This window comes from Telmatherina bonti (assembly GCF_933228915.1).
Source record: "Telmatherina bonti genome assembly, chromosome: 14".
Lineage (NCBI taxonomy): Eukaryota > Metazoa > Chordata > Actinopteri > Atheriniformes > Telmatherinidae > Telmatherina > Telmatherina bonti.
Genome location: NC_136612.1, coordinates 9,095,608 through 9,164,508, shown reverse-complemented (window position 1 = coordinate 9,164,508; position 68,901 = coordinate 9,095,608). Strand labels below are relative to the sequence as shown.

The 68,901-nt window shown below is 43.3% G+C and overlaps 2 protein-coding genes across 2 annotated transcripts; both read left to right on the top strand.

The window, feature by feature from the left end:
• Positions 1 to 13,053: 13,053 nt before the first annotated feature.
• LOC306765258 (SCAN domain-containing protein 3-like) lies at positions 13,054 to 14,703 on the top strand (the record flags this gene model as incomplete). The annotated part of the gene is made up of 1 exon (XM_079252662.1): positions 13,054 to 14,703. One exon carries the CDS (start codon positions 13,054 to 13,056, stop codon positions 14,701 to 14,703), a length of 1,650 nt encoding a protein of 549 aa, XP_079108788.1.
• A 17,977-nt stretch (positions 14,704 to 32,680) lies between these two features.
• On the top strand, positions 32,681 to 67,737 carry LOC306765197 (retinoic acid receptor alpha-A-like). The gene is made up of 9 exons (XM_079252593.1): positions 32,681 to 33,028; positions 59,909 to 60,063; positions 61,829 to 61,970; positions 64,062 to 64,222; positions 64,302 to 64,478; positions 64,565 to 64,769; positions 64,905 to 64,972; positions 66,478 to 66,568; positions 66,645 to 67,737. Exons 1-9 carry the CDS (start codon positions 32,830 to 32,832, stop codon positions 66,893 to 66,895), a joined length of 1,449 nt encoding a protein of 482 aa, XP_079108719.1. The 5' UTR covers positions 32,681 to 32,829; the 3' UTR covers positions 66,896 to 67,737.
• The last annotated feature ends 1,164 nt before the right edge of the window (positions 67,738 to 68,901 follow it).

Sequence of the window (68,901 nt, the reverse complement as noted above, 5' to 3'; positions counted from 1 at the left end):
ACAAACTGGTTTAAATGGAGCATGAACAGTTTCTGATGCAGTCAGAAAAAAGTCCAGATAGAAACGTTTTCACATCGGGCAACGCAAGGATCCGGCAATTTCTGCCTCCTGGAAAACTTTAAATTAGAGCAAAGTATTGGCTGAAGACTGCAGCCTGTCAGTGATGAGAATCCTCAAACATCACCAGGAGCAAGAATCAGCAACGGAGGATGAACGGTTGGCAGCTGTCCCTGCAGTAAAGCATGGTGGACGTTTGCTTCCTTCAGTCAGACCAAATCACCATGATGTTTTCTAAGAAAATTGAAAAGCATGGGGTCCTGTAGTTTCAGGGTTGGAGTGTGTGTGTGTGTGTGTGTGTGTGTGGCCTTAACAAAGTGAAACACACCTGTGGTCTTCACACCAATCAGTCAGTTTAACTCCAGTTTGCAGAGAAAACATACAACTGTCTCTCTGTGATCAAACTGTCTTCTGTATTTGTATCAAACATATTATTGTTGCCAGTAAAGCATAAAGTAATTAGAAATATAGATAAAGCAGGTTTTAATGGTCACATTTATGTGGAATAAATTAAAAATCCGACAGCTTCATGACTAAACTTTGATAAATTTTCACACTGTGCCGCTGCCTAACGAAGGTTAACATCATCTTCATCCTGTCTCGTCTCTGAGCTCTTCCCACCCAGTAAAAGTCACTTAGATGTTGATTCTTGACTCACCTCTTGCTCTAGCTGTGTATCCATTAAATTTTTTTGCAAAATAAAAGTGATATTTGTAGGTTTTGACAAACAATTGCAATTTCCTGGTGTTTCCATTGAACAGTGTTTAGCGTATTAGCATTAGCTTCAAGTCTCGTAAAATCTCGTTCTTCTCTTGAGATTTTACAAGAATTGCGGCTTATGCAAGGTAGCCACGTAGCGTTATTTTGGGGTTTTCTATATGCTACGGAGAATTTGCAATGGCTTTTAGAAGCTAGTCTCCCTCTGAAATTCTGAAATTTGCTGTTTGTTACAGCAATCAAGTTGCTGGTCTGGACCTCGACTTGAGCCTCTCTGAGTTAACACAAAGAAAGAAAAACAGCTTTAAATCTGAACCTTATTAAAGTAAAAACTGTGTAAAATGTAAACACTTTGAGGTTGTATTTTATATATTATATTTTATAGCTGATGTCTGACAGTCTGCTGGGTTAACAGGGAAAAGGGATTGTGTGTGGATGTGCTCATGTGGGCTTTAAAACACAACTCAATCAGGAAATAATGTCTCATTTCTCTGAATTACGGTTTCATTCTGTGACGCAAGTCGACACATCTGCCAAGAGTAGGAGGGGCCATTCTGCAGGCCGTCAAAGAAAGTTTCAACTTTGCATCCAGTGTTACACCCTCCATGCTAAGAAAGCATGTGCCAGCTTAGTGCGGCTCTATTTAAAACCTGGATGATACCTCCACGCGTTGGGATTCTCATACAGAGATCCATTAAACATGGGCCGAGAGTTGAGGCGGGAAATCAAGAAGAATCTAAAATATGATGGTGTGAGGTAGGGCTGCACGATTCTGGATAAAATGAGAATCACAATTTTTTTGCTTAGACTTGAGATCACAATTCTCTCAATTTTTTTCCAATATAAATATTTATTGCACATCTTACCGGCACATCAACTTTGCAACAGCTGACACTGAACATAAAAACAATAAATGTCTCTCTTGTCTTCTCTTACACACAAACAACCTTTGAATAATTTTAATAGTTACATTTTTTAACAATATTTTTTCTGTGCATAAGGTGATGAGAGGTAGGTATGTTTTTTAAAATATAAACAGGAGGGTTGGAAATGAAGCTAGAAATTTCACACAGCAGTCTTTTGGCTAAATTTGATATTCTGACATTTAACAATGGCGGACAAAAGTGATTCATGCAATGTGGGTCTAAAGGTATTCAAAATCTACCTTTTTAAAGGCATAACCTATTTCAATGGCAAAATAAAACAAAACAACAGAAAAGAGTTTATTCATAGTAGTAAACATATTTAGGGTGGTTTTGACTCACCTTTTGTTTCTCCCACATTATTCCTCTCTCCTACAACTTCCATTACATTACACGCTTTTGGCCAATTATGCAAATTAGGCGATGATGTCATTCAGCGACTTCTAGCGACTTTTAGAGCAGCCAGTAGCTACTTTCTTTAGTCTGGACCAGCAAAGTGACCCAAAAGAGACACTTTGGCAGAGTTACTTCGTTTTGTTGCTGTTTGCTTTTTTGTTTTTTTGTTTTTTCTTATTTTGGTTTGTTTTTAGTCAAAGTAAAACATGAACATATGTTGGCATAACTTAATTTTTTAAACTACTTCCTGGACAGACAGTTTAAACTGGACATTAACAATCTAAATGGACCAAACAGAGACAACAGATATTATGTTAGTTTACATCCCACTCTGTAAGCCAGGGTGGGATCAGCAGTGGATTTGCACATGCACTATTCATTGTGACTGTTCACGCGGACTTGTGCAGTGTGGTGGAAAATACTCTGGTCTTGAGAAGTTGTAATACATCTAAGAGTCAACTGTCTTCTTACAATGAACATTTTATTATAAACTAATACAAGCACACGCTGGAGCTTGGAGAGAGAACTCTCTCTGCAGATGCTGAAGTAACACCCGATTATAAACCATGCTTAACTCCTCCTAGTTGCTGGGCAGACCACAGAAAACAATCATTCTCTCCTCCAAAGCTAAACTGAGCTCACTAAGCATCAATCACTCACTATATTACTTTATTACCTTTAACCTTTAGACAACTGGTCAACCAAGCAGTTGACAAAAACAGATGCCCTGCAGGAAACTCTTCCTGTCTCAGACTTTGTCTGCACATTCCAGACAAGGATCATATGACTTAAAGAAAGCTTTGTGCATTGACACAAAACACAGCAGGATCACAGCAAATCAATGCATATATGTCTAATACTTAATACAAACCAAAACCCATAATAATTTTTCCAACAGCAGGTGTCGTCTCTGCTCCTCTGACTGACTGGGAGTGCTTTATGACGAGACGGTCTCCCGCTACTCGTTCATGACCTGCTAAACTATATGTGCTTTCAAGTCAGTCGCTAAAACACCAGAAACGTCTCCAATAACTCCTGTAAAAGTTGCTAGATTTATCGCAAGTCGCTGTTAACAAAACAAAAAGTCGCCAAAAGGGTTTGGAAAGTCTCCAGATTTAGCGAGAAAGTCGCCAAGTTTTTTTCCAACCAGCTGGTATCTGCATCACATGGTAGGATCCTCCATTGTCATTTGTTGCGGGAGAAAGAGGGAGCGCTTGTTTTCATACAGGTGATGTCCCAATTCGAAATGCGGTACATTCGTGGTCTTTTTTCTTTTTTTTAATCGTCGTCATTTGAAAAAAAGATCATATATAAATATGAATTGAGATTACAATTATTTAACAATTAATTGTGCAGTTCTAGTTGAGGTTTCTGCTGTCTGGGCTAACGTGGTTGTTTATGAGGGATTTCTTTACTCACACAGCATCACAGACACTGTGGCTAACTGTAACTGTGGTGTAGGGCAGGCCTCTCCAAATGGCATCGCATGGGGCCCAGAACCATCTTCCATGTAGCCCACCCTACGGTTTTGTCAACACAAGAAATCCTACCGCAGCATAGGACATGAATGCAACACTGAGTGGCTGAGATGGACATAATGTAGGAATTACACACATTCAAATGAAAGACACATTCAAACACTTCATCTTTTCCAACACCTGTTGCAACAACAGTAGCCACCATGGATCAAAAAACCTCGACAATACTGATAAAAACAGGTCATCCCATAGTTCCTGGAGCATTCACCGGTTCTCCTCCTCTGGTGGAACTGTAATGTGGACATGATTTCAGTAGTTTTCATAGTCGCAGTAAAGCCACATTAAAATCCTTCGGGAAGGTTTTTTAAGCTGCATTAACAGTGACAAAAAGTTGGTGTTTACCGACACTTTTTAACCCCTTAACCGATGGCGGCCCTCCCCCGCAGGCCGTTTTAGGGGTTTTTTTTATATCACGATTGTACAATACCTTAGATGTTTCCTATTTCAATAAAACCACGCAAGACGCACCGGTAGGCTCTCCCCTTCTGATTGACCCCATTTTTGAACAACTGGATTGATCCAAGGTCGTTCCATAGCCAATAATACCCACTGCGTGTCAACCTAGGTGGACTGACCATCACATACGTTTCCGCTTCCAGACCTCGCCTATCAGCTCGGACACCAGTTCTGACACCACTTCCGTAAAGCCATTTAAATTACTGTCATAGCTTCTGTGTGTGGGATGTAAAATGGCTTCAGAAAGTCCGTGCATAAACATTTGCGACAACGTGCGTACTTGTGTGTGTCTGTGCGCAAAAGCAGAGGAAGCCTTTTTTGTCCGCTTTTTCTCTGTATGAACTTTTGCAAAACACACCACGGAGAGGGGGGGGCTTGTCTACTTTGTGCATCGGGATCGCAGGAGGGGGGGGGGGGGGCGCCCACGCTGTTTCCTTCGTTTACGTTCTTACTGTTGGCATATTTACAGTGTCTCTGTTCAGTCTGCTAAAGACGTAGGACCTGGTTTGTTAGAAAACTTGGGGTGTCGGCACTAAAACGTAAGACCCCGGACCGGGGGAACCATTCATGCAGGTTTTGTTCAGTCTGAGTGTGCGTAAAAGCAAAAACACAGTTTGGACTTTACGTTGGCTCTTTAGTTCCTGGTTTCCTGTTTCTTTTTGTCTTTTTTTTCTTTTTGTTCCTTGTCTATTGTCTCCCATTTTGCTTCCTCCTAAAGCTGGGGTAGGTAATATTGAGGAGCTAGCAAGATGTAAAAGTAGCACCCAGTCTTGGCTCGTCCCCCTCTGGTTTTGCTCTTTGCGTGATCCAAGGCATCTCCACTGAGTATGTTTTTACCGCCGTTTGTCTGTTTGTGTTCAAGATAACTCAAAAAGTTATGGATGGGTTTTAATTTAATTTTCAGGAGTTGTTGGAAATGTGAAAAGGAAGAACTGATTTCATTTTGGTGGTGATCCGGATCACTGTTTGGATCCAGGAACTTTTTAAAACCGAGCCGGGTCGGGAAATCCTTCCTACATTTTCTCAGCCATGTTTGCCTTCCGAGTTTCTTCTTCACTACTTTGTATTTTCATCCTAACACGCTGTTTATATGCAGGGTGTGGCTATCAGGTATGCGCTGCTGGAGAGGGAGGAGGGGAGCCGGGAGAAGAAGCTACGAAATATAAGAAATGAACAACTCCGTTTGGGTCCGAAAGTTTGGATTGGTCAGAGTTTTTACAAATTTACAGTAAACTGAGGGGTCTAACTATATTTCTTATTGTTCATTATTACAGAAAGAATAGACTACTATCAGGACGAGGAACCACTTCACCCAGAGTAAAAAAATGTCTGAGCAAGATTACCTCCCCCAGGTTCAACTATTTCGCTTGGTTTTGATTTTCTGATTTAGTTCACCTGTTCCTTGTTGTTCCCTCTGTGTATTCACACCCCTTATGTTCTCAGCACTGGTTCATTGTGTTCATTTGTTGGCACCTGAGTTTGTATTTGAGTTTTATAAAAACAACATTCCTGGAACTTACTCAGCATTCTGCCTCAATCTCTGCATTTGGCTCTACACCACCTCACCCCACTGTGACAAGACTAAATTAAACCATTTCTCTCTTTTTTTTTTTTTTCTTTTTTTTTTTTTACTTCATTTAGGAGTAAATCACTATTAAAATGGAATTTAATTCTATTTTTGGTTTTGCTAACACTATTGGTGCACCAGACAGGACCCTCTTAAGATTTGTTCCCTCCCTACAACATCACACCATTAACATCCAGGTCACCTGAGAACTCCAGATTAGGAGATCATTGCTTTACAAACAGCAGATTTAGTGTTATGGTGGAAGAAATTAAACTTTAATGGAAACTTATTGGTTAATTGTTACAGGTGAAAATTAATTCTATCTGCAGGATGCGTGTGTAAATACGGTAGTTGTATGATAAAAATTAAAACTCCATAATAAGAAGGGTTATGTTCCAACAACAGCATGACTTTCTAATATCCTGCTGCGTGAAACCACGCCCTTCCCCGCTGATTCAGACTCAACTATGTTTCAAACTGTGGGATGATGAAATGGATAAGCATGAAGTACCAAGATAAGACTCACTTTGAAGGAAGTCAGAAACATCTGTTAGCCAGAGATGCTGCTGTCTATGCTAGCTAGCTGTGTGTGTTTTATTCCTCTTGTTCACGGTCACGGCCTGTTTCAAGCAGACCAAATACAGGAAGCAGACTTCAATAAAATTCATTAAACTTTCTCCTCTAAATCTGATTATTTTTTCCACCACAATGCAAAGAGATGAACATTTATTCTGCAGTGTATCTTTCCGCGACCCTGAATTGGATTAAGCGGTTTAGAAAATGAATGAATGAATGAGCCCGGCCACCCTGCGGAGGAAACTCATTTCAGCCGCCTGTATACGAGATCTCGTTCTTTCGGTCACGACCCACAGCTCATGACCATAGGTGAGGGTAGGAACGTAGATCAACTGGTAAATCCAGAGCTTCGCCTTCTGGCTCAGCTCCTTCTTCACCACGACAGACTAATGCAAAGCCGACATTACTCCGTGTTGATCTCAGGCTCCATCCCTCACTTGTTAACAAGACCCTGAGATACTTAAACTCCTCCACATGGGGCAGGACCCCACTCCCAACCCGAAGAAGACACTCCACCCTTTTCTAGCTGAGGATCATGGTCTCAGATTTGGAGGCGATGATTCTAATCCTGTCCCTGAAAAATGACCACATACAAGTTTTAGTACAAATCCCTTTATTATTTATTTACTTCAACGACCTGTAAGTCTCATGATCTGTACAGTAGAGCCAGCTGGTTTGTCTTTTTAACTTGCAGAGAGATTGTTTTTCACTAATCCGAGGAGTAAAGATAAAAACAGTTATGCAGTTTAGGAACACATTCATAAATCTGATGGAGACATTTCCTAAAAACACTTTGCTGTTAAATACAACGTAACAGCAGAGTTAAGAGGATTTTCTAGAAGATATTGTTCTTATGAGACAAAAAGTTTTTGGATCTGAGCTGGAAGCTACAGAGGAGAAACAGGAAGAGATGGTAGAATTAAACAAAGTAGAGATGAAGTGTGTGTGCGTTTGAGGAGGGGCTCCATGCCTGAGGCAAATGTGGAATAAAACAATGGGGAAGCTGAGACATGACGGGATTCCCCTACAGTCTCCAGACAGACAGGCCGAGCATTGATGACGCAGTGTTTGTCCGCAGCCTGCTTGTCATGTGCAGGAATAAAAGCCAAAGGGCACAATTATTTTGGACTGTACACAGACGCCGCAGTGTTGCAGACTTCCATAGATTGATGAGATGAAATAAAATCTGCTGCTGAAAGAAAATCAGAATTATGACTTTCTCTTCAACAGAATTATGGACGCAGAAGGGAATCTTTTGTCTTTAGTAGGTTAGAATGAGCTGGAGCCACAGATCTGATGATGGGATGAGCTGGGCAGTGCCGAAAAGTCTGACCCCACACAACACAAATGGTTCACATGAAAATTTGATTATTTCCTCTGACATTCATAATCCTGGTTTCTGCAGTCATTCAGTAGAACAGGAATCGTTAAAGCTTAACCAAGTAAATACTCTATAATTAGGTTTCAATCCTAAGATCAGCGCTCTTTGCTCTGACATTTTGAATCCCCTCCAAATCCTGATTGACAGATCTCAGGTCAGCTCAAACAAACTGCAGTACAGGGTAAACAGCTGAGCTGCTTGTAGTTGGGCCACATTTAGTAGATGTAAAATAACAAAAATGCACTGCCAATATTCAAGGTTTTAATTACCTTCCATCAGATTGTAAAGCAGAGATGCTGGTGCAGCTCAAACTGGAATTAATGTGTTTCTGTGTTAATGTGTTTCTGGCTATGTAGTTGTTTAAAACTGTTGTTTTTTAAAAAAAAAAAAAAAAAAAAAAAAAAGGCAGGTGTCAGAGGTGATCTCCAACTCTCATTCATCCTGGCTTTTCCACAAAATCAATCCAGCAAGATTCCTTTGACAGACGTAAAGCCTGACATATACTAGCCGTGTTTCACATTTCAGTTTCGCTCATAACCACTCACACTACGCAACTTTCTGACCATAAAACTCTGCGTTCTGGACTAGTTTGATGACACTGACACATCGTGCAAATAAATGGAATGGTTGCTGCACAGCAGCGTCCTGAGGCAGAGAAACCGCATTATACAACTATCCAGGCAACAGCGTGATATCGCAGGCGAGTTTCCCTTCACACGCTAGCAAGCATTCATAAACACACTGACTGTTCCAAATGAGCACCGTGGCCGATTCAGCAAAGAAATGCAAAAAGAAATTAGGGAAGGAAGAAAGGAAAAGAAAGAAAGGATAAGGGTCAATACTAAAAATCAGTGAGGGCACATTCACATCAGCCTTTCTGATCCGAATCCGAGTCTGTTTGCTCAGAAAGTCGCTTCGTTTGGGGAAATGTGAATTCGCCAAACAAATTTGGATTCAGATCAAAGAAGTGACTCACTCCGCCTACAAACGCAGGTCTCGGCCCGTTTCAAGCGGACCAAATACAGGAAGCAGACTTCAATAAAAGCCACTTCTTATATTTGGCTTAGCATGGCATTGTGGGTAAATCCATAGTGATGGCATTAAGGGTCCTCTGCCTCGTCTGGTGTTCATACTGCGTCCATTGTTGCAGTGGATTTCTGCAGTATACTTGTATAAGACACAATAAAAACCCAAAACAGCCATAGTTTCGTCTCGATGTTTAACTCGTAACAGAGTTTTCTTCTTCACGCCGGTCTTGTCCTCTCTTCTGCTAAATACTAGTGCAGCGCCACCTTTGGTGGGGATGGGGAGATATTATTCTAATGGTTTGGGTCGTTTGACCAAAGTAAACATGATCTCAGTCCACATGGATACACCCCCCTCCAACTGAGCCGAGTCCCCAACCGGACCGAGCCCAGCGGACTTCCAGACTCGGTCTGATTGGATCCTAATGATCTAACTGAATGACCACGTCCACCAGGCATAGAGACACACTTGCTGATTGAAAAAACAGCAAACAGGCAGATATAGGTGATTTTTTTCATTGTTAGAGTTACAGTAAGGGCTGCCGGGTGGCATAGTTGGAAGCACTTTGGCCTCACAGCAAGAAGGTCACTGGTTCAATCCTTGGCTGGGGACAATGGCCTTTCTGTGTGGAGTTTGCATGTTCTCCCTGTGGATATATGGGTTCTCTCTCCAGTTTTCTTCTTCACACGGGTCTTGTTCTCTCTTTTGCGAAATACGAGTGCAGCGCCACCTCTGGTGAGAATGGGGATATATTATTCTAGACTGAGTCAAGTGGACTATCCTGATGTGAATGCACCCTGTGAGGTCAGACTTCCACCATTTATTGTGGAGTTAAATTCAGATACACTGAAAATTTATCTTGCAATGAGAAGAAATCCTTCACAACATTCCTGCATCCAGATGCTGTTCTGGATCACTCCCAACATTTAATGAAGTCTAAGTTAAACCAAGACCTGTTCTCAGAAACAGATACTGAAAATCAGTCCAGTAGGTTTTTAAAGTTGATTTAATAAAAGTCAAATAATCACAAATAGAAAGACGGAAAGATGCTCCAATGTTCTACAATCATTTACACTTTTATCCAAAATGACTTACAAGAGATAAAGTTGTCAATCAACCTTACATGCATGTCTTATATGTAGAATGAACCTGGAGAGAACCTACGCAGAGTGAACATCCAAACTACACAGAAAAGCCACTGTTCAAACCTCCCCAGCCTCTGAGGTCAAAACCAGAGACCTTCTTGCTCTGAGGCAGTCGTGCTAACCCCTACGCCAACGTACATAAAAAATGGCAAAAACCTAATGTCCACAGAGGAGGAAACTAGGACTGTGTTTTGCTGGCTGGAGAGAGCTGATTGTACAGGTAGCAAGATGGATGCAAAATTTGCTGATGATAAGGGGCCCATCACCATAACATAAATGTTAGTCTTTAACTTTGGTCCTCTTTAACGCTTCACACAATGAAGCAAACCAGACCTTCTTAACAAGTTGGGTTCCCATCCTCACCAGAGCTGGTGCTCCATCAAGAATTACTGAAAGAGTAGCTAAAACAAACAACAAACAAGAAAACTCCTTTATCTGTTGGTCAGTGCAGGTGAAACTTTACAAAAACTCTGTATTTCCATCAGAGCCAAGTTCTCACTCCACATTTGACCATGAGACATTTCTCCATCTTTCTACATGCTATATGTTTTGCCTCTGTCTACCCACAATGCTTTGCAAACACGGTCCACTTCCTGAACTTGCTTCATTTGAAACCATCTTTTTAAGATGCATCAGTTTCTTTCTTTTACCTTTTGAGAGTCAAACAAACTGGATTCATTGAGTAAATCAATAATAAGTAAGTTCAGAAGGGCTGGTGTGAAGGCTTCTGACAAAAAGTCTGTTTTTACTTCATCTCATTGTTCCTCCACACTTTACCTTGGCAAACCAAGCTCTGCTGATTCTAGTATCAGAAAAGATGAAGCCTCCCTATGGGTAACTTGCAGCTAACTATTTAGAAAATGCATGGTTAGCTTGACCAAGGCAGCTGTTGGTCTCAGACAAGCTAATAAAAGCAAGCTAAATGTAAATAGGCCTGTTTACGACATTATAGGAAGGGTTAACTTTTGCCCACCTTAAATTAGGGAACCACTGTATCCTGGATCCCCAAGTTTAGACCAGCAAAAAAAACAAAAAAGTTAACAAGGACCAATGACACGATTCATATGCAGGAAATAAAATCATTCTAAAATGTTTGTAGAGGGCATAGAAGCCAACTTCCACTATGACTTTCTGTGATAATTAGTTTCCAAGACTAAGGTAACATGGTTCACCAGCAGTCTCACATCACTTGGGAAATGACTGAGACTTGAGTCAGAAGTCTGAAAGTTTCAGCCATGGTGTGGAAGTAAGTTAATGTGTGTGTCTGCATGTTGCTGGAGTTGGCCATCCCTCCATGTGACCTGACATCCGGTAAAGACATTGTGTTCCATAAAGAAAGCTGTACAGACTCCTCACTCTACCAGGACATCAAACCACCGGTCTCGCACAAAAACAGAACAAAGGGCAAAATATGTCCAAGAATTCTCCAACAATGGAATAAAATGATGTGCATGTGCGTGCATCTCATAAACTCCTCAAATTTAATGACTAAATTGAGCTTAATCGGCCGTTTTACTGTACTCACGCAAAGGGTGCACACACACACACACACACAAACAAACACACACTGCAGAGAAATAAATAGAAGTTAGTTGTTCCTGCTTCCTGAATCTCTACAAGTAAATAAAATACAAACACATGATGGCTTTTCTGCTCATGTGTGTTTTCCTGTCTGTCATTGTTTTGGATGATAAACACTCACCTCAGTCACAGAAAACTCTCTGATCTAAAGTACAACTACACAATCCAGAGGAAAACTAAACAATTCAAAGGGTGACTAAACGATCCAGAGGACGACTAAACAATCGAGACAACAACTAAACAATCCAGAAGAAGACTAAACGATCTAGAGGATGACTAAATGATCCAGATGAAGACTAAACAATCAAGAGAACTACACAAACCAGATGACATCTACACAATCCACAGGACGAATAAACAATCCAGAGTACGGCTATGCAATCCAGAGGACAACTAAACGATAAAGAGGACAACTAGACAATCTAGAGGACGACTAAACGATCAAGAGGACGACTAAACAATCTAGAGGACAACTAAACGATCAAGAGGACAACTAGACAATCTAGAGGACGACTAAATGATCTAGAGGACGACTAAACGATCTAGAGGACGACTAAACAATCCAGAGTACGGCTATGCAATCCAGAGGACAACTAAACGATCTAGAGGACAACTAAACGATAAAGAGGACAACTAGACAATCTAGAGGACGACTAAACGATCAAGAGGACGACTAAACAATCTAGAGGACAACTAAACGATCAAGAGGACAACTAAACGATAAAGAGGACAACTAGACAATCTAGAGGACGACTAAACGATCAAGAGGACGACTAAATGATCTAGAGGACGACTAGACAATCTAGAGGACGACTAAACGATCGAGAGGACGACTAAACGATCTAGAGGACAACTAAACGATCGAGAGGACGACTAAACGATCTAGAGGATGACTAAACGATCAAGAGGACGACTAAACAATCTAGAGGACAACTAAACGATCAAGAGGACGACTAAACAATCTAGAGGACAACTAAACGATCAAGAGGACAACTAAACGATAAAGAGGACAACTAGACAATCTAGAGGACGACTAAACGATCAAGAGGACGACTAAATGATCTAGAGGACGACTAGACAATCTAGAGGACGACTAAACGATCGAGAGGACGACTAAACGATCTAGAGGACAACTAAACGATCGAGAGGATGACTAAACGATCTAGAGGATGACTAAACGATCAAGAGGACGACTAAACAATCTAGAGGACAACTAAACGATCAAGAGGACGACTAAATGATCTAGAGGACGACTAAACCGGTACCGGGCCGTGGGTCATTTGGTACCGGGCCGCAAAGAAAGAAAAAATAATTTCCATTATTTTATTTTATTTTTACACAAATGATGTTTTATTTTGAAAAGTGACCGGTTTTTTTTTTCTGTTGCTTCCATCTCACTCTATGCAAGTCAAGGCCGCGACACCACACTTCACGTAATACATCCCGCTAAATTTAATCCCAAGCTCGCAAAATGAGCAAAAAACAAACTTCTTTAGATAGTTTCTTTGCAAAGGGAAAACGGTCCAATGAAGGGACAGAAGAGGAACCTGCACCCGCTAAAAAAGGGAAAGCTACCTTTAACAGGCAGTATCAAGAAACATATTTAAAATATGGATTTATCGCCACGGGCGACTCCCACGCACCAAACCCACTGTGCGTTATATGTGGTGACCGGCTCTCTAATGAGGCGATGAAGCCTTCAAAATTGGTTCGCCACTTGGAGAGCAAGCACCCCATGGTAAAAGACAAGCCTTTAGAGTATTTTCAAAGGAAAAAACGTGAAAATGAAGGGCAGAAGCAGTTACTGATGGCCACCACGTCAACAAATTCGAGTGCACTGAGAGCATCATATTTGGTGGCTAACCGTATTGCTAAGGCCAAGAAGCCATTCACTGTTGGTGAAGACCTTATTCTACCCGCTGCCAAAGACATTTGCCATGAAATTCTAGGAGAGTCTGCTGTTAAAAAGATTGCAAAGGTGCCTCTTTCGGCGAGCACCGTCACCCGGCGCATTGAAGAAATAGCAGAGGACATTGAGACACAGTTGTTGGAGAGAATTAATAATTCACCTTGGTATGCTCTCCAGGTTGACGAGTCAACAGATATTGACAACAATGCACTACTTCTTGTTTATGTGCGATATCTTTATCAGGAGGATACGCACGAAGATATGTTGTGTGCACTATCGTTGCCGACTAAAACTACAGGTGCAGAACTATTCAAGTCGCTGAATGAATATATGTCAGGAAAACTAAAATGGTCCTTTTGTGTCGGCATATGCACGGATGGAGCTGCTGCCATGACTGGACGGTTGTCTGGTTTAACTGCTCGGATCAAGGAGGTTGCACCTGAATGCGAGTCTACGCATTGTGTCATTCACAGGGAAATGCTGGCTAGCCGAAAAATGCCACTGGAGTTGAGCGGCGTACTGAACGATGTGGTTAAAGTCATCAACCACATTAAAGCACACGCCCTTAATTCGCGCCTGTTTGAACAGCTTTGTGAAGAGATGGATGCGGACCACAAACGCCTCCTTTTATACACGGAGATAAGATGGTTATCACGAGGGAGATCGCTGGCCAGAGTATTTGAATTACGAGAGCCGCTGCAGAGATTTCTCTCTGAAAAAGAATCACCGCTGGCGCCACACTTCACTGATGAGGAATGGATCGCAAAACTGGCTTACTTGTGCGACATATTCAACCTGCTCAATGAACTGAACTTGTCACTTCAAGGAAAGATGACAACTATCTTCAAGTTAGCAGATAAAGCAGCCGCATTCAAAGCTAATCTGAATTTGTGGGGACGGCGTGTGAGCAGAGGCGCATTTGGCATGTTTCATACACTGGCAGGGATTTTGGATGAGAATCAGCTTGCGCCTTCGTTCTCCCAGCTGGTGCAAGAACACCTGTCCTTGCTGTCAGAAGAGTTTGAGCGCTACTTCCCAACCACAGAAGATCCAAGAACTGCCAAGGAATGGATCCGCAACCCATTTGTCAACAAACCGGGACAGTCCAGCATGTCGATGTGTGAAGAAGATCAACTGCTGGAGATCGCAAATGACGGGGGCCTTAAGCATCTGTTTGAGACATCAACTCTGCCGTTATTCTGGATGAAAGTCATGGCAGAATACCCCGAGATCGCCACAACAGCACTGAAAACCCTGTTGCCATTTCCGACATCGTATCTGTGTGAAGCTGGGTTTTCTGCAGTGACGGCAACCAAAACCAAATTACGGAGCAGACTGGATCTAAGTAGCACACTTCGGGTGTCATTGTCTCCCATAACCCCAAGATGGGACTGTCTCGTTGCAGCAAAACAAGCTCAGGGCTCCCACTGATTCAGTGCCGCTGTGATAAGCGAGCGAAATAATGAAGTTTGTTTTTGTGTTATTTTGAAGGTATGTTGAAACATTATCATAGCGACCAGAGTGTGTTGCATTGTGTCGGGTAGAAACGATGTTGCTCATGTGATGTTTTGTTGTTGGTGTGACGTTACGAGGACACCGCTAATAAAGTTGCACATGATACCACAGTGGATTTACGTTCATTACGTTCATTTTATTTAGTTTTTATAAGCTTCACGTTTAGATTGGGCCGTGAAAATATTGTCAGACATTAAACCGGTCCGCGGTACAGAAAAGGTTGGGGACCACTGATCTAGAGGACGACTAGACAATCTAGAGGACGACTAAACGATCGAGAGGACGACTAAACGATCTAGAGGACAACTAAACGATCTAGAGGACGACTAAACGATCAAGAGGACGACTAAACAATCTAGAGGACGACTAAACGATCGAGAGGACGACTAAACGATGTAGAGGACGACTAAACGATCTAGAGGACGACTAAACGATCGAGAGGAGGACTAAACGATGTAGAGGACAACTAAACGATGTAGAGGACGACTAAACGATCGAGAGGACGACTAAACGATCTAGAGGACGACTAAACGATCGAGAGGACGACTAAACGATCTAGAGGACGACTAAACGATCTAGAGGACGACTAAACGATCGAGAGGACGACTAAACGATCGAGAGGACGACTAAACGATCTAGAGGACGACTAAACGATCTAGAGGACGACTAAACGATCGAGAGGATGACTAAACGATCTAGAGGACGACTAAACGATCTAGAGGACGACTAAACGATCTAGAGGACGACTAAACGATCTAGAGGACGACTAAACGATCGAGAGGACGACTAAACGATCTAGAGGACGACTAAACGATCTAGAGGACGACTAAACGATCCAGAGAAAAATGAAACAATCTAGGACGACTAAACGATCCAGAGGAGGTCTACACTATCCATAGGATTACTACACACTGCAGAGGATGGCTACATTGCACATAAAAAATAGAAAGCACATTTATTACAAATAAAACCTGGTGGAGTTAATAGTTAGCATAGATTAATCTATTTAATTCACCGACCACCAAACTTCCCTCCTTGTAAATACAGACATACTCCATGCTGGCATATTTACTCATTATGTATTCACACATTTTCGCAGCAGAGACCTTTATCCTCATGCGGAGGACTACACAGTCTAATCACTACTCTGCTCTATGATCCCTTTTATTTAGCTCTGTAGGCACATTAAAGGAATAACTTCCGCCATGTGTGATACAGAGAACCGCAGAACGGCCCCTGATATAACTGTGGGGAAACAACAAGAATGACTTGATTGTAAACAGACAGTTTTGGCTGAAAACGGTCCATCAGCTGGACTGGAGATGGCGATTGAGACAATGACTGTGTTGGAGCTTGTAGACACAGTCCTTTTATCCACCATCACAAGACCTGAACTAGGTTCAGTTCTCCAGCTCAGCATCGTCTGTGGTTTTTATTAAAACTTCAGATTTCCCCAAAAACAAGGCTCAGAAGATGAAACAAATGACTGCTTGCTTGACTTGTGCACCGTGTCACACGTGTTCTCATAAATATGAATAGAAGTGTTCTGCCTCCACCCAGCATTGCGTGATGATCTGCGTGCTGTAAAAGATGTGTGATGTCAACCTGAAAGGTCTCTTTACATATGTGTATGCTTTCCTTTCTTGCCCAGGGACTCGGTACGCTAGCATGTAATCACGTCTCTTTGCCTTCTCTTCACGACTTTCTTCTTCTCTGTCCACTTTCATTTCATCTCTTCCGCTTATCCACCTCTGTTCTGTTCCCTTCTCTCGTCTGTCTCCACCAGTCGTCGTTGGCTTTCTCTTCATTATTCCTCTGTTCCATCTCATCTCCAGCTCAGCCTGCTCTCATCTCACTGCCTCTCTGAAAAGTTTAACCTACTTACAGCACAGCTGTCTGATGAATAATGGAGGAGAGACAGTTACTATCAGCAGGATCCCACCTTTGATCTCTGCTCCTCCATGTTTCTCTTCTGCCTTTCCTGGAATATTTCTCCTCTCCTTTGTGTCTCCGGGCCTCATTTTCCTTTTCAGATACATCTTTCCCCTCACCTTTACCTCATCATGAAAGAATTTTGATCAATAAATCTGATTTCTCGTGAAATTTCTTTGAGCTTTTCTATTTAGAAATCAAAATCTAAGATTTCCCATTTACCCCAAAATGCAGCGCATTGACAATGGTCTGTATATTGATTATGATATATGTTATTATAGACATATAACATTGTAGATATAGCAGCTGCGCCATGTGTGTAAATGTGGTGATTATTCTTAATTTAAGGAGAAGCTTTTTGATTTTGTTGCCTCGTGCTTCTGCATGTTGTTGTTGTTTATTATAGTCAAACATAAGAATGTGACTCACAGCCAGCTGGAGGCAACAAGCAGAACATCCACTGAAGATTCTGCTTGATACTGTCTTATATTCTGTGACACCTAAACAAAAATGTGCATGATGAAGATATCAGTTTGACAGATTTCAGATCGGATTTATGAGATCCTAAACAAATACTTGTTTAAATGTGATTAAAGGCAGGAAATTATTAAAAAGTTCATGTGTGATGTTGGAAAGATGTGGCTTCTGAGCTTAAAGAGCAACAACTCTCCTCTTCACCCACTAATTTATGTTCCAGGGCCCTAAACACAGACCCAGAATGTATGTCAGTGTGAATGCTGCAAAAAGAGCATCCACACTAAATATCAACCTATCAGCTTCCTATCAGCATATTTATGAAGGGAATTGGTATTTTAGGACTTTCATGGCACATTCACTCAAGGATAGTCCACTTAACTGCCATGTGGCATGAATTATCCTCTACAGTCTACCTGAGTCCTGCTGCTGACCATGTCCATCCCTTTCTGAGCACAGTGTAGCATCTTCTGATGGAAACTTCCAGCAGGATGATGCACCATGTCACAAAGCTCACATCATCTCCACCATGACGATGAGTTCACTGTCCTCCAACGGCCTCCACAGTCACCAGATCTCAGTCCAGCAGAGCAGCTTTGGGATGTGGTGGAACGGGGATTCTCATCATGTTGAGGTGGAACAGGGATTCTCATCATGTTGAGGTGGAACGGGGATTCTCATGGTGATGAGGTGGAACGGGGATTCTCATCATGTTGAGGTGGAACGGGGATTCTCATCATGTTGAGGTGGAACGGGGATTCTCATCATGTTGAGGTGGAACGGGAGATTCTCATCATGTTGAGGTGGAACGGGGATTCTCATCATGTTGAGGTGGAACGGGGATTCTCATCATGTTGAGGTGGAACGGGGATTCTCATCATGTTGAGGTGGAACATCATGTTGAGGTGGAACGGGGATTCTCATCATGTTGAGGTGGAACGGGGATTCTCATCATGTTGAGGTGGAACGGGAGATTCTCATCATGTTGAGGTGGAACGGGGATTCTCATCATGTTGAGGTGGAACGGGAGATTCTCATCATGTTGAGGTGGAACGGGGATTCTCATCATGTTGAGGTGGAACGGGGATTCTCATCATGTTGAGGTGGAACGGGGATTCTCATCATGTTGAGGTGGAACGGGGATTCTCATCATGTTGAGGTGGAACGGGAGATTCTCATCATGATGAGGTGGGAACATAGACTGTATATAAAGAGATGGGCGGAGCCTCCGTGACGTCACCCGTAGGTTTCTGAAGAGCTGAATTGAAGCTCGGTGGGCGGTTCCTACCATCGCCATGTTGGCAGCGTTATGCGCGTCGTCTCACCCAAAAATTACAAATATGGGCAAAGAGGTGGAGCTGAGAGGGCAGCCGTGAGCGTCATGGCGAATGATTGACATCGAGCGAACTCCGAGCTTTCTGTAGCTAAAAGCTAACCGAGCTAACTCCGAGATAACAGGAGCTATCCAGCTAACGGAGGTAAGCAGGCTAAAGCTAAGTTACGTTGTTAACTGGCTAAAAACCGCGGTTGTTCTACGTTCTTCTTACTTGGAGCGGGAGATCGGGTACCTGTCAATCAAAAGGACACGCCCCTAAATTTGCCGAACTTCGAGATTAAATTACTTTTAAACGGGCGAGTTAGAAAAAAATTAATTCCCCCCCCACAGTTGTCATGAAGGTAAACCTGACCTATTAAACCTAAAATGGATTTTTGTACCTGGCTGTAAACATGTTTATTCCTGCTGTGAAGTTGGTCTTTTTAACATGGGAGTCTATGGGGATTTGCTCTATTTTGCAGCCCCTAGTGGATAAAGGTAGAACTGCAGTTTTATGCACTTCCACATCGGCTTCACTTTTAACTGCCGGAGGTTACCGCTTGGGTGGGACGGGAGATTCTTATCATAGTGTGGTGGAACTGTAAGATGCTCTCTGCTCTTGCCATCACTATTTATTGCACAAATTAAATCAATACTCCTGAAATTTTGACAAACTACAATTTGCAGGTGTCTCCATTGAATGGTGTTTAAGGCATTAGACGCAGTTGTTGTAAAATCTTGCCTAGGAGATGATATTTTACTGAAACAAAGCCACCTGGCGAAGACAGCTTTGTTTTAGTGTTTTCTACTTGTTGGGATTAGCCACAGCATTCAAAGCCTTTCTCCCTTATTTGTTTCGCTAATCCCCTGTAAAACTGTGTGATGCTGCTATTTGTGATGAAAGATGGCAGTAATATTCATCTCTTTGAAAAGATTTCTCCTTCTCTGTCTATCCATACCACGCTGTCTTTACCTGAATCGAGCTGGTCATGTGACTCGCCACATCACATCTCAAAATTGTGAAAAAAAACTGTATCTGTGACACTTCCGCAATATATTTTCATATATAGTCATCTGAAAAACCACCTCATGAGAATGTCAAAACCTTTTAGAGACATTAGAGAGGCTTTTTGAAATGTAGATGTTTCCATTATCTGTTTTTTATTGTGATTTTCAGCTTTACCGTACTTCTAGAGGGGATGGCAGCGCAGGTATTCTTGCAGGAACGCGTTAAAATAACAAAACAACAAAATCAGACTCATTTCTTTAAATAAAAAAGCTTTTAATAAAACATAAACTGTGACCCTCACATCAACTTTTACCCCCCTTTTCGTCCTCTGTCCTCCTCACTCTCACGTTTCAGTTCACACTTCCCTCCCTGCTGTCACTGCAGCCTCTTCTTCTTCATGGGATTTAACTCCCTGCTGCGCTGTGAAGATGTTGCTCACTTATATTTGTTGTCATACTCTGTACTTGTAAAAAAAAAATTAAGGCAAAAGTGTGTGCCTCTCACATCAATGTTTTCTTTCTGTTCATATTTAGAGAAATAACTGCATGGTTTTCTTTTAAATAAACATTTTAAATGGTGATTTCATGTATTAAGGAATGAAAAATGAAAAATTACTCCAAGGACATTTTTCTATGAAATTGCTGCTGAAGCTGTGATGTCGGAAGAAAAGGTGTAGCATTGAGACATGATTTCCTGGCCAAAGGTTAATAAAGCTTGTGGATGAGATAAAACCCTCAGACATGTACGATGACTCAGCATGAAGAACAACTTGGCCAAAGTCTGCTTTCTGTTCACATGTGAAAACTAAACGATCTCATGTCACTGCATCTAAATACCACAAATTCCCCAAATGATTAGAAAGACATACCTTCTGTTCCATGAAAGAGGCTGCTGAAGCTGCTCTGTAATGACAGCAGGTTTAACTACATCAGACTGCAGGATATTTTCTGCTAAATTATTCTTCATACCTGATATTAACCCGGCAGTGCAGAGCTCATCCAATGCCCAGAGATTATTAGACATTTCATCATATGGCCAAAAGTCCCAGTTTAGTTATCATGTTTGCATCCATTACTACCATAGACTGTATATAAAAGATGGGTGGAGCTTCCGTGACGTCACCTGTAGGTTTCTGAAGAGCTGAATTGAAGCTCGGTTGGCGGTTCCTACCATCGCCATCTTGTCAACATCACACGAGGTGTTTCTCCTGGAAAATACAAATATGGGCAAAGAGGCGGAGCTAAGAGGGGGGCTGTGAGCGTCATGGTGGATGATTGACTTCTTGCAAACTCCAACTTGTCTGTAGCTAAGAGCTAGCTGAGCTAACCCGGAGATAACAGGAGCTAACCAGCTAACGGAGGTAAGTGTGCTAAAGATGATCATGCTGTTAACCGGCTGAAAACTGCAGTTGTTCTACATTCCTGCTTCTTGAAGCGGGATATCGGGCACCTTTCAATCAAAAGGACACTTGCCTAATTATGCCAAATTTTGAGATTAAATTACTTCTAAACGGAGGAATTAGAAAAAATATTCACTCCCCCCACAGTTGTCATGAAGGTAAACCTGACCTATTAAACCTAAAGTGGATTTTTGTACCAGGCTGTAAACATGTTTATTACTGCTGTAAACATGTTTATTGCTGCTGTAAAGTTGGTCTTTTTAACATGGGAGTCTATGGGGATTTGCTCTGTTTTGGAGCCCCTAGTGGATGAAGGGGGAACTGCATGTTTTGGCACTCCTTTACAGGCTTGACTTTTAACCACCGTAGGTTGCCGCTTGGTTACTGTCTGAAAACCATACAGCAGTACGTTTTTACCCCACCTATGTATTTTTAACGGCTGAAATGAATTGTTAATATAGATGAATCCAGACTTTCCAGTTGCCACCTGATCTCCACCTCTCTGACATCAGCTATGTTTCTGTTTGTTATACCAGACTTCCCTACGTAACCCTTTGACCTACAACATGCATGACTGTTTTTACATGATTACATTCAGTAAAAGATCAAAAAGAAGTGGAAACTGCAGGCAGGTGTAGTTGCTGTGAACATAAAGGTATAAACTGTTTCCAGACATATTAACATCCCAACAGAGCACTTCTCTCTCAGCTGCAGCTTTACTGCTGCTTCCGAGAGGTTCTAAAGGCAGAAGGAGGCAGAACCTTCAGTGATCAAACCTTCTCTGTGGAACTGTCTCCCAGTTTGACTTCAGGAAGTAGAGACCCTCCTTACCTTCAGATCAAGCTTCAAACGTCTGCTAAATCTTAGACGACTTTCATTTTATCTGGCTGGAGGTTTTCCTTTCCGGTCCTGGTTCTGATGGAGGTTTTCCTTCCTGCTTCTGGTCCTGATGGAGGTTTTCCTTTCCGGTCCTGGTCCTGATGAAGGTTTTCCTTCCAGGTTCTGGTCCTGATGGAGGTTTTCCTTCCTGGTTCTGGTCCAGATGGAGGTTTTCCTTCCTGGTTCTGGTCCTGATGAAGGTTTTCCTTCCAGGTTCTGGTCCGGATGCAGGTTTTCCTTCCTGGTTCTGGTCCTGATGGAGGTTTTCCTTCCAGGTTCTGGTCCTGATGAAGGTTTTCCTTCCAGGTTCTGGTCCTGATGGAGGTTTTCCTTCCTGGTTCTGGTCCTGATGGAGGTTTTCCTTCCTGGTTCTGGTCCTGATGGAGGTTTTCCTTCCAGGTTCTGGTCCTGATGAAGGTTTTCCTTCCAGGTTCTGGTCCTGATGGAGGTTTTCCTTCCTGGTTCTGGTCCTGATGGAGGTTTTCCTTCCTGGTTCTGGTCCAGATGGAGGTTTTCCTTCCTGGTTCTGGTCCTGATGAAGGTTTTCCTTCCAGGTTCTGGTCCTGATGGAGGTTTTCCTTCCTGGTTCTGGTCCTGATGGAGGTTTTCCTTCCAGGTTCTGGTCCTGATGGAGGTTTTCCTTCCTGGTTCTGGTCCAGATGGAGGTTTTCCTTCCTGGTTCTGGTCCTGATGGAGGTTTTCCTTCCTGGTTCTGGTCCTGATGGAGGTTTTCCTTCCTGGTTCTGGTCCGGATGGAGGTTTTCCTTCCTGGTCCTGGTTCTGGAAATCCTCGAGCTCAGTACGTGGAAGTAATTAGGTTATAAATGGGACATAATGAGTTATATTGAGCTGAATGTGTCTGGATTACTTGTTGTAAAAAAAACTCGTTACAAACGATGAATTTAATTTCGTTATAATTTTGTTCTGCTGATTAAATGTTTAAAATGTCTTTAGTCCAAAATTTTGATGTTTCTTTCACGGAAAATACAGAAAGCTGCAAAAACAGTTTTATAAAAAAATATCAATAAAAACCATTTAAGGAAACATTTACAAGTAAATGAATTCAGCTGCACTGTTTTATTAAAAGATGAAAAGACACTTTAATATAAAAAACACATTGTTAGAACAATAAACTTCCCACATCCTCATGTTTAAGCTCCCGCTTTTCTTCTCCTGTGGCAGCAGCAGTACTCTTAACCCTCGATTGCACCATGTTGCCTTCAGGCTATCCACCATTTTCAGGCCCGTTACATTTCCTAAATGCATCCCTTTGAATGATGCAGTGCTTTAAAAAGGAGGGAAACCTACAGGGAACCAATAACAACACTGTGATTCGCCGCGTGACTCAGGAATCCATACAGAATGCCTGTTTGCTGGATTTTGCTTTGCTATTTTTATTCCATAAGAGACTTTAAAAACCAGACATCCTGCCCTTTTATCTGATAAAAATGTATGCACACTATAAAAGGGGTAAACCTTTATTTTTCATCTTTTAATGACAAAGATTTCTGAATTAAATAATGAAAACTGGTTAAAATCCAACTGTTGCCCTGAAGCAGAAACATCATGGAATCAATGTGGCCGCATGAAATGTTGATGTTGTGTGTTTTAGTATGTTTGGTCTTCAAAAGCAGGTAATTCATAATCATTTAGTTCTGAAATGTATCATTTAACAAAGACAAACATAATGTGGTGCAGCAGCATAATGTTCCACATTATGAATGGAATGAATGAAGGACCTTCTGAATCTCTACTCGGTGCAGGACTGAGAGGTTCAGAAGGTCCTCCATTCCAGCCTCAATTAGACTGTTTAATATTTATCTTTAATTTGATCTATTGATCTTTCTTTTTAAAAAGAACTGTTGGAACACCATGAATCCCCCCATCTATCTATCTATCTATCTACCTATGTTCTGTAGGACAATGTCTCCTGTTACTGTGATTCTGCCTTATTTACTCCTAATTTTCCTCCGTTTACAGGATGAATTCAGCACACCGCCCGTCTCTAGATGAAGAGGGCAGAAAATTCACTTCCAGCTGAGTATAATGAAGACTTATTTGGATGTAGCAGTGCTTAAAGCAGCTCCAGGAGTGTTGAGCAGCAGCACCACAAACAACAACAGCAGATGGAAGAAAGCTCCAGAAAACTGACAGGAAACTAAATAAAATGAACCCATGATCAAATATTTGATCCCAGTTTTTAATTTGAACAAATATTATGATCGTTCTTCTCATATGAAAACTCAGAGAAATTGCATTAAATAGTCTTCTGCATGTTACTTTTAATAGGTTTGATCCAATATCACCACCAGACAACAGCAGCCACAGAAAACCCATTAAAAACACTTTTCCATAATACTTTTACAGTTTACATATCTGTACGGTAACTTGTTGCAGCTATGGAATATTTTACACATTTCTGAAATAAAGGCAATAATTATTACCTTTATTTTTTATCTAAAGTCTCTTTCACTGATCCAGCGTCATGGCATGACGTTGCCTTCAGGCTACAAACCCCAAAATGCTCTAAACATGTTTTCCTTCATGGTATCATAATGCATCAAAAATGCAAAATGCTACAGAAGCTAAAATTGTTTTGTTGGATTTGAAATAAGAAGATGCTACTATGCTGTGTCAAATCTGCTAACATGCAAGACACTATTATAGTTCGTGGCTGGCTGTAGGTGTATCGATATTTCCACGGGTATCAAGATACCACATTACTGATACTAAACAGGCTATTGGTTTTTACAGTTTTAAGCAATAAACGTGCTAGTCTCGCAACAATACATTCCTTCTGTGTCACATGATTATGGCAGCCTATAAAATGTCAGGATGATGCTGCCCAACCCCTTTAGCCATCATGCTGCATGCTGTACCATCGCTTATGATGAAAACTGTCATGATGGTGGAGGTGGTGTGGACCCAAAAGCAGGACAAGGATTTGCAGAAGTAAAAGGGTTTTAATCCAGGAAGCATACACACACACACACACACACACCACATTACAAGACACAGTGGAATGATTTAACTAATGAGACCAGGTGAACTGATGAACAGGAACACAAAACAGGAAAACTACAAACTACAACAGGAAACTAGACTAAAAAAGCAGAACACAGAAAAAAAAGTGTTTTGTTGTTTGTTTGTTTGTTTTAAAGTCCCAGAAGAGCGGCCTCTCACCGTATCTGGATAATAAACAGATACGGTTAATATTATATAGATACCTTCATTGATACCATGTATCAATACTGCAGCGCATGACCGACTGTTGACTTCTCACAGATTGTGCAAGATTTTATGATAAAAATAAATAAAAACAAACCAGGGGTGGGTCCTGCTGGTTTAATTCAGGTCACTGGGCAGAAGGTTTTACTATATTTATCATTTTACCTTTAAAATTTATGTTTTTTATTTCCATTCAATAATTATAAATATTATTGTATAACTCTGTACTTTATAATAATTTAAAATAATTTATTTGATCTTTTTAGTCTTTATTTATTTATGATATATTTTTAATGTTTTAAAAGCATTTCTTTCAAGAACTGATGTTTTACTTATGTTCCATGTGGCCCTTGCAATAAAGATATGAATGTACAACTGTGTTTTCCCTTTAAGGAGTCTCTATAAAAAAAATTTTTTAAAAGTACCAAAAACTAATGGTATCATATATTTTTGATATCACCCATAGTTAGTTGGTATTCATGTGGTTTTTCCAGCCTTTCCTCTCTCTAGTCTTATTATAGTACATAAATACGTCAAATAATAAAATAGAAAAATAAATAACAAACACAATGAGACACATTTCTTTGTTGTTTACCTGCTATAAACAGCATGTAAACAACAGAGGCTGCTTTGCTGCAGCTTGGTCATAAACCTTTATGTCTTTGTTGCAGCTGTAGCGGCAGCATATTAAAGCAAAGACCCAACGCTGAAGATGGTTTGGCGTGCGGTCGTATCTGCTGATGTAAGCGTTACGTACGTTTGTGTTAGACACAAAGAAGAAGAACAGACTGTGTTTCAAACAGGGATTGCTGAGCTTAGTGATTCCTAAACTGTTTGTTTTGGCTGTAGATATAAACCAATATGTCACTGTTGGTGCACGTGTGTGTGTGTGTGTGTGTGTGTGTGTGTGTGTGTGTGTGTGTGTGTGTGTAGGCTGGCGTCTGTATTTGCGAGGATCAGAGTTTTAGACAGCGCGAGTGAGACTGAATGATAGAGTTTAGGTTATTTAGTGGCTTTATGAACGTCAGGAGGCGTTAGGATTAATGAGGAAGATGCATGCGGTACAGTACCAGCGCTAATAAAGCTCTTTAGCTTTTCTCTTACATCTCTGCAGGCTGCAGCGCGGCTTAAGACTGTCAGCAGATTGTTTTCCAGCAGAGCTCTAATGCTAATCTACTGGTCAGTTTCAAGGATCACTTTCCAGCTACGTCTCAGTAAAAATCCACTGATCTTCTTCCCTCTCTGGAAACAAAAAAAATATCAAAACTACATGTGCAAAATTTATTTTTTAGACCAGAATCAGAACTTTTTACGTGGCAGATTTGAGCAAATATGATGTTACAGGGATGCAGGAACAAAGAGTAGCTATGTTGGAGTCATCAGACTAGAGGACAGGAACAAAAGTTCTTCCTTGGCTACGTTTACATGGGAGTTTTGATTCCCACTTAATTTCGAATAAAAGTTAATTCCGCTTTAAACTGATGAAAAATGACCACCTAATTCCTGTTAAAGGGGAGTTTTTTCCTTCCCACTGTCGCCGCGTGCAGCTCAGGATTAGATCGGAGTCATGACTCGATGCAATCAGTTGATTTCTATTATAGGACATGTGTGAATTGGCTCGAAATGATGTGTCTGTTGATTCATGTATGTAAAGTGCGCTGTGACAACACTGTTGTGAAGTGGTGCTGTACAAATAAAGTTGAAATGAATTGGAACAAAACTTAAACGTGTCTGGTTTATTTTAAATCTGAATTGATTAATTCCTCTGTCATGTAAACCATCGTTCCGCTCCTATCGTTCTGAGCATGCTCATTACGTTGTCCCGTCCCGATGACGCACATATTCTGTGCATTATTTTGCCTCCCGTCTTCGGAAGCCAACTTTCCTTCTCAGCTGTTGAAAAAAGTGAAGTAGTGTCGGGCTGGTATATGGATCTCATAGCCTATCATACCCAGCACAATGAGCTATGTTGGAGCAGGGAAACATAGTAATAAAAAAAAGTACTTGGCAGACTTTTGTGATTTGTTTTTTTTCAGAGCAGGTCTTAGCCCGGACCAGAGGTCTTCGAGGCCCATAATCCAGCAGGTTTCCTGCTTCAACACACCTGAATAAAATTAAATGGATCCAACAGCCTATCAGGTTCTGAACAAACAATCAATGATTGAATCAGCTGTGTTGGAGAGAGGATGCTAAAAAAAACCTGCTGGATCTCGTAGGACCGAGTAAGAGACCTCTGGTCTAGACCCTGTGATGGACTGGCGACCCGTCCAGGTGTACCTGCCGCTAGCCCAATGATTGGTGCAACCCTTAACTGGACCAAGCAGTCACTGAAATGAATGAACGAACGAACGAACGAACCATTGCATTTGGTGCTTCCACAGTTCATAAATTTAGGCTTTTTTTAAATCGCCAAACTATATTTGGCTTTATTACTCATCGTTATTTGTTCTTTAAACCCAACAGTTGGCTCTGAGATCACACAAACATTTCACTTCTGATACGTTATTAATTGATTGATCATGAACAGAAACATTTAGAAAATCCTTTGATTGCACTACTTAGTAAAATATTCTGTGACAGTGTTGTGATATGTTTCGTGTTGTGTCTTTATTTCTAGTTTTTTGTTTTATTTTGTAGTTTTTCTTGTTTAGCTCTTTTGTGTCTTGTTTCCTGTTTTGCTTTTCCGCTCACCTGAACTTATTAGTGAAGTCATTCCACCAACGTCTTGTTCTGTTTGCCTGTTTATACTGGTTTTCTGTTGATCGTTGCTGGTTCATTCAGTTAACTTCATGAGTTTGCTTCTTTGTGTTAGTTGATAGTCTTCTGTGTTTGAGTTAGTCATCTGCCTTGATTTTGTGGAGTAAAACATCTTGGTTCCGCATTCCTGCATTTGGCTCCACACCTCCACCACACCATGACCAACAGTTTGCTAAATATTCTGCATAAGACATGATGATCTAAGCCAGTCTGACACATCATCCATGAAGCAGGACAATTTAGCAGCTACTTGTTCAGCCGCTTTCCCACATGTATATATGATTAAGTCATCTGCATACATCAGGATTTCCACTTTATTGCACGCTAATGGAAGATGATTAGAGTACTATGCAGCGGTGGTTTCAACACTGATCCTTGTAGCACTCAGACATAGCTGAATCTTAATGATTATTTCTTCTTATTAATGTGAACATGCTGAGTAAATAGGATTTTATCCTCTATAATGAAATAAATCAGGGGTTCCCAGGTCCAGGTCCTTAACTTTGTAAAGCCCAATGTAAGAAAAACTGTGCAGAAAAGTCTTTTTTTTTTTTCTTTTTTTTTCTTTTTTTTATTCTGAAGTCTTTTTTTTTTTTTTATAATTATATTGTTATTTATTTTTGGGGGGCATTTTTACCATGTGAAGGGTCAAATTATTGAAGTGTAGTCTTCTGCTTGCTGGTGTCTACCAGAGGACAGGAGAGCAGTATCACACAAGAGGGTTTGGAGTAAAGTTTCTACCATAAAGTGATGCACAGTGTTTCTTTAACTGTATGGACACGTTTCGCTTTATAGGTTTAAGAACTATTCTGCAACTTTCAATGCATCTCTTTTCCAAGACACCTGAATCTGAAAGTCTTATATGAAGGCCTCTGCAGAGCGGAATGATATGCAGATGTGGGAGTTCAGCCAGTGGTTTTAGGTATGTTGGAAAAGAGGGTGAAATTGGAGGACTGTAGATCTTGAGCACATGGGCATCCCCTCCACTACATTATGATCCGTAGTTTAAAAGCATTGAATGAAGAACTGATTGATTAACCATGTTAAAACTTACACAGCAAGCAGAAACACGGCTTCAACTATCCCTCCTTTACTGTAAATATCATTCATTAGAAAGATTCACTCTGAATCCAAACAGCATAGGATGCAGAAAATTATTCCTAGTCCAATTCTTCTCCGATTAATTCCGGATGGTTCTCTGTAAACCGCCTGCCATGTCTGCCTATTCCAGTTGTTTGCAGAAAATGTGTGTTTTTCATGTACAGGTTTACTCGTCTTTGTCTGTGTGAACAGCTTCTGCCTTTCACATTTAACCCAACAACCTTCATCCTCATCCTAACCATCCTCCTCCTCCAGCTCTACGTTGCCACGCCCCGCACCCATCTCCATTTTCACCTCGGTGGCTTTCATAGATTTACTGTTCTGCATCGATTAACTGGCAGCAATAAATGTGATGTGTTTCCCTTTTCTTCGTTCATATTCTAACTGGCAGTTAATCAATGTTAGGAGGCCTCAGAGCAAGGACATACACACACTTAAGGAAAAAGGCTCTGAGTAGATGCATGAATGCATTAATTGGTGCTAATGTGCCTCTACGCCTGCTAGTGCAAAAATCCATGGAAACAAGTACAATATATCGAAGCACTTTATATTGAATGGTCTTTAAAGTGAAATGAAGCAACTCTGAATTACATTAGACAGACACCTCTGCGCATGAAAAATAAATACATGAATAATAAATGCAAGATTAGATTTATATAGCACCTTTTAGAGTGATTCCAATATTCATTCATGGCACATTCACACGCTGGTGGTGCTAAGCTACATGTGTAGCCATAGCTGTCCTGAGGCTATGCCAACGGCCTCCCTGACCACCATCCATACACCAGCAATGGAGGGAAGGAGGCTGCCCAGGATGAAGTGGAAACTGAATAGCAAACTAGGTCTGACTGGATTGATCCAAATGTCAGTAGCATCGATACCAAGGCTAGCATTGGTACTGTTCAATTCAAGAATGATGAGATCAATATTTTCATTGCAGAGAGCTAAATGAGAGTAAAAAGCCAAATAATGTGTGGGAGAGCTGACCCGTAGTAGCTTTTGTTTAGCTAATTTGCAATGTCCTAAAAGGGAAAAACAGCCATCATATTAATTTTGTAGCATTTTTCTTATTTCACATTACTTACAAAAAAGATCTCAGATTCGCTATTCAGTTTGTTAACAAGATGAGAAAAACCTTTCTAATGAGTTTTATTCCTGATTAAAAGCAAAACCATTCAATTTTGTGAGATTTTAATCAGAAAGCATCAGTACCCTTTCCTATCGCATTATATCGGCATTGGATGTTGGCCCTGGATTTATGTGTTATCAGATTGATGCTGAAATTTGTGGTATCACCCAGCCCTGTTGCCAACCATCCAGTTGTTGGTCAACTTGACCTCCTGCTGCTCAAAATTTACTAAATAATTTTAGTTAACCCTTTAACGTTCACACTAACAAAAGGGCCAGAAAAAATGTTTCTGTGTTTTTCCGATTGTTTTAAACAAGAATAAATGTTTTTTAGCAAATGTTTGAGATGTCAAAAAGAAGAAGTTAATAATTATGTAACAAGACTCAAATGGTTGAAATTTGAAACAGTTAAGGAGCATTCATATTGCGATAGTCCACTAGACTCAGTCTAATTGGGGACTCAGTGCAACACGTAAAGTGCAAAAAAGCTCATACAAGCGGTTGTCTTTCTCTCTGGTTTCTTTAGTTTCAAACGGGAAACACTTGAAAATCTCTCTTTTTATTTTATTTGTGACTGAAACCACAGAAACAAAGTTAAGCATTTGTGCATAGAAAGATTGTGTATCGAGACAAACATTGCACTCTAACGCGTAACCAATGTTAATCCTGTTCTGTCCTTTTCCTTACCGGTAAACATCTTCGCAGACGATGTTGTTTCTTTAGAGATAAAGTCAGATGCTGTTTGTCTTCAGACGGAAATTTTGTCTTGTTTTCCGCCATTTCGCTTAAATAATATACGGCTGGTGAACACAGAACAGGAGATCAACCAAGCGGCAACCTCTTGTGTTAAAAAGTGAAGCCGATGCGGAAGTGCCAAAAATAGCAGTTCCCCCCTTCATCCACTAGGGGCTCCAAAACAGAACGAATGCCCATGGACTCTCATGTTAAAAAGACCAACTTCACAGCAGAAATAAACATGTTTACAGGCTGGTTCAAAAATCCATTTTCGGTTTAATAGGTCAGGTTTACCTTCATGACAACTGGGGGGGGGAGTGATTTTTTTTCTAATTCCTCCATTTTAAAAGAATTTAATCTCGGAATTCTGCATTTTTAGGGGCGTGTCCTTTTGATTGACAGGTACCCGATCTCCCACTTCAAGTAAGAAGAACGCAGAACAACCACGGTTTTTAGCCACTTAAAAATGTGAATTAGCTTTCGCCCGCTTACCTCTGTGGTCTCATTTGTTCTTTCTTTTCTTTTTTTTTAATTACTACTTGAAGTCTCTCTTGTACATTTATCATAATTTCCAATGAGTACTTTTACAAATTCAAGCATTTCAGCTAACACGAGTGGGTTAGCTCGTGTTAGCTCCAGGTTAGCTCTTAGCTGCAGGCAGCTCGGATTTTGCTTGATGTCAATCATCCACCCCCATGCTCACAGCCCCCCTCTTAGCTCTATGCCTTTGACCATTTTTTTATTTTCCTGGTCCATTTGTCAGCTCTTCAGAAACCTTCGGGTGACGCCATGGAGGCTCCGTCCATCTTTTTATATAAAGTCTATGAGATCAACACAGAAAGATGGTGTGTGACATCATGTTTTTTTTCCTTCAGTCCAAAAAATGATCAATTTCTGCTTATTGCCCCTTTAAAGGGATTTGCATGAAACGCATGCGTGAATAAACTCACCTTGTCTGACCAAAGCAGCAGTTTGGACTTGCAGATAGTTTTAATAATAACAATAATAACAACAACAATAATAATAATAATAATAATGATAATAATAATAATAAAAACATGTCACGTGTCACGACCTGGTAAGATAAAGAGATTTTCAATTATGACCAAAAAAAAAAAAAAAAAAAATTAAGTTGAAAGATGACGCACAAGATCACGTGACTTTATAGCACATCAGAGGGGGTGCATGTGTTGAGGCACGGGGTAATTTTGGTGGCACGCGCAGGGCAGGGCAGGTAGGTGGAGCTCGTGTGCAGCTGGTGTTGCTTATCAACCAGTCAGAGAGAGAGAGAGAGAGAGACGGGCCACCGGGTACAGAGCGGAGGTTACCACAGGACAACCCTGCTCCAGCCGGTGCTGGACCTCAGCAAGCGGCGCAGATCAACCCGACCTCCCCGGACATCTTCCTCCGACCCGCCGCCACTTCCAGCCCCGGATATTCTGTGGACTTGGACATGTTGCGGCGGGTGAAAGTCACATGACAGCGCCGAGCCGGCGTTGACATGCCAGGACCGGGTTGTTCTCCGTTCCTGCTCGGTGCAGCGGAGCCGTAAACCGGAGCGGACCCTTCCCAAGCCGCAGCGCATCCGCAGACAGAGGACAATCCGCACCGGCAGCGACATGAAGGAGCTGTCAGCGCTGGAACAGGGATTAGCTGGATATCTGACATAATGCCTCCAATTTTCTAACCGCGACGTTTAAGCTACTAATCGGGGTTAAGCTTTCCTTTACGCGCTGAGGTCGGCGACACACTGGATATGTGATGGTGTTGCGTTTTCCTCCTTTTTCTCTGCTTTTTAAATATCTTTAAAGAGTGCAGATCCGACCCGGGACTGAGGCTGCAGCAAGCGGACAGTTTGCAGTTTGTGTCCGCTGTGAGGAAAAGGACGGTAAAGTTTGGACGGAGAACTGCTTGAGAGGTCACCGGGACCCGTCGCCTCCTCTCTCCTCCTCCTCCTCCTCCTCCTCCTCTCAGTCCGTGAACTCTTCCCTCCCTCCCTCTCTTTCTCTCCTCGCGCTCCCGTCCGCTTTGATCTTTTTCCGCTCTCTGTTTGGTACAAAGACATCAAACGCAGCTGCCGCCTGGATGTATGAAAGCGTGGATGTTGTGGGTTCGAGCCCCAGCCCCAGCAGCCCCAACCCGGGCTCCTTTCTCAGCATGGACTACTACCACCGACCTCCCGGATTAGGGCCGGAGAAGGGGCTTCTGGCCGGAGTGGGGGGATTTCAGCGTCCGTTCGGGGGGTCCCTGGTGAGCGGCAGGCACTGGAGTGGATCCAGCCACTGTGAGTCCCGTCAGAAAAAGGCTGTGTCGTGTTGAAGTTGCTCAGAAAGCCCCGCAGGGCGCCGCAGCCTTGCTAATTTCATTGGAAAGACGATAAAGTGCTCTGAACATCCGCCTAATGCTTTGATATCTCTATCAGCTCGCGGGGAAGTGAACGCATCATTAACAAGTGTCAGCTGTGGCAAATGTTGTCTCTCTCTTCTGGCCTCAGATGTAAACAACTGTTTCCATCATGGCAGATGAAAAGCAGCTCTTAATGCGCTTCCTAGGAGTATTTGCTGTTAGTTTTCCTGTGTTTGGGGTGAATAGTGTGAAGCATTTTGTGCCAGATGTTGTTTTCCAGTGTTTCCCTGCAGGTTGGCATAGATGCACTCGTAATCTGTTTATTTATTTATATTTCTATCTTGATATTTTTGCAGCTTACTATATGTTGCATGAGATGCACCCCATGCTTTCCCAGATGCAGAATATGATAAATACTGCTGTTTGCCATCTTGTTGGGCAGAGGACAACGTTGTACAGAAAATTAAAGTCAGGTTTTATGATTCTAAACTTAAAATTGACGACTCAAATGATCTGTTGGTCATAAATTTAGTTTAAATCTGAGGGTTATTCTGGTCAGCCTGAAACTGGCCATTAAAACCTTTTAATTCCCAACTTCTATAAGATTTGACATGATTTAAATGCAAATTACAGGATTTAAATGGATGTTTTTAAGGGAAATTCCTGACATGTTTATGAGGTTGCTGCATTTTTCAGTAAGTTCAAGGTGTTTTCAGAATAATTTAATCCATTCTTCTAGGTAATGATTCCCGTCTGATCCGTCTCTAACAGGATTTTCTGTTTTTCTCTCTTTTACTGGGTTGTAAACAGATTATTTAGGGATTGTAAAGGAACAAAAATACTTGAACAGTACTTTCTCACCGTTCCATGAAATGAAGAAGGCAACGATAATGATTGGCTTTAGAAAGTGATGAGCTTTATCAATGGTAAGGATAGCTGTTATTGATTCCATACAGTTGATTAAGGTTTGTATCCTGTTGCAAATTTATTCTAAATGTTTGTATTTGGAATTGAGTTGAACAGGAATTTAGATTGACACACGTGCAACAAAAGCTAAGAATATAGAAAATAATTGGCACATGGATGTTGACATTTTACATAATTACATCATTCTTTGTCATCCATTTAAGCTTCTTGAGAAATTTCTGCAGAGCGTCATCAGGCAGTTTTCGGGCTGCTGCTCCATGATGAGAATAAATCTTGTGGGAATGAGCAGCGTCTGCATGAACATAGTGGTGGCTTTGCAATTGCAAATTGTGCCAAAAACTCAGTTTTATACCTTTTTCTACCAAAGTGCTTGTCAGGTTTGATAGCAACAGCTTTTCTTCTTATTATTTTTTTCTTTTTTTTTTTTTCTTTTGAAGAACTAAATAGTTAAATTTTCCACCATGGAGCCACATGCATGCAGGACCACAGTGCAGGGAGACCAGTACTAGTTTTAGTATCTTAACAGATCACAGTAATTGTCTTTTTTTTTTTTACCTGTAAAGTTACATTAATAACTCTGCCAAAGTCATGCTGGCATTTATTTGTTTGGGGGGGGGGATCCATGCAGGTTGAGATCACGTTCATGCTGCACTTTGGTCAAACCAGCCAAACCATTAAAACGATTCTCACCATAGGTGGCGCTGTACTAATATCTAGAGAGGACAAGACCCATGTGAGGAAGAAAACTGTTTCCTCCTGTTAAACATGGAGACCAAACTATGGCTGTTTTGGGTTTTTATTGTGTCTTATGCAAGTATCCTGCAGAAATACACTGCAACAATGGACGCCGTATGAACACCAGACGGGGCAGAGGACCCTTAACGCCATCGCTATGGATTTACCCACAATGCAATGCTACGCCACATGCAGGAAGGGACTTTTTTTTTTTTTTTGTAGTCGGCTTCTAACATTTGGTACACTTGAAATGGACTGAAACCTGCACATGTAGAAGGACAGAGTCCGCTTCTTTGATCCGAGTCAGGATTCGTTTGGCACGTTGACCTTTCCCCAGTACCGCCCTGAACCTCCCAGTACCGCCCTGAACCTCTCAGTACCGCCGTGAACCTCCCAGTACCGCCCTGAACCCCCCAGTACCGCCGTGAACCTCCCAGTACCGCCCTGAACCCCCCAGTACCGCCGTGAACCTCCCAGTACCGCCCTGAACCCCCCAGTACCGCCCTGAACCTCCCAGTACCGCCCTGAACCCCCCAGTACCGCCCTGAACCTCCCAGTACCGCCCCCTGAACCTCCCAGTACCGCCCTGAACCTCCCAGTACCGCCCTGAACCCCCCAGTACCGCCCTGAACCTCCCAGTACCGCCCTGAACCTCCCAGTACCGCCCTGAACCTTCCAGTACCGCCCTGAACCTCTCAGTACCGCCCTGAACCTCCCAGTACCGCCCTGAACCTCCCAGTACCGCCCTGAACCCCCCAGTACCGCCCTGAACCTCTCAGTACCGCCCTGAACCTCCCAGTACCGCCGTGAACCTCCCAGTACCGCCCTGAACCCCCCAGTACCGCCCTGAACCCCCCAGTACCGCCCTGAACCTCCCAGTACCGCCCCCTGAACCTCCCAGTACCGCCCTGAACCTCCCAGTACCGCCCTGAACCCCCCAGTACCGCCCTGAACCTCCCAGTACCGCCCTGAACCTCCCAGTACCGCCCTGAACCTTCCAGTACCGCCCTGAACCTCTCAGTACCGCCCTGAACCTCCCAGTACCGCCCTGAACCTCCCAGTACCGCCCTGAACCCCCCAGTACCGCCCTGAACCTCTCAGTACCGCCCTGAACCTTCCAGTACCGCCCTGAACCTCCCAGTACCGCCCTGAACCCCCCAGTACCGCCCTGAACCTCCCAGTACCGCCCTGAACCCCCCAGTACCGCCCTGAACCTCTCAGTACCGCCCTGAACCTCCCAGTACCGCCCTGAACCTTCCAGTACCGCCCTGAACCTCTCAGTACCGCCCTGAACCTCCCAGTACCGCCCTGAACCCCCCAGTACCGCCCTGAACCTCCCAGTACCGCCCTGAACCTTCCAGTACCGCCCTGAACCTTCCAGTACCGCCCTGAACCCCCCAGTACCGCCCTGAACCTCCCAGTACCGCCCTGAACCTCCCAGTACTGCCCTGAACCTCCCAGTACCGCCCTGAACCTCCCAGTACCGCCCTGAACCTCTCAGTACCGCCCTGAACCTCCCAGTACCGCCCTGAACCTCCCAGTACCGCCCTGAACCTCTCAGTACCGCCCTGAACCCCCCAGTACCGCCCTGAACCTCTCAGTACCGCCCTGAACCTCCCAGTACCGCCCTGAACCTCCCAGTACCGCCCTGAACCGCTCAGTACCGCCCTGAACCCCCCAGTACCGCCCTGAACCTCCCAGTACCGCCCTGAACCTCCCAGTACCGCCCTGAACCTCCCAGTACTGCCCTGAACCTCCCAGTACCGCCCTGAACCTCCCAGTACCGCCCTGAACCTCTCAGTACCGCCCTGAACCTCTCAGTACCGCCCTGAACCTTCCAGTACCGCCCTGAACCTCCCAGTACCGCCCTGAACCTCTCAGTACCGCCCTGAACCTTCCAGTACCGCCCTGAACCCCCCAGTACCGCCCTGAACCTCTCAGTACCGCCCTGAACCTTCCAGTACCGCCCTGAACCTTCCAGTACCGCCCTGAACCTCTCAGTACCGCCCTGAACCTCTCAGTACCGCCCTGAACCTTCCAGTACCGCCCTGAACCTTCCAGTACCGCCCTGAACCTCTCAGTACCGCCCTGAACCTCTCAGTACCGCCCTGAACCTCTCAGTACCGCCCTGAACCTTCCAGTACCGCCCTGAACCTTCCAGTACCGCCCTGAACCTCTCAGTACCGCCCTGAACCTCCCAGTACCGCCCTGAACCCCCCAGTACCGCCCTGAACCTCTCAGTACCGCCCTGAACCTCCCAGTACCGCCCTGAACCTCTCAGTACCGCCCTGAACCTCCCAGTACCGCCCTGAACCTCCCAGTACCGCCCTGAACCTCCCAGTACCGCCCTGAACCTCCCAGTACCGCCCTGAACCCCCCAGTACCGCCCTGAACCTCTCAGTACCGCCCTGAACCTTCCAGTACCGCCCTGAACCTTCCAGTACCGCCCTGAACCCCCTAGTACCGCCCTGAACCCCCTAGTACCGCCCTGAACCTCCCAGTACCGCCCCCTGAACCTCCCAGTACCGCCCTGAACCTCCCAGTACCGCCCTGAACCTCCCAGTACCGCCCTGAACCTTCCAGTACCGCCCTGAACCCCCCAGTACCGCCCTGAACCTCCCAGTACCGCCCTGAACCTCCCAGTACCACCCTGAACCTTCCAGTACCGCCCTGAACCCCCCAGTACCGCCCTGAACCCCCCAGTACCGCCCTGAACCTTCCACTACCGCCCTGAACCCCCCAGTACCGCCCTGAACCTCCCAGTACCGCCCTGAACCTCCCAGTACCGCCCTGAACCTTCCAGTACCGCCCTGAACCCCCCAGTACCGCCCTGAACCTCTCAGTACCGCCCTGAACCTTCCAGTACCGCCCTGAACCTCCCAGTACCGCCCTGAACCTCCCAGTACCGCCCTGAACCTTCCAGTACCGCCCTGAACCTTCCAGTACCGCCCTGAACCTCTCAGTACCGCCCTGAACCTCCCAGTACCGCCCTGAACCTCCCAGTACCGCCCTGAACCTCTCAGTACCGCCCTGTACCTCTCAGTACCGCCCTGAACCTCCCAGTACCGCCCTGAACCCCCCAGTACCGCCCTGAACCCCCCAGTACCGCCCTGAACCTCCCAGTACCGCCCTGAACCTCCCAGTACCGCCCTGAACCTCCCAGTACCGCCCTGAACCTCTCAGTACCGCCCTGAACCTCCCAGTACCGCCCTGAACCTCCCAGTACCGCCCTGAACCTCTCAGTACCGCCCTGAACCTCCCAGTACCGCCCTGAACCTCCCAGTACCGCCCTGAACCTCTCAGTACCGCCCTGAACCTCTCAGTACCGCCCTGAACCTCTCAGTACCGCCCTGAACCTCCCAGTACCGCCCTGAACCTCTCAGTACCGCCCTGAACCTCCCAGTACCGCCCTGAACCTCTCAGTACCGCCCTGAAACGCTTTGCTTAGCAGGCAGGGGCTTTAGTTAAGGGCTCGCTCTTGTTCTGCACCATACTGGAAAAAACTGAGCTTGCAGTTTTTTTCTAACCCTGCAATATCCACTACCAGTCAAAAGTTTGGACACAGTTTCCCGTTGGATACAATGTGAAAGTGTGTCCAAACATTTGACTGCTAATGGATGTTGTGACTGATACAGGAATTTTCAACAGATGGTTGGTGTCCTGCCATCGTGATGACAACGAACCTGCACTGATCTCACCTGTTTGTGAATGTTTGGTAAGATTTCCATCTGTGTATCAGAGTTATTCTTCTTACATTTTATCGCTTGCTTTTATTGGCATCATCTTCGTTCTAATGTTTCCTTCCATCATGTGAAAATGTGAAACGTGTTTGTTTATTGCCATTGGTAATACACTTGTGTGTCAGGTGTCCTTGAAATGAATGAGAACATGTTGCATTCATGTGCCTCCTGCATTGCAGGACATGCAGCGTAACTAATGCACACAATATATTCTCCAGCTCTAACTGGCGTCGGGTCCCGTTTTTCCTGGTTTTTTACATTTTTTTTATCAAAATTCATTGTTTTTTGTTGTTTTTTTCCCCGGAATACCTTGTTTGGCTCTGGAACCTGGTGTTTCCAGGGTGATGTGTACAATTCAGTTCAGTGGCGTATTTTCACATCGTGTTGGAGTGCGGGTCAACCAGACAAAGAGAGCGATAGCGTAGGGTGGTGATTAGCAGTGGAGGGGACCTTGTGGTATTCATTTTATAACTGATGTTAACAGTGGTAGAAGTTGCTCCCACAACCATCTGCAGCGAAAGCTCCTGTTAAGTCCAGTCGTAAGTTGTCAACCATAGAGTTTCCAGCCTCAGAAGCTCTCAGATCATTTCATTACAGGGATGATAGTACCTGTTCATCTAGATTTATGCGTTAGAAACACATTTTCCAGTTGACATTAAAGGGTACCTATTACGGTATTTGGAGTTTTCTGAGCTTTCTACAGTGTTACAGTGTTGAATCCTCATCAGACATGTGAACGGCACTGTTTTTTATCACCTAAACGCATGTTTGAGTTTGAGTTCCAGCACTCTCTCCGTTCGGTTTCCATGGTGACGAAAAACGTGTCGTTCTAGAGAGTTTTTTCTACTTGGAAATCCTTGTGACGTCCCGGGGGATAAGGTTCGGTGATTGGTTACCTTCTACTGGTTAACAAGGGCATGTACAAATACATCAGGCGGGTGGAAAACGTGGGCTAAAGTTATTTCCAACGAGTTTACCAAAGAGAGACGTCCTGCTGCATTCGTTGCTGTGGGTTGCTGTTTTCCACTTCGTTTTCAGGCTCTGATTCAGGTTCCAACATGTAGGGCTGGATGCTATGTGTTGACATTGTTTTTTGTTTTTTTTTATTGAGTTCATATGAGCCTAATCCTTCTGTTTATGAGATGTTACAATGACGGTGAAAGCAGGTGCGGTGCGCGCTCCCGATGTAGTGCAGTGGCGGGAGGCGGGGCTTAATGCGGAAGAGTCTCAATCCACTCGTTTTGCCCGCAGGCTGATCTGACAGCCTACGGAGAGGGTCGGTCTGAAGTAAATAAAGCCATTTGTGACAATAACTCCATCAATCCCAGCCCTTCTGGTCTCAGAAATAAAAATAAATTAGCCTGAAATGCACATAATAGTTCCACTTTAAGAAGACTGAATGGGAAACTCTACATCTAACGCTTATGATCACGTTTCAGTTTAGTCTTATTTGTATTTCAGTACCTGAGTTTACTTAAATACAGCATCATCTTGCAAGATGATCCTCCATGTCTGTAATTTGTGATCTTTGATTTATTTGTTTCATTATACTGCGATGGACTGGCGAGCTGTCCAGGATGTACACTGCCTTTTGCCCAAAGACTGCTGGGATAGGCTCCAGCTTCCCCGCGACCCTTCACTGGACTAAGCGGTTAGGATAATGAATGAATGAATGAATGAATGTTTCATTATATCTTTTTGTGAAAATGTAGAAGTTTAGCCCACTTTGAACCAGTTTGTTGTATGGTAAGACCTCTGGATCTATCATGACATCAGTAATGGTCACAATGCCAGAAACTGTAAGCTTGAAGGGATTTGTAGGCTTTTAGTACCATGGACAAACTTTTGGTAAAGATGTCAGCGCACGCAACTCCAGGGAAACCGTCTCAGCCTTTCGACCGTGTAAAGTCGTCGTACACATCTCTGCCACGTCCTGAGATTGTATCACATCTTTCCTTGGACGAAACATCCAAACTCCATCCAATCCAAGGTCATGTTAAGGTCATGAACGCTGCTGGGATAACCTTTCAGCTTTCCTTTGTGTGACCCACAAAACGGTGGACAGTGTTACGGCTGCCTGCCAATCCACCTAATCCCTGTGTGCCATCACCACCTGAGGATTGGCTCCACTCATCACACTCTTCTTCCCTGCCTGCTGATTGGACAATTGCCTGACCTATCCACCACGCTGCAGCTACACTGCATTAAAATGCAACAATCTCCTGCATTAGTTGTGTCTACATCACAGATGTTCTTCTGGATCTTCTTCAGAACATCCTCCAGCTGCAGCTCAAACATTCGGGCTAAAGGCCTGTTTCTCGCCCTCATAGCTCCACGGTTGTTGGGTCAGTTCAGTTCAGAGTTCCTCTCCGCGTTCTGACGCCAGTTGGTAGCTTAATGCAGTGTTTTAAAGCTGTTTGCAACCGTCTGAGAACACTGGAAGAAGCAGAGGAAATAAACCATTTTCTGCTTCAAACGACTGCTAGCTAAGCCCCTTAAAAACGGAGCAAATACCCGCTAGCCGACACAGGAGACACACCGTCTGTCTTCTGGGTCGAGCTGCTTTCCTTTTCTGACAACGTTCTTCTGTGTTTCACTAAAAACAGAAGCGTCTTAATCCTGTCGTGTTCACAAGGAAAGAAACAATGGAAAATGTTTCTTTGTGTTTTTTAATTGATGCTAGAAAGTTTAACAGATAGTTGAGTTAAAGGTTAATAATCTGGTAAATCTAGTTAAACGTTTGACACCTGAAGCAGTTATGTGGGAATAAACACTTTTGTTTGGTTTTCCGTCCCAAGCCAAGCGTTGGAGACGATGAGCAGGTTTACTTCCACGTATTTTTATTACTATTCATTATGGTCAGTAAAGGAGCTGGCTGGCAGTTAAAGGGTTAAAGCAGCTTTAGCTGAAGCTCATGCAGCACTCGCAGGATGACACCAAGAGACCAGACAGACATTTTTCACCAAAACTGTGGAGGACTGGACTAAGCATGCGAAAGGTAATGTGGACTGGTTGCCATGTCAACACAGAGCGGTGCTTCTCGACATTCGCCGCTCCACGCCAGCATCACATGCTGCAGCGACTGAGCTCACATCCAGACCGTAACCTCTGGGTGAAGACGCGCTAATGTCACTGTGACATGGCTCTTACACAACCGGGCTGAAGTCACAGAGAGGCAGAGTGCAAAGTGGACTCTGGTCAGCTGGGGGGAAATGCAGATAGGGAGGGGGGCGGCGTGGGGGGAGGAGCCAGAGCGCTCTTAAATTCAAGCTGTAAAGACGTGGAGGCGTGCTCTGTGTGTGTGTGTGTGTGTGTGTGTGTGTGTGTGTGTGTTTAGTGTGCATTTTTGCACAAGTTGAATAAAGAGTGTCAAAGCAGTACAAAGGTCACAGGTCATATACAGAGACAGAGTACACAAGCACTGCAATGTGCACGTGTGTGTGTGTGTGTGTGTGTGTTTGGGCATAAGCCAGAGCAATGACTCACTGACAATTGGGAAGTGACCTACATCTCTGACTCTCTTTATTCCTCCCTCCATCTGCCTTTTTCTTTCCTGTGTCAGCTGCCCAGTCATCACTTCTCCAAACTGAATAACCTCTCTCTGTTTGGTGGACACACACACACACACACACACACACACACACAATGACAAACACTCACACATCCACTTGCACTCACAGTTTGTCTGGGAATGTGAGAGTATACTGACTGAGTTTGACCTGAGTGTGAGTGTGTGAAAAGAGGAGGAGGAGGGTTGCACGTCAGTGTGTTTGTATTTCTGGATAAGTGTGTGTGTGTGTGTGTGTGTGTGTGTGTGTGTGTGTGATTGCAAAAGAAAGGAAAAAACAGCCTTAATGTAGAGCTGCTTATTAGGTATTTATCTATGAGTTGATTTTAAAACTCTACAGGTGTGTTTGGGTTTGTCTGAGTGATTTAACCAGTAAGAGTCGGACGTTCAGCAGCTGCAGCAGACGAAACATACCGCAGCAGAATAATGAGAAGATTTCCAGGCTGTGACGCCATCTGCACACGTTTCATCTGCTCGAGGTGTGTTGTTGCAGTTAGGGCTGGGCGATATGACGATATGCATCGTTTGGACGATAGAAAATGTCCATCGTTCATGCGAGGCTCTATCGTTAACGCCACGATAAGCTGCTTTACTGCAGGATTTTACGTCAAGATGCGCTTTACGGCACGCTGCAATACATAAACATGGAGGAAGACGGTAGCAGACGTGTTTCAGAGCAGGATAATTCACTAAAAGATGAGCAGCCAACCCAAACCAATGAGTTTGTTCCTAAAGAGAAAAATTTCTATCTGGATGCGGTTTGGATGTAAAAAGAGCGACGTGGAACCGACAACAGACTAGACAGTCCCAACAACGGACTCCGACACCACTAACTCATTCTATCACCTGCGCAGAAATCAGGATAAAGAATACAGAATAAAGTCAACGAGCAAAAGTCACAAAAACAGCGTTAAATGGAGGCGAAACCTCATAATAAAGTCCAAACGCTGCAGCAGGTATTTACCTGTGGAACGTCATACGGCCATAGTTCCCCCAGATGGAAGGAGATCGCTGCTGCTGTTGCCTAGCAACATCTGACACATAACTGATGACTGACACAACGATACAGAGTTTTATATGGTTATGTATCGTTATGGGGAAATAAAATGAGCGATATGGGGACATGAGACTTTGGTCATATCGCCCAGCCCTAGTTGGAGTGATGCCCAGCAGCGATTGGACCAGGATCCTAAAACAAGTGTTGTTGTGAGCTCATGTCATCGGAGCATGGGTGGAGCGCTAGTGCAGCATTGGTTTATTCTCCTAATTAATGGATTACATGGAATGTGCGAGTGGACGTCAGAGATGTCATAATGTCGTGATAAATGCCGTTGGAGTTGTGTTTTCATTAAACAAAGATATGCCTATTTCTTTTACCGGGAATTTTGATTCCAGAAGCCAGAAATGTTGGAATTTTGTTCATTTTGCCTTTCGTTCCTCTCAGGGATGCTTGCTGCTGGTCCGTACTGGTGATCCAGATTGCCTCTTTACATCCCATTGGCTCCAGTTACATGATGGTTTTTATTCTGTATTAATTGTCGGTGTAATTATTCTGTAGTTTTCTCTGTTTAGTTCTTTTTTGTCTCTTTTCCTGTTTTGCCTGCCGTTCATTAAGTACACAACTAGTTCATCCATTCCACCTGTGTCTTGTTCTGTTTCCCAGTATTTATAGCCCCTGGTTTCTGTTCTAACTTACCGGTTTATTGTGTTTGCTCCATGTGTTGGTTTATCCTTAGTCACTTGTGTTTGAGTTTAGTCGTCTGTCTTAGCTAGCCAATAAAACAAGATTCCCGAAACCTACTTTACATTCTGCCTCCATGTTTGCTTTTGGGTCCACACCTCCACCCCATCAGGATGATTCAGAGTGAATTATTCTAGTCTTCTCCTTTGACATTACATGGAAATAGTAACTCCAAATTGAGGTTTTCATGGAAAACGTGTTTATTCGTCTTTATGTAATTCTGCTTTAGATCTGGGGGTTGGAAAGGGTTCTGATTCGACGGGACGTTCTTGCAGAAAAAACAAACTTGCCATCCGGCTTTTCGTCTTCTCAGATATAACATGGAAAACCACGTAATAAAAACCATTATCCCTTTGGTTTTGATGATAATTTTGAAGCAGCAGCTTGACGCGAACATACTGCTTCACTTGTTTCATCAGCTGAAAGGGAAAAGGAAGATAAAGTACCGGAGACGGGAGGCAGAAGACCGCGAAGGATATGTGCGTTATCGGGCGGGGACAAGGTAACGAGTATCCGCAGATCAATCGGAATTAACTTTAACATGATACAGGAATTAAATCAGTTCAGATTTAGAATTGGAATAAACCAGCCACTTATTCATTTTAATTCTGAATTGTCATTTTCGTTCCGAATTTGGAATTTAAATGGCCTTTTTTTTTTATCTGTTTAAAGGTGGAGTGTGTAAGATTTTCAATATTTTCAAAATAAATTAACTAAAAAAATAACTACAATCATAATTAGATTTTTTTTTAAACAAGTAGGTTCCAGTCTGTCCATATTTGATGTGTTATTAAATTACAAGTTTAATTAATGACAAAGACCCTTCTTGAATGTTTGCCTACCAGTAAAAAAAAGTGCTTTTTGTCATTTGTCATTACTTGTAAAACCATGAAGAGCAAATCTGTGGTTTTATGGAAAAACATGGAGAGAAATGGCTTCAAACGTTTTGCTGAGATGAAAAAAAGCCACATCACGTCAGTTTTTAGGGATCACTTGGTTGAAGGTTTGAAAATCACCTTTTTAGTTGGTTACGGTCCTTCTTTGGTAATTTCCATGATTCTGTAGCTACATTAAAGCTAATTTGGCAATAAAGGTTTTCACTGTTTTCTTGTTGACTTGTTAAGATTGCAGTTGCTAAGCAACAACAGATCAGTTAAGCTAATTTTAACATCAGCTAATGTTTTAGTGTCAGGATGTCCTAACAGCGTTAATGATAACGACAACACTGTCTGCATTTACGACCAATAATCCGCTTGGTTCAGTGTGATTGTCCACTGGTTTGTGACACAAACCAGTTGCGTTAAACGTGTTCCCGTCCTATCGTAAGTTGTACTCTGCTTCCTGCTTTTGGCTCGCTTGAAACCAGCAGAGTTTGCTTTGATGTGCAACACAGTTTGGTTGCACATTCACCTCCACAAATGAACCAGACTTTCCGAGCAGCTAAGCTCGGATTAGATTCTGGCATTTTTACAGGACAATTCCACACAAAACCAAAGAATGAAAACCCTCTCAGTGCGGATGCGACGCATAAACAGAACTGGAAACTTGCATGCCAGACCTGCAGCGGGTGGTTTGGAGACTAACCCTCTGCTAGTGTGTAGCTGGATAGGTTTGTTTTCGCTGATGGCTTTAAGAGACCAAACAACTTAAAACGGTCCAACAGCACAAACAGAAGACGGAGGTCCACGGCCTCAAATCGCCATTTCAAGATGGCGTAAAAGACGTAACTGTTGTCCAAAGGTTCAGGCTCGCGATTTCACAGGATTCACCCTGGAAAATTCCCTCTGTAGTTTCATCCATCTGAAACTCTGTTCCTGTGTAAACGAGAAGCCGAAACTGTGCTTTTACCCTCTGAGCATTGTCATGTAAACAGATGCAGACCAGCTGTTCTTTGGCTTTGAGGCTGATGGACACAACTTTAGGCCTGAGATGTACCTGCAATGCGTCAACGTACGTAACATGGCTGCCATGCATTCGTTTGGCTTGGAGGCCGCTCCCGTTGATGTGTCGTAATGTGTTGCGTGCACCAGTTGCAATATGGGTTGACCACTAGAGGCACTCATGAAGCGTGAACAGGAGAGGTAAAGACGGCGGCAGGTAGTTGTGAAGAACAACTCGTTGACAACCACTGGTTTCTTTAAGATCTTTTCTCCTCGTTGCACGGAGACGAACACTCAGTCCTGAATACCTGGTGGTGAAACAGCAGATAGTTCCAGATACGTGGTGGGTATTTCTCACATGCAGCCATGCCGTCACATAGATCTGTAGATGAAGATGTCTAATGGGAGAACTTGTGTCTAACCTTTGAAGTTGCTCTGATGGCGTTTAGCTTATTTGGACGTTAAATATTTTTGTTTGACGACGACTTCCATTGCTGGGGGTTCTCAAGTCTGCCAACGTCTCCTGATTTAAATCCAAGTGGTTGGATGGCTGGAAACACAGCAGAGAGATGTGAGTGTTGAGCTCGGGTCAGAACTTTGGCTTGGTTTCCTGTAGCTGCAGGTCAGAACCAGAACATTCAGCTGCTCTCACATGAAAAAAACAGTCTTATATCTTTGATTTGCTGGTTTGTTCTCTTCATCACGCCCCTCCTCTTCCTCCCTGCTGCTTGAACTTTGTGTTTACCAGCAGAAACAACAAATATTCTGGTACACTTTAGGATTTTAGGAGCTGTGACGGAGAGAAACGCTGGAAGCAGCCAACCAATCAGAAAGTTTGAGGGTTTCTGGGGGTGAAAACAGTATTTCTACATTTCTTTCTTCACTGCTTACTTGCTGTGGAGAAGAACGTTCTTTGTTGAACTTTGCTTGGCGTGTTGTTGGTTTTCTGACATCAGTGTGTTTACGCACCCACACACTGATATCAGCCATCACTCCTCCAGAGCTGCTACTAATCCCATTAACCACATAATCAGGAAGTCGGTCTCGTTAATTAAACATAACAGTCACTGTCTGAAGTTACGTCTTCCCTTCATCACATTTTCACTCATAAAAATGTTTCTTGTGTCTATTCTAAAGTTTATCGTAGAGCAGTGTGGTGTATTGGCGAGCATGTGCGTGCAGTAGTCACATGGCGTGTTCTGCAGCGTCGGAGGCAAATGAACCCGATCTTCTCATTGAGTTGGAGGATACCTAATAAAAAAGTTTGTTTGTTGCCAATGGCAATTTTTTTATAATGCATTGTGATAAAAAATCTAAATGGCAGTTTTTTCAACGTCATGCAGCTCCAGTTTACTGGTTTCTCTATGTTTTACATGACAACAAGTCATTTTAACCATTTTACCATTCCCTGCTTATTTGACCTCTGATACAGTTAATACCTTTAATAATATGAGTTTATCGCTGCTAACAGGGTTTGTGTGAACACTTATGGAATCATAGTAAAGTGGGATTTGTTAAGATGTGTGAACGTTAGTATTTGTGTTACTGGTGAAGAGTAAATGATGACACATAGTGGAAATGGGAAAAAATATTATGTTCCAAAAGGCTTTATTTAAATAATCTGAACAGAATTAGGTTAAATAAAAACAGTTCAGGTCTCCAAAGTGGCCATTTTGGTGAAGGTTGCCAGTTTGGCATCATCCCCAACTTCAGTTTTTTAAAGATTAATAGTTTTTTTCAACCATTTGTTTTGTTTCTACATAAACTCAAGATGAAACTTCATGTTTAGTTTTCTTTATGTGGATGAATAATGTTGCCTAAAAATAGCACATGTATCACATGGAAATATTTTTAACATCATGAAACTTACTGGAACGACATGTTTATGGTTATTCAGCGCTTAAAAAGTGGTCCAGAAGCCGGGTGTGAACAACTATGCACACAATATAAGTATTCATTTTCTGAAAGACGACATTAGTTTCTTGCATGGCTCTGGAAGATTTTTTATTCTCTCTCCTGCTATGAAGAGTTTATTTATTTTTATGCATGTCTCTCTGGTTCTCAGTCAGGCGAGGTCTGCGGTAGAATCATCGTCCTGTTTCAGGACCAGTTTCAGGACCAGTTTCAGCTGGGTTCTGCCTGTCAGACAGATGGACTTCAGAATAGTTTGTTGGTTCATGGTCCATCCAGTTCCTGCAAAGTGACATGGTCCTGTGGCTGCAGAACAAGCCCACATCATCAACTCTCCACCACCATGCTGGACAGTTACAACGAGGAGTTTTAGGTTTTGTCAATGTGCTCTTCATTCCTAACAAACATCTCCTCTGTGGTCTGGTCTGTCCAGAGGACATCTTCCAGAAGGTTTCTGGTTGTTCAGATGCAGCTTTGCCAACCTGAGCCTCATTTTCCTCTCTGTAGAGTGACTCACATCAGTCTGGAAATGACTATTTTAGACTGAGCAGCTTCTCTTGGCCGCATTTGGTCCACTGGAATCTTTGTCCACATTTGCTACGTTTACATGGGAGTTTTAATTACTGTTTAATTCTGAATAAAAGTTCATTTCGCTTTAAATGGATGAAAAACGACCATGTAAACACTTAACTCCTTATGCTAATTTCTATTCGGAATTAAACTTAATTCCGATGTAAGTGTCTGGTTTATTCACGTTTTAATCCTGAACTATTCAATTCCTCTGTCATGTAAACCTTCATTTCTCTCTAAGTTAACTCGTTACCTTGTCCTGTCCCGATGACGCGCGTTGTTTTGCCTCCCGTGTTCGGTGGTCGTTCTTTCTCCTTCTCAGTTGCTGCAGAAAGTGAAGTAGTATGCTGGTGTTGAGCTGCTACTTCATATTTATAATAAAAATAGCGGCAAAACTGGTTCTTATTATGTAGTTTTTATAAGTTATGACTGAAAAGACGAGAAGCAGGGAGACAACTTTGTTTATTTCTGGTATACGTCATACGTCACGTGCACCCTCTGTCCAATCAGAACCCTTCCCAACCCGCCGCTCTGAAGAGGAATTAAGTAAGGACGTGTTTTTATGGAAACCTTCATTCAGAATTATTATTTTCATGTAAACTCGTAGGAGATTATGTTAATTCTGAATTACATAATTACAAATGATTTAATTCCGAATTAAAAAACATCATGTAACCTTTGTCAGTGTGAATGCTCATCCACACTCTGGTTCGCACCAGAGAAATGAAAAGTTTTTGTTTCATTGATCAGGTAATGATTAATAACCTGTCAGTGAAGGGAAAGATTAAAAAGCAGTGATGGAGCATTTTAACAATAAATTCCCTAAATCAAACCATGATTTTAGCAGCTGAAGCTTTAATAAAAAAGGATTTGGAGCCTGTGCTGGGATCAGAGGGCAGCTGGTCATGATGACTCCTCTTTAGCTGTAGCTTAGCGGTCTTCAATCAGCCGCTGCGTCCTCTGCCTGTTATCACTGCCACAATCTGTGTCCTCATGCTAAGCTTTGACAAGGAGAGGAAAGGTCAGCTTTACTGTCATTATACAATACAGAAATGCTTTTGTTGCTGTGTTCTGTGTGGAATAATGAAGCTTAACAACCAGTGGAAACAAGCAGTGGGAAAGTCTCTGATTGCAAACAAACACAAATATTCAACATAAGCTAAAAATAAAGTGTGATGGCCGACCATAACATTTTATAAATGGAGTAAAAAGGACGGATTAATTTGAGCCGTAGGGTTTACGCAGGTCAACGCAAGGTTAAAACCTTTAAAGTCTGGTCATTTTTGCTCCTGGGCATGGCAGCCTGTCTGTGCTCTCAGGTCAGTAAGTTCAGCTGTAACAGTGGCATAAATGTTAGTCTGGGTCAGAGTAAGCCGTTTACCAAATCTGATGCAAAGTACTATCAAATGGTTGCCGTGGGCGCCCTGGCTGGAGGCCAGTCAACCGGCCCTGAATGGTGAACATGCGGGTCGGCCTCTCGTCACCGTCCCGGATCATTCACCAGACACAGGTAGCGGGATGCAGGTGGACATTCTTTAACATCTTACCTGACATTTCTGACTGTTTCACATCTTTTCTGTCGCTGCTTATATCAGATTAAACAATCAGAATGACTGTTTTACACTGACACATACCAGAAACAATCCACACACATCACACAGCTGTAATCGTGTTTATAAAGCCATACGTATCATATGTGATACTTACAGCCTCCGAGACATTTTACATCACTTTATGGATGAAATTTAGCCCAAAATCCTGGTCGGATTCTGGTCTTCTGGACACTTATAGATACCAGCAAGCAGAAGATTACACTGGAATTATTCTGACATATCACATAGTAGTAAATGCTAAATATCCTCCTAAAATGTTGATCTTTTTTGTTACATTTTGTTAATGGGCCGAATAAAGACCTCATAAGTTAAAGTAATGGACTTTTCTAACCATTTTGTCATGGGTCGGACTTTAAAGGGTTAATGAACTCATGTTGGGTTTGGATTGAAAAAGATTAACAAATATTTTGGTCACAAATGATCTGTTTTATTATTTAAAATACCTAAAAAACACACACACACAAGGTTATATATATTTAATATTAAGGCTGCAAGGATTTGTCGATTAAGTCGACAATGTCGACAATAAAAATACATCGACATGAAATTTCCTTGTTAACGCGGCGCGTTATAAACATGTAAACATAATAAACAATCATATGATGCAAATGAAGAGGGTGGGGTAAAACATACTGGAGCCTGTAAAAAGAGCTGCGTTAATTGGAAGCACAGATGGTGGGGGTGACAGAAATATTTGTGACTAATCGAAAATATTATTTACAGATTCGCCAACTTTTAAAATAATCGTTAGTTGCAACCTATTTAATATTATCACATATAAATTAATTGTTTTTATGTAATATTTAAAAATGTTTGTATCTGAGCTCGAAGAAAAGAAAGAGCAGTTCTCTGCAAACCTGTAAGTCAGTGGTTCGATTCCAGTCTTCCCGACTATGTGCCAAAATGTTTTCAAGCAAGACGCTGAACCCCATGCTGCCTCCCAATGCGCCTATCGGAGTGTGAACCTTTCTCTGATTGGATTAGCATGCAAAAAGAACCATCTTTGTACTGCGACGAAGGTCGCATTAAAATGAAAATGTGAATGACAGTGGACCGTTGGGTTTTAGTAAAACATTGGATTTGAGCATAAAGACAGTGAGTTTCCTCCCTGCTTCGCTAGTAAGTCCTAACAGTAGTGGGTTTTTTAACGCGGAAAACAGTTTTATAATCTTTTTAAACTGTTTTAAACTAGTAAATCTGCTCCCAGCATGGCTTCAGGTTTCTGGGCAGGGTCCCTTTCGATTGATAAGCAAACATCGTGAACAAACATCCTTTAAAGATGCATTACCCTACTTTCTGACCTTAAAACTTTATGTTACGGACTTGTTCAATGACTCAGTGACATCTATCGTGCATTTTTAGAGACGCTGCTGCCCACCAACGTCCCGAGGCTGAGAAACCGACGCTATACAACATTTACATCCAGGACGCGATGTGATGTTGCAGAGTTTTGCTAGAAAACACACTGGCTGTTTTGAACACACAACAAAGAAAGAACTCTTGAAATGTTTATAAAAATCCGTCCGTAACCTTTTGAGTTATCTTGAGTACAAAGATGCTGGGAAAAACATAACCAACTCAGCGGAGGTAACAACCGGGTTCATTGCACATAAAAGCGGACATCACCCCCCACAGTGACCCCTCCCCGCTGCAGACCTGCGTCTCCTGGAGGATGTATGGACCAAGCGGCAACCTCCGGCGGTCAAAAGTGAAGCTTAAAACTGAAGTGCATAAAACTGCAGTTCCCCCCTCATCCACTAGGGGCTACAAAACAGAGCGAATCCACATAGATCCCGTGTTAAAAAGACCAACTTCCCAGCAGAATTAAACATGTTTACAGCCTGGTACAAAAATGCATTTTAGGTTTAATAGGTCAGGTTTACCTTCATGAACACTGTGGGGGGGAGTGAAATTTTTTTCTAACTCGCCCGTTTAAAAGTAATTTAAGCTCGAAGTTTGGCATATTTAGGGGCGTGTCCTTTTGATTGACAGGTACCAATCTCCGGCTTCAAGTCAGAAGAACGTAGAACAACCGCGGTTTTTAGCCGGTTAACGTGACTTAGCTTTAGCCCACTTACCTCCGTTAGCTGGTTAGCTCCCGTTATCGCTGGGTTAGCTTGGTTAGCTCTTAGCTACAGGCAGCTCGGAGTTCACTCGATGTCAATCATCCACCATGACGCTCACAGCCCCCCTCTCAGCTCCACCTCTTTGCCCATATTTGTATTTTCCGGGCAAGACGACGCGCATGACACTGCCAAGATGGTGACGGTAGGAACCGCCCATCGAGCTTCAATTCAGCTCTTCAGAAACCTACGGGTGACGTCACGGAGGCTTCATCCATCTCTATATACAGTCTATGGTATGGACCTGACGAAAAAGAAGTTTTTTCTGGTTCTTGCAGCCTTGAGAACAAGAACTCACTTCCTGCTTCTCGTGGAGGATGGAACAAGCTTAACTCGCAACAGATTTTTCTTCTTCACGTGGGTCTTGTCCCACGTGGAAAATGCAAGATACTAATGCAAGATACCGCATTAGTATCTAATGCAAGATACTAATGCAGCGCCACCTCTGGTGGGAATGGGGATATATTATTCTAATGGTTTGGCTGGTTTTACCATAATGCATTGTGAATGTGATGTCGGTCCATGTAGATCAGGGGTCGGCAACCCGCGGCTCTAGAGCCGCATGCAGCTCTTTAGCGCTGCCCTAGTGGCTTCCTGGAGCTTTTTCAAAAATGTTTTTAAAAAATGGAAAAAGATGGGGAGGGATATATATTTTTGTTTTGATCTGGTTCTGTAGGAGGACAAACATGACACAAACATTCTTAACGTTTTCCAGCGCTGTAAAAATGTGTAGAATAAAATATTAAATTTAACATTTCTGTCAAGGAAGATCTGCGTCATAGCCTGCGACACGCGTAGCCTATCAGCAGGGCGGGATGCCAGGCAGGTGTTTGTTGTAAACAATCCGGGGCTGTGTGATGGGACATGGATCCCAAAGGGAAAAAGAGAAAAATAACCGAGGAGAACAGAGGATTCAACGTTTCTTGGACTGCATTTGTATTTATTGCCAATGCGGAAGGATTGCCTGAATGTTTGCTCTGTAGCGAGAAGTTGTCAAATAACAAAACGAGTCATGTGGAAAGACATTTCCAGGGAAAGCATGTGCGATTGCATTACTTCTGGAGAAATTCAAGAAGCGCACAAATAGATTTAAGTGGATTGCATCTCCAACCCGGGAGATAAAGCGTGGAAAACTGTGGAAAACCGTTCACAGATGGTGACTACATGAAGGAGTCAGTCATCAACATATCAGGACACGTATTTGCTAACTTCAAAAACAAAACCGAGATAATACAGAAAATCAAAGACATGCCCCTCTCCGCTAAGACAGTGAAGGAAAGGACCATTAAAATGGCGGCAACATCACCGATCAGCAAATCAAGGACACTAATTCGGCACAAGTTACATCTTACATGTTGAGAAGCTGACCAGTGATGTCGGACAACAGAAGTCACATTAAACGGGTAAGAACATCATCCTTCATAGACACAGACTGAGTAACAAAGTGGATGTTTATATAAAATGATTTCTGATTTTGTCAGTATATATCTGGAATGACACTTGGTAATATAACCGGGTTTTGGTGCTCGGGTCGGAGGATAGCTGCGTTGGTTGCGTGTCTAAAGAGAATACGATGCTGCTGTGTTTTACCCTTGCACTGACTTGCTTGACAGAAATCAAACTGTATTAATTTGATTTCATATACTTTATATACTTTACCTTTTTTTTTTTTTTTTTTAAAGGCTGCTGGTTCATTTTTTATAAATGCAGCCTGCGTTTTATTGCGCTCTGTATGTTACCCGAATAAAGGGCGCGTTATGCACATTCCATTTTGGGTTTTTTTTTCGAATTCTTAAAAATGAAAATTACATTAAAAAATCGGATTTCTTTATTGCATTGTTTTAATTTAATCAATGCAACGAAACATAATTCATTAATATTGTAATGAAGTTAAACATGAGACGGCATCGTACAACAGAGTCGTCACGTGGTGCGTCGTTCTCTACAGGATGCACTGCGGGGAAAATAAACATTTTATCATTAAGGCTCATTATGTATTTGTAGCCAACTTAGTCATTTTGACAGTAGGCTAATATAGATACATAAAGCATGTGTTGCCTTCATGATAAGGCTTATATGAGGCTTTTAATTTTTTGCGGCTCCAGACATATTTGTTTTTTGTTTTTTTGGTCCAATATGGCTCTTTCAACATTTTGGGTTCCCGACCCCTGATATAGATACACCCCCCTACAACTGAGCCGAGTCCCCAATCAGATAGAGTCTAGCGGACCATCCTGATGTGAATGCATCCTTAGAAATGGAAGAGCAGCTGTGCTTCAATTGTACAACGTTTTGCCTTTTTCTTCTTACAGCCTCACCAAACCCACCACATGCAATGCTGTATTTCATCGATACAATTAGAACTGAGGCTAAGACATGGATTTGCAAAGAATGTTAGTGTCAGGAACGGGCAGTGGAGATGGTGAAGGTGTGGACCCAAACGCAGAGATAAACGAAACAGGGATGATGATTCCAGAAGGTTTATTCCCAAAAAACACTCAAGGGACTAACTAAACTAGGTAAGGCAACAAAATGATCCAGCAACCAAGGAATCAAACTGAAGGGTATAAATACACAGAACAAAACGAGACACAGGTGAAACAAATGAACTAAATGAACCCAGGTGAACTAAATCAACAGAAAATCTAAGAAGCTAAACAAGAACCAAGGGAACTAAGCAGGAAAAACTACAAAATAAAACAGGAAGCCCGAAAACAAAGCAAAGGGAAAAACCCAAATCGTGACCGTTAGATATGAATACAAATCATGACTGTGCAATATTTAGACAAACCTCAAACCTTCAGTAAGTGAAACCATTTTACATCGCTTGTTGCAGAGAGCCAAACTGGTGAAGGCTCAAATGGCAAACTTTAGGGCACCACAAGGTTTGCATCAGTTTTATTTGTCATCTGTGCACATATGTATTAGATAGATAGATAGATAGATAGATAGATAGATAGATAGATAGGACTTTACTCATCCCTAAAAGGGAAATTCAAATTGTCTGGTGACTCAATAAAACACTAAAAACACTCACTCTTCCACCTCTCACAGACAGATCAGACAGAGAAAGGTTAAAATCTCATTAAAAACACAATAAAAAACAACAAAAGCCTCTCTCTTTTAGATGCATGTACATGTTTTCAATTCAGGAGGTTTTATTATGTAGTCTAATGGCCGTGGGAATGAAAGATCTCCTGAAACGCTCTGTTCTACAGCGGAGCGAGAGAAGTCGCTTTAATAAAGTTTATTAATGATAAAAGAAAGTGTTTCTCAATGAAAGCAGCATTTAGTCCGGCCACGTCGGCCTCTGTGTCACATCGACGCTAACAGAGAGGTGGGAAGCGGCAGGAAGAGATTCATAAACAGACGGATGAAAACAGAGGCCCTTAGAAACAGAGAGGGGGGAGAGAAGTGAGAGGAGTTTAAAAGAGGTCAGACGGAGCTTCAGGGAGCTGCTGGCTAGTGAGTCGGTGAGAAGAGAGCAAAAGCAAACAGAGGAGAGATGAAGAGAGGGGAAGATGGAGGGATGGTGTGTCGGAAGAGGAGGAGGAGGAGGATCTCTTCACTGTATTTCTCTCCTTCTCTGTGTAAACACAGCAGAGCAGTGGAGGGGAGTTGAATCTCCTCCATAGTGGAATGTCTGGTATGGCTGCTAAAGCAGGGGGAGGGGATGAGAGTGTGTTAGGTTGGAGGTTAAATGAGGCAGAGTGAAAGAGGGAGTAGGGTAGGAGTTGTGGATGCTCATGGCGTTTTAAAAAACCTGACAGGTCAGGACCTTAAAATGAATCACTTTGTGCCCCCCAACAGAAATGAAAGGACAAGTTTGATGTGTTGAGCCTGGAGGGGGGGATCTCCCAGGACCAGGCGGCTTGCTGGGCCACGGTGAACCGTAGAGGGCCACGTTTAGAAGCTAATCTTTCCCTCTTTTCGATGAAAGCAGCACTTCTTAGAGGTTCAGCGTCATGAGCCACGATTAAGTCTGGAATAACAGGAAGGACACAAAAAACCAAAGGACTGCTGGCTGGAGACACCCGGACAGATCGGATCTGATCTGATGTCGACTATTTAAAGACATGAAAGCAATGGCAGGATTAATAAAATGATGATAAGACAAACCAGGACTGGGTCCAAGAGGAACTGGTCACAAGCAAAAGCATGTGTGTTTACACTCGCCTGCTCAGTTGCTGGTTAACTCAGATATCTGATCGGCCAATCACACGGCAGCAGCTCGACACATTTAGTCATGTAGACATAGTGAAGTTCACACTTGCTACGTTTACTTGGGAGTTTTACTTCCTGCTTAATTCCCAATAAAAGTTCATTCCTGCTTTAAATTGACGAAAAAAATGACCAAGTAAACACTTAGTCCCTAATTCTGTTCGGAATTAAACTTAATTCCGATTAAGTCTCTGGTTTATTCGCATTTTAACTATTTAATTCCTCTGTCATGTAAACCTTCATTCCGCTCCAAGTTCATTCCAGTCGTTCTGAGCATGCTCGTTACCTCGTCCTGTCCCAATGACGCGCGTTGTTTTACCTCCCGTGTTCAGTGGTCTATCTTTCTTCTCCTTCTCAGTCGCTGCAGAAAGTGAAGTAGTATGCTGGTGTTGAGCTGCTACTTCACATTTATAATAAAAATAGCGGCGAAACTGGAACTTATTACGTAGGTTTTACAGGTTACGACTGAAAAGACGAGAACCAGGGAGAAAACGTTGTTTATTTCCGGTATACGTTACACGTCACGTGCACCCTCTGTCCAATCAGAACCCTTCCCAACCCGCCGATCTAAAGCGTAAGGACGTGTTTCATGTAAACATTCATTCAGAATTATTATTTCCATATATACTTGTAGGAGAAATTGTTAATTCCAAATTATTTAATTCTGATTTAATAATTTGAAATGAAAAACACCATTTACTGCGATGGACTGGTGAGCTGTCCAGGGTGTACCCTGCCTTTTACCCACAGACTGCTAGGATAGGCTCCAGCTTCCCTGCCACCCCTCACTGGACTAAGCGGTTAGGATAATGAATGAATGAATGGAAACACCTTGTAACAGTAGCCAGTGAGCATCAGAATGAGGAAGACTTAATGGACTTTGAACATGTTTACTGGGCTGAGTATTTTACTGGGATTTTCCTCAAAGGTGCCAAAGGTGAAGCTACTTACATCAGAATTAAGTTAAATTGGGAATGGTCCTTTTCATTTGGAATGAGATGTTTACATTTTTCATCTGGTTAGAGTGGATTTAACTTTTTCATGGAATTAAACAGGCTTTAAGCCTCTCCTGTAAACGTGGCCATTGTTGCTCCCAACACGATGCTTGTCATGAAGTTCTGTTTCTGGTTTGCTTGTCCACAAAGTGTTAAGCTGCTTGTCCGGATCAGAACTTGAGTCTTTCTGACGGCAGTTCAAAGTCCAAACTTCTCAGAAAAAGTTTTTCTTTTCTTCACAAATCCTATTTAGTTATTTCACTTCTGCAAAACTGTTAATAAGATTGAACTTTTAATGATCTCAGTCTTTTAAAAAAAAAAATTGCTCAGAAGAATGTTGACTGGAAACACCAGATTTACTTCCCCCTGTGAAAGGAACTCGTACATTTTAAGAAATGCAATCAAGGTGATGTGATACTGGATCCTTTTCCCGAGAAAATACACTTCCAGGCAAAAGTTTGGACTCATTTCCCAACAGATTTTATGGGAACGTGTCTCCAACTTCTGACTGGTAAAGTAAATGACCAAGTATGGAAGATGCTGAATGTTGTGGCAGATGGAAAACTTCATGCTCACCAGGTAGAGGAACGGCTTAAAATTCCTCTGAGCTGATGTTCAGGACTGCTGCTCCAGGAGGTTACAGCACTTATCCAACACACTTATGCAACTCACAAATATGTAATACTGGATCATTTTCTTCAATAAATAAATTACCCAGAACATATTTTCCCTTCACTTATTTACTGGGGTTTCTGTGCAAATCTGAAGAGCAAAAGGGGAATTCTGTAAAAGCAGGGGTTTTGGTAGTTTGCTGCTTGTAACACAGTTCCAAAGAGGAAAGACATCAGAAATGATCTTGGAGAAACAGCTTCTGTCCATCAATCTGGGAAGGGTTATAATCATTTCTGAAGTAGATGGAGTCCATCATTCTACAGAAAGCCCAAACACATTCAGGACATCTGCAGATCTTCCCTGAAGCCATGAAGTCAGACTGTTCAGACCCAAGAACCACATCTCAGACTCTCCAGGCCACAGTTAGCGCGTTAAAGTTCATTCAGACCAATTAGAAAAAGCCTGAACCAGTATGGCATGTTGGGAACAGTTGCAGGAGAAAACAAGAACATGGCAGCACGGCTTAGGTTTGCAAAGCTGCAAAACAAATATACCTGTGAAAATGCCGCATACCGGATGATGATCTGGGCTTGTTCTGCCGGTTTTTCCGTCTCTTTCTGAGAATTTTCTCCATGTTTGTCAGCACATTCACATCAACCTATTTCATTCAAATCCTGGTCCGTTTGCTCAGAAAGTCTGCTTCATTTGTGAATGAATATGTGAACACGCAAACTAATTCCAATTTGGGTCAAAGAAACGGACTGGGTCAGCTTACTGGTCACATGGACCGAGACCATTTCAAGCAGACCAAATACAGTAAGTAGACTACATAACCAAGTACATAGTGGGTGCAGCACACAATATGGACCCCCATCGTGTGTAAACCAAGCGGCAACGTCCAGCGGTAAAAAGTGAAGACTATGCCGAAGTGACAAAACTGCAGTTCCCCCCTCTGCCACTAGGGGCTACAAAACAACCCAAATCCCCGTAGACTCCCATGTTAAAAAGACCAACTTCACAGCAGAAATAAACATGTTTACAGCCTGGTTCAAAAGTCCATTTTAGGTTTAATAGGTCAGGTTTACCTTCATGACAACTGTGGGGGGTAGTGAATTATTTTCTAACTCCTCCATTGAGAAGTAATTTAATCTCAAAATTTGGCATAATTAGGGGTGTGTCCTTTTGATTGACAGTTACCCAATCTCCCGCTTTAAGTAAGAAGAATGTAGAACAACCATAGTTTTTAACAACATAACTTAGCTTTAGCCCGCTTACCTCCGTTAGCTGGTTAGCTGCTGTTAGCTCCGGGTAAGCTCTTAGCTACAGGCAGCTCGATGCTAGATGTCAGTCATCCACTCCCACGCTCACGGCCCCCATTAGCTCCACCTCTTTGCCCATTATTGTATTTTCCGGGAGAGACGAAACACTTGGTGCTTCCAAGATGCCGATGGTAGGAACCGCCCACCGAGCTTCAATTCAGCTCTTCAGAAACCTACGGGTGACGTCATGGAGGCTCCGCCCATCTCTTACATACAGTCTATGGTGTAAACACAAGCATGACATGTATGTGTGTGAGATAATAGACGTCTCTGGACAGAGAAATAGCTCATGGGGAAGAACTTAGTCTAAGTTCTGATAGAAATCTGATCAGCCAGACCACTTGGATCTGAAACACGGTTTTTAAAGGTCCGACGTGTGTCAGAAGTGCAGTGTGAACACGTTCTCGGTCTGGGATAATGTTGCCTCATTCGGAGCGATTCTAGCGGACTATCCAGATGTGAAAACATCCTTTCTGTCTGAGGCCGACATCAGAACACAGACGAAATCTGTACTGCCCCCTAGTGGCGGTGATGTACAACAACCAACCGTAATGGCACCACGTGGGCGGTGATGTCACTTTGCAGTTTTCTGTATGGGAGCTTTTCTCATACAGCTTTTCTGTTTGTCTCTTTTCCATATTTTACTGTTTTGCTGGTCCATTCGGCTCTGACAACCAAGTATCACCGTCAGAGGCTCAAATAGCTGGAGGGAAGTTACCACTAGCTCAACTGATGGTTGTTGTTGTTGTGTTATTGATGTAAAATAAACAAATAAGACATTAACTACTGATCTAACGTTGGAAACCTGCTGGTACTTCATTCAGGGCGAAGTGTGACTGAGTGAATCGTTTCTCCTCCTGCAGCTATCGAGACTGAGAGCACAAGTTCTGGGGAAGACCTGCTGGTTCCCAGCCCCCCCTCCCCCCCAGCACCGCCCCGGGTCTACAAGCCCTGCTTCGTGTGCCAGGACAAGTCTTCTGGATATCACTACGGCGTCAGCGCATGCGAAGGCTGCAAGGTGGGCTACAGGCACACACACACACACACACACACACACACAGACACACTCGCCATGGGCGTCTCGACCACATGCAGGGACACATCCAGGTTGGAGCTCCCACACTGGGAGAAAACCAGGACTACAGACTAACTTTTAGCTTTTTCAGCTTATTGTTGGGTAGACCTGATCCAGGATCAGTTCAGCTGACGTCGCGCAGACGGGAGGCTGCAGAGGACAAAAGTCAGCCACCGAGAAAAACAAATTAACAATGACAAGAAATAACTTTCATTCATCGTACCGGTGTGTGTCTGACACTCATCCTACCCATCCTAACCTTGCCCTGTACGCATACACACATCAGAAAGACGACATTTCAGGGGAGGGCTGCTCGATTTTAATTTAATAATAATAGTCACCATTATTTTGATTAAAATTGAATCTTGATTATTTAATGCAATTATCCATTATTTTTAACAAGATAAATGTATTAAACATTAAACAATGTCTTTAGGATTCCACACTTTTTAGAAGAAGACAGAAAAATAACTTGAATATTTGTCTTGACAAAGTGCAAATACTGGCGTAAACTGAAGAGATCAATATAAACTATGTTTAGGTGAACTTCCACAATCTACTGCAGTTCTTCTACATGGACCAGCAGCCGGAGCCGACTGAGACTGGCCGCCTGGGAGTGCTTTAGGACGGGAGAGGCTCCCGCTGCTCCTTCCTTACAGTAACTGCAGAACAATATGTGCCTTCAAGTCAGTCGCCAAAACACCAGAAAAGTCTCTAATAACTCCAGTAAAAGTTGCTAGATTTGTCGCTTTTAACAAAAAAAGTCTCCAGATTTAGCGAGAAAGTCTCCAAGTTGGCAACAGTGTCTGAATGAAAGCAAAGCGGCTGTGGGAGGAGTTTACAGCACAGCGCTGCAACGCCAGAGACGCTCGATTAGCAGCTGAAGACAGCAGGAGAGGAAACTGCAGAGAGAAAAATAATCACACCCTTTTAGTTTTATCATCGTTGGAAACCCAGATCGTAACTGAGATTGAAATCCGATACTTCAGTGTGCAGTAAGGACACGCCCATAAATCCACGCTACCCTCACGTCTGCATCTACAGCAAGGTGGACGTCTGTGTTGTGAATCTTCATAATGAATAACTATCATATGACATACTTTAATGGAGTATTTTATATTATCGAGACGTTGTGTCTTCATCAATCTATCCAACGTATGAGATACAAACACCAGTGAAGTTATTTCTGCCAACTGACAGTCGGTTTATAGATCATTTATCCACAGAGATCAAACCTGCTGATTACTGATCGTTAAACCAGGAACTATTTCTGATCACATAAAACTGTGAAAACTGCCTGAAACGTGGTACAGCTGGGTAAAATGTTCTACTTTATATACTTATTATACTTTATTCAGCTGTACACTACCAGTCAAAAGTTTGGACACACTTTCCCATTAAACCCAATGGGACCAAACGCTCGCACTCCACAGCCCTGGAAGCAGAAACAGACTAATGAGCATTTGCATAATGTGTTTGCAGAGGGGTCATGACCTTCATGCAACCCCGAGGATCTGTAAGCCTCTTTACTCCACCTAATCCAAAACACAGACACGCACACACCATGAATGCGCTCCTGCATTAAGCACCTACTCTGATATGACTGCTTTTTTTGATGCTTGTCACCCTGTTGGACAATGATTCCCACCAGCTGTGCATGAAGCCAATGGCAGTGCAGCGTTTCAGGTGTTGTGTTTCCCTCCGGCAGGGTTTCTTTCGGAGGAGCATCCAGAAGAACATGGTGTACACATGCCACCGAGACAAAGTGTGTGTCATAAACAAAGTGACGAGGAACCGCTGTCAGTCCTGCCGGCTGCAGAGGTGCCTCGATGTGGGCATGTCTAAAGAGCGTGAGTAATGTGTGTGTGTGTCTCCGCTTCCACAGTGTGTGTGTGTTTGTAGAGCAAACCAGAAGCCTGTGAAGCAACGCCGCTGCTGAAGGTTTGTGTCTAAAGTTTATTTAGTGATGAAGCTCCAGGAACAGAGGAGTCGCTTCCATCTGCAGAGCAGAGACACGCCAGCCTTCTTATGTGTCGCCCTCTGGTGGTTATCAGCTGTCATCACATGTCCTTCAGCACCGTCAGCTTCAACCGTTCATTCACGGGATGTCATCTGGCTACGTCACCATGGTGATTCAGGCCTGACCTGGAGCAATTGTCCTCTCAGACTCACAGTCTTTTTCATTTCATTCATTCTGAAGCAGTTTTTTCTGCAGTTTCTGACGGATCGACTGTAAAAAGCAGCATCCTTCCACCATGTCTGCTCCTGGTGGCAGCAGACGGGGACGCCAGCCGGCAGAGCCAATCAGAGCTCGTCCCTGCCGCCGGGACTGAAAATGCTTTGAATAACACGCAGACTGTCAGTCAGCCGTGATGATATCAGTCTGCTGATGTTTCAGTCTAATGTGGATTCTGTCAAATTTTCTCACCGCTTTAACTTTTCTGTAATTATCATAAATTAATCATATTTAAAAAGATTCATTTAAAACATAAATACTTGCAATATTAATATTATTACTGAATAAATATTGATAAAAAATAGTTCATTTTACTAGAACTTTGTGTCACATTAATAACTAATGACACATCTGAGATCTTTGCTCTCCAGTGTTTGTTTCCAGTCTCACAATGATCCTCATCTCCAGTAGGAATAAATACTTTAAAAGTGTCTGGATCCAGATGGAGATTTCCCCAAACTCAAACCGCTTGTTCCTGATTCCATTCCTCACATTTCCTGTGTGTTTATTTAACGTTCGTCTTACTCTGGCATGGCATGGAACATGGTCCACCTTTCAGTCCAGAACCTGGGTCTTCTGGTCCCTTTCTCACAACTTCTGCAAGCAGTTGCTGTCAGGGTCAAAGTAGGGCTGCTCGATTATGAAAAAAATCATAGTCATGTATATTTTGACTGAAATTGAGATCTCAATTATTTAACGCAATTATCCAGTATTTATAAACAACGCTGCGCGTCGTGGTGTTCTAGACTCCGTGTCGTGCATTATAACGGTTTAATGCACGGCTCCGAGTTGTTTAATCCGCTTTTACCGCTTATATAGGAACTATTTTACGTTGGCCTGGATGTACGTTTTATACCAAACAACCGCTGTCAGGCTGCAGCGCGTTTCTCTCATTCACCTGTTAAAAGACGGCTGATCTGAACCAGCTGGTTAACGCGTTGCTATGGTAACGCCCCGTAACGGAGGGATATTACAGTGTTTAACTACGTATAGGAAAATAATGCAGCCAGTTGTCACTGACAATGGTATAAACTATGTTTAGGTGAACTTCCACAACCTACTGCAGTTATTCTACATTGACCTGCAGCCGGAGCCGACTGAGACTGGCCGCCTGGGAGTGCTTTAGGACGGGAGAGGCTCCCGCTGCTCCTTCCTTACAGTAACTGCAGAACAATATGTGCCTTCAAGTCAGTCGCCAAAACACCAGAAAAGTCTCTAATAACTCCAGTAAAAGCTGCTAGATTTGTCGCTTTTAACAAAAAAAAGTCTCCAGATTTAGCGAGAAAGTCTCCAAGTTGGCAACAGTGTCTGAATGAAAGCAAAGCGGCTGTGGGAGGAGTTTACAGCACAGCGCTGCAACGCCAGAGATGCTCGATTAGTAGCTGAAGACAGCAGGTCAAAGGTTCTTCTTCTGTGGTTAAAATGAGCGTTTTATGTGATCAGAGAGCCTGACGGAGACGAGGTGAGTCTCTAAACTCAGCAGCACCGTCCTGAACAAACACATCTGTCCTTCACTGCATGTGGATGTTGCCCATAACGACAGCTGTCAGCACGGTGGTGGAGGACTGATGATCTGGGCTTGTTCCAGTCCCAGAGTGCTTCATGAACTCCTGGAGGCTCTGTGTTTGATTTAAGATGATGCGTATCCATAGAAACAAGGTGAAAATGTCCCGCTTCATTTTCCCGTCTTGGTTTCCACCAACAGTGGTACGAAATGACAGAACAAAGAAGAAGAAGGAGGAGAAGCGGCCGGTGGACTCGGAGGTCTACGTGCTGTCAGCGGACACGGAGCAGATGATTGAACGGGTGCGCCGGGCCCATCAGGACACGTTCCCCTCGCTGTGCCAGCTGGGGAAGTACACCACGGTATTCCCACACGGCTCCTTTTCCGTTTAAATCGGGATGCGATGAAACGTAGAGCTAAATGTTCCTCCTGCTCCTGCAGAGCAACAGCTCGGAGCACCGCGTGGCGCTGGACGTCAGTCTCTGGGACAAGTTCAGCGAGCTGTCCACCAAATGCATCATTAAGACGGTGGAGTTCGCCAAGCAGCTTCCCGGCTTCACCACGCTCACCATCGCTGACCAGATCACGCTGCTCAAAGCCGCCTGCCTGGACATTCTGGTGAGCAGTCGCTCCGAGACGCCACCGCGCCGCAGGAGGAACCGACTCGCCTTCCTCATCCCGTCTTTGCTTTGTGGTTCTTCCAGATTCTGAGGATCTGCACCCGCTACACCCCCGACCAGGACACCATGACGTTCTCCGACGGCCTGACCCTGAACCGCACCCAGATGCACAACGCCGGCTTCGGACCGCTCACTGACCTGGTGTTCTCCTTCGCCAACCAGCTGCTCCCGCTGGAGATGGACGACGCAGAGACGGGGTTGCTAAGCGCCATCTGTCTGCTGTGTGGAGGTACTGCAGCGGGTCTCAGAACCACAGACAGACTGATGCTGAGGAGGTTTCTGATCTGTTCACACGTGTGTGTGTGTGTGTGTGTGTGTGTGTGTGTGTGTGTGTGTGTGTGTGTGTGTGTGTGTGTGTGTGCAGACCGTCAGGACCTGGAGGAGTCAGACAAGGTGGACGTTCTCCAGGAGCCGATGCTTGAAGCTTTGAAGGTTTGGCATCCAGTTGTTTCTTTGCTTTTAAAGCTGATGATCTCCTGCAGGTAGAAACACAGAAGCAGTTTGCTGTAAACTAAACAGGCTCATTTAGTCGTCTACAAACCCAGTTCTGTGTGTAAAACAGAAACAAAAACAGAAGACAATCATTTGCAGATATTTTTTTAACCTCTTTTTAATTGAATCCCCTGCAAAGACGAGATATTTCATGTTCAAACTGATAAACTTTATTGTTTTTTGTTGTTTTTTTTACAAATATCTGCTCATGTTGAGTTCCAGAAAAGCTGAAACTGAGTCATGTTTACCGTGTTTATCATGTTGTGCACCACGGTAGCAGGAAGCTGGAGCCTGTCCAGCCGGTGCAGCTCCTGCAGAGTGGTCGGCACTGTGGTGCTGAAACAAGCGACGTCGCTCCCGTGCAGCATGTTGATCCACAACCTGCATGAACCTTTCAGCATCAATGGAGCCTCACAGATGTGCAGGTTTCCCACCAACACCCCCCCCCCCCACTTTGAAAACTGAAACGAAGTTTTGCGAGTCTGAAAATGAGTTTTGAAACCTTGAAAATTGTTTTAAATGTCTGAAAAAAGGAGAATTTTTTAACCTGAACTTTAATTTCTCGTCAGTGCAACGTGCACACACGTTCAGGTTTCCTCCTGCAGCTGCGATGTTCTGAAGTTTCAGACTTTCAGACACGGCATGTTGTCCCACCACGTTGGCTTACAGACAGCTGCTGAAAGCCGGAAACTTTGTCTGGAAATGTTAAACTCCTCTGCAAACATCACTTAGCATGTGAGCTCTGGGTGAAACCTACGGTTCATCCAAACATTTCCAGTTTGGTCCACGCCGCTGCGAGGCTGCGGACACGTAAACTTTGGCAGCGTTTCCGCGCCGCTTGGTGAGAAACTGAAAGTTCCACTTATACTGCAGAGGTTTAGTTTACAGCAGGATTGTAGTCCCACACCAGACCACCACAGATGCTGGGTTTTAAACTTCGATCTGATACCAGTCCAGATGGTCCGTTTCCTCTCTGGCCCGGAGGACACCACGTCCATGAGTTCCATAAAACTATGTCAAACATGGACTCATCGGACAACTTCCTGTTTCATCAGTCCGTCTGAGAGGAGCTGGAGGTCTGGTAGTCATAGCAACAAGACGCGTTACCTGCCGAGTCCACGTGATGAAGTCGGCTGCTGGTTTGGGTTCTTTCTGCTGACATACAGAGATTTCTTCAGATTCTCTGAATCTTTTGATGATATGATGGACTGGAGGAGATGAAGTCTCAGAATCAGAGGGTCTAAGTGATGCAGGAGACGGGCGAAACTGTCCGTCTGCGTCTCCGTCTCTGCGTCCAGCGTAAATGGGCTTAACTGGGAATGAGGGTGAGGAAGAGGAAGATGAAGCAGTTTTCTGCCTGGAAGGAGCCGGTTTGTTGTTTCAGGTCATGAAGAAAACTTGACTTAAAACAAAAAGATTTGTTTCTATGATCTTTGTCTGCATAGATCTATGTGAGGAGGAGGAGGCCCGATAAACCCTGCATGTTCCCCAAGATACTGATGAAGATCACTGACCTCAGGAGCATCAGTGTGAAGGGTGAGCTGCACACACACACACACACAGAGTGGAGGCCGCAGTGGAGGCGGTAACTTGCTGTTATCCCGACTTGCAGGAGCGGAGCGAGTCATCACGCTGAAGATGGAGATCCCCGGCTCCATGCCGCCTCTCATCCAGGAGATGCTGGAGAACTCCGAGGGGCTGGAGGGGCAGGGAGCCGCTGGAGGCAAAGGAGGAGGCAAAGGAAAAGGAGAAGATAGAGAGGAGGACAAGACAGAAGCTGGACATTACCATCCCAGCCCCAAATCTGTGGCGTCTTGCAGCCCGAGACCCTCGCCCTACTCCCCCCGCTCCCCCCCCACCTGAGCCTGTAGACGGAGAGCGGGAGGACGAAGCAGAGCCTCGCGTGTGGACACGGACTCTTAACGTGTGTGTTGGTGTGCAGCAGCGCTGGGAGGACTCACCAAAATGCCGCTTTGGTCTTCTCGCATCGTTTTTTATCCCGAATCAGGGGAATCAGGACAACGTCTCTCCGCTGACTCAGCGTTGGACTTTTCTTCCACTGCAGACGCAAAGAACCCAAAATATCTCAGTTCTTTTCCACAGAAACTTCCTCCACATTTCAGAGGGTTTGTTATTTAACATTGATCTTTTCTTTATGCTAACAGATCTGCGGAGACGCTGCAGACACGTTGCAGGAAAATACCTGATTTTTTCTGCTTTAATGCTGCCATCAGGTGGAGCTGTGCGAAGTGCACTCATCCAACCTCACACCATCACTAAGCCTGCTTTTCTGACATGTAGCTAATAACCATCTGGAGTTTTTTTTGTTTTTTTTAATCTGATTTGCCACACAGATCATCAATTTCTTCAAATACCTTTAATGCTGGTTGGTCTGACTGCATGTCCTCGGTGTGATGGTCCATCCCATCCCATACCTCCGAGCCCAGAGGCGCTCACAGTGCTTCCCCAGAAGATTAATATACGTCTTTTATTTGTGCAAATGAAAGTTTTATGTGATATTTGTGAATCTAACTCTGTACTGTTGACCTCAACAAAATGCTCCCACAGGAATCCCTTGTTTGTGTGGTCCAATCAGCTGTTAATGGATGGCAGTTCGGGATGATCTCAGGTTCGCTTTGTTGTCTTTTACCCGCTGATATTCCATCAGATTCCAACAATCATTTAATGATGTGAAAACCTTTCAAATCCTCTCTCAGAGAAAGCAGTTCTGTGATTTTTCATCCATCTGTTCACAAACACGTCTGCTTTTAAAACCAAGTCATGATAACAGTCATCGTTTGGCATCACGTCTGAAATAACCACCTGGAATAACCCCGCCCCAGAACAGACCTAAAAAAACTACATAAACAAGTAAAAACGAAGTTCACGAGACGAAACTAAAGTCGTCTTTAGTTGGTCCTGTCTGTAAGACAACAGGAGTTAAAGGCTGAGAACATGCTTGTGTTGTAACTTTGTCGGCGTAACTGTTAACATACAGAGGATACCACGAGGGGGCGCACTGGAGAGAACACAGACCAGATTAAATGCCCGTTTATGTGCAACACAGAAGTCGGATATGCAGATGGAGAGTTTCGTCCGGCTCCAGCGTGTAATTTGGTCTGTTTTCAAGGAGCTTAGCTATCTGCCATTATAGCAGCAAATGGAGCAAAACCACCGAGGCAGTGTTTAGTCGTAACCAACGTAACAAACCAGAGAAGAAGAAAAAGGTGAACAGGAAGAAGACAATACAGAAACCGCCAAATAAAAAGCACCTGAAGACAGCAGTTGAGGAGAAAAGCAACTAATTTTGTGCTTTTATTCTTCTTCTTCTGGTGTTTCAGGATGGTTGTAAACAGCTTCATTGGCGTCAAAAACTCAGAACTCAGCACCGCCCCCTAGTGACCAAACTGTTTATGAACTATAGCAGAGTGAAAGACACATGGAAGTGTGAAGGCCCCATTTACGGACATCACGGAGCATGAATGGGACTAAAGTTGCTTAATATAATAGGCTGTAAACAAAACTATCAACATGGCGACTGTAGAGGAAGTTAGCTTTTGAGTAATTTTAAGATCACGGCACAAAAAGCAACAGCGGCTGTATCATAACTGGCATAAAGCCTTTGAACCAAGCACACCTGGTCTTGTGTGAAATTTTGGATTATTTTTACCGCTGTCAACCTAATGACTGTACATCTGTTTCAATGTCTACTGCGTCTGGCTAACCGGTAGCATTAATTTCTGAAGACGTGCACAAAGACGCTTCAAACAAATGCAAAGTTAAAAGTTTGTATATTCTCAGCTGTAAAAGAGAGAATCTACATATTCCATGCTGCCTCCACCTTCTGTATGGGCTGATTTTAAAAGCTG

Coding starts and splice junctions, on each gene's coding strand:
- LOC306765197 (XM_079252593.1), top strand. CDS start 32,830: ATGTATGAAAGCGTGGATGTTGTGGGTTCGAGCCCCAGCCCCAGCAGC. Junction 33,029..59,908: donor CTGGAGTGGATCCAGCCACT/GTGAGTCCCGTC, acceptor CTCCTCCTGCAG/CTATCGAGACTGAGAGCACA. Junction 64,223..64,301: donor AGCTGGGGAAGTACACCACG/GTATTCCCACAC, acceptor CTGCTCCTGCAG/AGCAACAGCTCGGAGCACCG.